This window comes from Medicago truncatula, chromosome 3 (genome assembly GCF_003473485.1).
Source record: "Medicago truncatula cultivar Jemalong A17 chromosome 3, MtrunA17r5.0-ANR, whole genome shotgun sequence".
Taxonomy (NCBI): Eukaryota; Viridiplantae; Streptophyta; class Magnoliopsida; order Fabales; family Fabaceae; genus Medicago; species Medicago truncatula.
In genome coordinates, this window is record NC_053044.1 from 38,987,104 (window position 1) to 39,059,192 (window position 72,089).

The following is a 72,089-nucleotide window of genomic DNA, read 5'->3' on the forward strand; positions in this document are numbered from 1 at the left end:
CCTTTAAATAAAAAGAGAATTCTATAGCAATAATATATATATTTTTCCATTTAAGAGTGATGGCATTTAGGGTAAACTTGTTATGTGAAAACATGTTAAGTTGAGTTAGATTTTGCAAGGTCAATATAATATGGTCGATCTTGTAAAAAGAAAAAGTCTAATGTTTGATTTGGAGTCTGTCATAGAATTATTGTGAATCCATTCAACAAATATTATTATTGTTTTAAGTATGAAAAGAAGGATTTGTTTGTTCATAAATTAGTCTTTGCAATTTAAATAATAAAACAAGAATATAACGATTAGATCACCAGAATTAACGTTAGTTAACTAATTGTCAAAAATATTTTCTTGATCAATTATATACTCCTCCTAATTTAATTATGTATTCATCTATCCCTCATCGTACATTGGCATATCGGTCTAATTACATAAAATATTCATTGTATCAATCGACTTATGATGTTGAGCTAAGTAGATGAATTATTCAACGATATATGATCAAATAGGTTATATGAATGCAAACCTAACAATATGTTTAGACATTGATATCTACACATGATTCAATACATATCATATATATAAAAAGACGATGTTGTGCACTTTCTAAATCAAATAATCATTTTGCAAATTACATTGGAAAAAGCAATAAGTGCATAATTAAATTAAAGACATAATGAATAATAGAATTTATCTATAATCAACCACATCTAAGTATTTACAATAAAAATAAGAAAAAAGATTTGACGTCGGAGCAGATTCCTCGTTCTTCTTTGTTGTAACTCTTTCATATTGATCACTCTATATTCCTCTCTTGTTTTTATGAACTCAACAATTGCAAAAGGATCAAGTGCTTAGTATTGTGGTATTCGCGATATGTAATGTGGTGCTCTATTCTTCTCAATTTAATTCACCACCGCCATTCCACTCGCACTAGCCTCTTTATCTCTTCACATAGATTGTAGGCTTTTAGTTGTATGGATAAGTAAATCATGATTTTAGGAGCTGCACATCACGTGAGGGATGATACTATAATACTCGTCCCGATATCTGCATCTGTAAAACAAACATGTTTGTATCCGAGTTCATACTTTGTAGGCAGCAATTTTACTCTGTCTCCATACCCTGTGTGCATTTAAGTGACATACCTGTGCCTATTCCATGTACTTTAGTACCAAAGTGACAACAAAAAAATATAACAATTAACAAATAATTTAGAGATGATTCAATAGTTTGTATTTAGAACAATATATATTCATAGTTGACTAACGATAAAAACACGACAACAATAAAAATAGATGCAAAGAAGAAGAGATGTCGATCGGTAACTTATGAAAAGGAAGTAGCAATTATGATTGTTCAGGTTTAAATAATAGTAAAGAAGTTTATATTTAATCAACTTTAATGGTATATAAATTTAAAATCATATAAGATTGGCCGTACCGACACTCATACCCATTCAAATATATGGGTAATTATCCGAGCCCAAACTCGAACTCATAAATGCATGTGTTTATCCTGCCCATCATCGTGAATATTTTTGGAGATGTCCAACGAGTTTGGATCTAATTATCATCCCTACATGGTATTTTATATATATATATATATATATATATATATATATATATATATATATTAAATCTTGTCGCTCATCTTATATGAGCCTCCTTTTTAGCCGTATGTGAAAGAAAATATTTGCTAGGCGAATTCAGTTCGTTAGCAAGTCAAGGTTTCTTCAAATGACAGAAAATGGCAGCTGATCCAACAGGTAACTAAAATCGCCTTAATTCTTTAGGTGAATTATGGATTGCCTAGTGAATCTGCTCTTGAATTCCCCTCAATTTTTCTGGAATAATTCGCTTTGAGCTCGCTCATGGCGCCTAGTGAATGCGCTCTGACTTAGATCCTTACATTTTATCATTTTTGATAGGCTAAAATATGGGTTTAGTCCCTACAAATATGATTCGTTTTGGTTTTAATCCCTGTAAAAAAATTTATAGAAAAAAGTCCCTGCAAAATTACCTCTATCCATGCCGGTCTAGAAACCAAGTTTAATAGCTACCATGGAAATTAACATGATTTTGACCAAGGATGAACTTCTTTGTTTGGCTTTTCTAGCATCACATATCTTTCACTTGGATGAAGGGATTCGTCGCATGATCACTTAATCGTTTGTTTGTCGAATTTCGCTAACAAAATAATTATTTTTAGGCATAACAGTACTTAAAGAGGGTTTACAATTTTATACGTGCAAAAATTATACGAGATTGTTTGTTATTTTGTCCTTATTGGTTGAATAATATTTTTTGAGTTGTTTTTTTTTACTCCTTATATTAGTCTGTTTCCGGTTGTGTGGAATTTTTCTCTTGATTATTTCCTAATAGGCATTATATAAGAATAAGATATATAAAAAAAAAACTCCAATTAATTGTTAGGATTTTTAAGGGTGACTTATTATAAAAAGTACCAGTTTTTTTTTTTTTTTTTGACAAAAATAAAATGATATTCATTCATTCAAATCGAGGGATTACATCATTCAACACCGCTAAAAACGTAAAGGATGAATCTGCGAAAAAACTTACAACATCCAAATTAATAGCATATAACGACATAATGCACAAAAATATATGATGAAATTAAAGTGATCGGAATATCCATTGTCTCCGGATTTGCAATGTTAACGCCCAAATCTTTGATTGAACAATCGATCTTTCAATATGAATCAAATGAACACCGCACAAAGACGGGAAATCAAACAACGCCGCACAAGACGACGAACAACAAATCACCACACTTAGATAATGAAATTACAAAGAAAAAAAAAACCTAGATCTATGTGAAAATCACTTATTTAGATTGAAATAAAGAGAAAAAGATGAAGAGGGGGTGATTTCAGGTAAAAAATTGACCAAAAACCACCCCTCAATGAAGAATTTGTAAAAGAAAATTTAGAGGGAGAAAATTAAGACCGACTTATTGGAGAGAGAGTTCAAAAGTACCAACTTTTTGAAGTGAGGTTTTTTTTTCTTTTTTTAAAAATCCTTTCGAAGTGAGTTGTATATTAGAGCTTGCAAAACATATAGGGTCTGTTTGGGAAACCCAAAAAAAAGCTTTTAGCTTTTAGCTTATAGCTTATAAGCTCGTTTGACAAAAAAATCTCTGTTTGGTAACACTTTTTCACCATGAGCTTATAGCTTATTTCACGAGCTTATAAGCTATTTTTCAGAAGCTATTCCAAGTAGCGTTTGAGCTTATAGCTTATAGCTTCTCACTTTTTCTTCCAATTTTACCCCATTTAAATTGTATTTTTATCCATTATAATTTTTATAATAAGCTACGTAATAAAAGACTACTATCCCTTTATTCCAATTTTTGTATATATAGCAGCTGACCTTTTTTTTTTATTTTTTTTAAAAGTATATACCTTCGTTTTTTTTTTTACGAAACAAAATACTATTATTCTATTAGTGTTACTTTTTTTTTTTTTTGAGGTAAGTGTTATTTTCTTTATTCTCTGTTATTAGTATTATTCTATTAGTGCTACTTTTTTTTTTTTTTTTTTGAGGTAAATGTTATTTTCTTTATAAAGTGGAAACACTTAAATGATAATAAATATAAGATAAAATTTTAGTGAATAAAATTTAATTTAATTTATAATACATAGGATATATTAAATTAATAAATTTAAAGTATTTTTTGAAAGAAAAATTAGTTTACAAAATTACAAATACTTAAATTAATGATATAATTTTTATTATGAATTAAGAATACCCTTTATGTCATTTTACATTTATCAGCTAGTTGAACCGCTATTTTTACCAAACACTTCAATTAGCTTATCAGCTAAAAGCTATCAGCTAGCTTATCAGCTATAAGCTATCAGCTAGCTTATCAGCTATAAGCTATCAGCTAGCTTATCAGCTATCCGCTATTTTTACCAAACAGAGTCATAGTATATATATTCTCGAGTCTAATTTATTTGTTTATCAACCTTCGAGTACAAAAAAGTTTCAACACAGCACTAAACTATTTAAAATTTAGCAATAAAATTAAAAATATTAGATTTCTAAAAAAAGCCAAAAACAATTTTTTTTTTTATGAAACGTGTTATGGAATGGGATTGGGAAGTTTTTTTTTTTTTTTTGAAAGGGATTGGGAAGTTGTCAAAGCGTGTGTTTGACGGATGGTTAGACTACAAAGCGTGTTTCTTTTTTAAAGGAAAAAGCGTGTTTTTATTATTGTTTTTTCTTTTCCAAGATTGTTGTTTTTTTGTTTAAACACTATTTAATTAGGCAAATTCTATGGTACACCCACTATATTTGAGTGCACCGGTACACTCACTCTTTAAATTCATAGTTAAATGAATTGTTTTTTAAAGAAAAATATTTTTTTTTATTATTTATTATAATAACTAAATCTTATTCATCAAAAGTGTCAACAAGAAATAATTTTTTATTTTTTAAATTTTTATCACTCATAATTGAGAACATTCATTATTTTTTACGATAATATGTAAAAAAAGTTACTATGATTCTTATAAACAATTAAATTATGTTTTTTCTTATGAAATGGTGTTCTATAAAATATAAATATTGACAAATAGCTATTTACTACATAAAAAATGATCGTTTATTTATAGAATTAAGAAGCAGGAGTACCGGTACACCTCATTTTGTGAGTGTACCATAGAAGTTCCCATTTAATTATTGTTCTTTTATTATTGAAGGAATTTAATTATTGTTCATTCATTTTCTGATGTACTATTTTTTAGTTGGGTATTGTTAAGGAAACTAAAAATAGTAAATTTGGATTGTAAATAATAATTTTTTAACTTTTAAAACATTAAATTCACCATTTTTTTAACATTTTTTTTTGTGGTGGTCGGAATTCGAACCCTGGATCTTACATATATTATGCATTGTTCTTTTTTTTTTTGACAAAACAAATGATATTCATTCATTCAAATTGATAAAATACATCGATAATGCAAATTTGCTAAAAACTGAATCTGTGAACAGGCTCACAACATCCATGTTAATATCATAAAATGACAAAGTATAATTGCTTACACATATGACTATATTTAAATCACCAGAACAACCATGTCTCCGGATCTGCAACGTGGATGGAGTCAAAGTCATTGATTGAATTTGCATTGGATCGAAGCTAATCTGACAACCTGAACCGATCAAATACCTGAGAGAAAATAGAAAAACATATAACGTCGCACAAAGACGATGAACAAACTAACGTCACATGAAGACGACAAAATCACAAAATAAAAAACGAAATAGATGTGAAAATCATTTATTTCAGTAAAAGGGAAAGAGAAAAACGAGTTAGAGGGGTGATTTTGGGTCAAAAATTAACCCTAAATCACCCTCTTTGGTGGATGAAGGAGAAGAAACTAGGATTTCGGTGACGGCTCACAAGAGAGAGAAAGGGAAAAGAGAAAATACTTGTGGTAAGAATATTATGCATTGTCTTTACCAACTGAGTTAAGCTTAACATATTCTAACATCATATTTCTATTTTCGTTCTCTTGACCAATGTCCCAAGAACACTCTTTATCATTTCCCTTTTCAAATTATACGAGGACGGCTCATAAAACGATTGATTTGTCAAATTATTTAAAAGAATCAGAGTTTGATTTCTGAATTTAATAATTTTTTGACGATCTTTACTTACCTTTCAGCCGAACTCTAGATCTTTAGGGTATTATTCATTCAAACTCAAACTCATGGGCGGATGCTATGTGTGGCTAAAGTAAAGTCACACGTCCACTCCCCAAAGGTTAATTTTATATAAATAAAGCACATAATTATATCAAAACACTTATCTCTCGTGTACGAAACAAATAAGTGCAACCCATTTGTTATGATTTATAAGCTTTTGAAGTTGATTTTGCTCTCGTGGGTAGCAATTGCAAGTGTTGAATATGTATTTTCAGCTATAAAAGTTGTGAATAATCAGCTATGTTCTTTTAAAAATTAGCAATGCTGTTATTTTAACTCATTTTTAACAAATGGATACGAGACAAATTTAATTGTAATTGTCAGCTTGTTGGTATTAAAGTTGTTGATTCTTGGCTCTCTGAGGCAGCTTTGGTTTTGAGATGTCGGGTTGGCAGTCTCCCTTTTGTGTACTTGGGGCTGCCCGTTGGTGGTGATGCGCGTCGGTTGGAGTTTTGGAAACCGTTGGTCCTTCATATTCACTCTAGATTGTCGGGGGTGAAAATCTAAGCATTTATCTTTCAGAGGTCGCTTGGTTCTGTTAAAGTCTGTCCTGTCATCTCTGCTTGTTTACGCCCTTTCTTTCTTCAAGGCTCATTCAGGTATCATTTCCTTTATTGAATCTATTTTAAATTGTTTTTTTTTTGGGAGAGAGTGATCAGGACCACATGAAAATATCTTGGGTTGACTGGAATTCTGTTTGTGGGAGGAAGGAGGTTGGCGGTCTGGGGGTAAGGAGAATTAGGGAGTTTAATAGTGCTTTGTTTGGGAAGTGGTGTTGGCGGTTGTTGATGGAGAAGGAGAGTTTGTGGTTTAGGGTGTTGGCGGCTAGGTATGTGGTGGAGGGTGGTCGGGTGAAGGATGGAGGTCGGAATATGTCTGTTTGGTGGCGTGATGTTGCTACCTTGCGGAGGGGGGAGTGGTTTAATGCACATGTCAGTCATTCAGTGGGGGATGGTAGTCATACTTATTTTTGGTCAGATGTTTGGGTAGGAGGGACGACTTTAAGGGATAGGTTTGGTAGATTGTTTGATCTGGCGGTGTCTAAACGGGTGTCTGTGTCTGATATGTATAAGTTAGGGTGGGGGGAGGACGGTGCGGCTTGGGTGTGGAGACGGAGATTGTTTGCGTGGGAGGAGGAGCAGGTGGGGGAACTTACTTTTCTTCTTCAGTCTGTGACTTTGCAGGTTCACAAGGAGGACCGATGGCTTTGGAATTTGGAAAAATCTAATGTTTTTTCTATTCGTAGCGCTTATAATTTTTCGACAACTCAGACTATAGTTGTCAATCCGGTTGATGCAAAGTTATTATGGCATAAGGATATTCCGCTGAAAGTGGTGATTTTTGCTTGGCGTCTTTTCGAAATAAGCTGCAAACAAAGGATGTTTAGTCGCGGTATTTTAAATAATGACTCTCGCATGTGCGCTAGTCGGTGTGGATTTTTGGAAACCCATAATAATTTATTTTTACATTGTTCTACTTTTGGAGCTGTTTGGTATTATATCTATGGTTTGCTTGGTATTTCGTCGACAACTCCATATGCTGTAGCGGATCACTTTATTCAATTCAGCTATGGTAGTGACGACTCTAAGGTGCGGCAAGCGATTATGCATTTAATTTGGTTTGCTACTGTTTGGGAAATATGGAAAGAAAGAAATAACAGGATTTTCAATGGCAACGAGTGCTTTATAACGCAGGTAGTTGACAAAATTAAGCTACTTTCCTATCGGTGGTTGAAGGCGAAAACTGTTGACTGTCTTTTCAATTATCATGGTTGGTGGCTTAATCCGCTTGTAATGTTGGGCATTGGGTAGATTGTTTTTTCTTTCTTGTTTTTGTTTTCTATTTGGTTATGTTTTGTAAATATTGTTTGACTTTTCTGTTCTTCCTCAGCACACCTTGTGCGGGGTAGAACCTTTTGATTCGGTAATATATTATATTTTAGTCTTTTCAATTTTTTTTTTAATTGTATTGCATTTATGTCTTATTTTTAATATAATTTGCATTATTTTTTCTTTTAAATTTTAGCCACACATACACCAAATATCTAGATCCATCCCTCCTCAAACCTCACACTTTTGCTTTCTAACTGCTTTGAGCGTCGGAGTGCTTGTATGTACCTTCAACTTACAGTCAACTCAGCTAAAGCTCACTTATCTTAAACAAATGCACCCTAAGATGATGAATTTTGTCTAGTTTAAAGACTACTTAATATATTTCTATAATTAATGGATTGAATGGAAGAAAAGAGCGATAGTTCATAGATTATATTCTTGGTTTTTTCGGCGGAAATTCAATGTCAAAAGTATGTAAAAGAATTTAGTTTATATTTTTTTTACTACCACCTTTTACGTTTGCCAATGAAGAAGAAACCAATGTAAAAATATTTACTTTAATTTATTTACAATATTTTTCTTTTGAGGTCGCGTTTCTTTTTATGTCTTATATAAACGTGCAAAATTTGAATGTAAATGAATTCAAACACTATTAGTTGGCATATATTAAAATAATAGTTAGAGCACGAGGTATACCGATAGATTAAAGTAAGAAAAAAAATCTATGTACACATTATACTCCGGTCTCAAATGTAAGCAATTTTTACTTTTTAGATTCATTAAATAAATGATGTATGAACTACATAGATAATTTATTTAATGAACTTAAAAAGTGAAAAATTTCTTACATTTGAGACCGGAGGGAGTACACTTAAAAACAAAGAGGAAAAATGAAAACAAAAAATGATGCGATGGATGTAATAGAAAAAAGACAGAAGAAAATGTTGAATATGTATAGAGATCTCTATATATCATTGGTGTTAAAATAATGACCACGGGGTATGTGACAGCCTAGGCAATGTTAACGGTACAATAATGTAGATACATCTCCACTTAGTTCTTATATATATACATACAATCCTTCTTTCATTTCATTTATAGATACAAACAGTCCCAAAAGACTAAATCTCTGAGCAAAAGCTAGCTTAGCAACAATGAGTTTGTTGAAAGCAGTTTTTGTTTGGTGTATATGTTTAGGATTATTTGAGTTATCATTAGCAAAAGGGAAATCACACTACAAGTTTGATGTGGAATACATATACAAAAAGCCAGATTGTAAAGAGCATGTTGTGATGGGAATCAATGGCCAATTTCCAGGCCCAACTATTAGAGCTGAAGTTGGTGACACTCTTGTTATTGACCTCACCAACAAGCTCCATACAGAGGGAACTGTTATTCACTGGCATGGAATCAGACAGGTAAATTCTTAGTTTCTTAGGTCTAGTTATAATTAAAAATTACATTCATTTTTTGTTGTTAATTACTGTAAAAATGTTTGCAGTTTGGAACTCCTTGGGCTGATGGAACTGCTGCAATATCTCAATGTGCTATAAATCCAGGAGAAACTTTTCAATACAAATTCAAAGTTGACAGGGTAATTAATTAATTAATTAAATATTAGTTCTCTGTTCTATGACCTCTTTTTCTGTTTCCACTGCTACATGTTGATTAATTTGATCACATATTTGACCCCAAGTGGCATATATGTCCATGCCAGCAATGGTTTTTCTTTTGTTTTTTTCATGACATATTTTATTTTATTATAATATAATATAATTAGAGCTAGGTACATATGTATAATATTAATGGGTTGGTGTTGAATATGGTGCAGCCTGGTACATATTTCTATCATGGACACTATGGTATGCAAAGAGCAGCAGGGTTGTATGGTTCTCTAATAGTGGATTTACCAAAGAGCCAAAGAGAGCCATTTCATTACGATGGTGAGTTCAATCTGCTCCTTAGTGATCTGTGGCACACAAGTTCACATGAACAAGAGGTTGGCCTCTCTTCTGCCCCAATGAGATGGATTGGTGAACCACAGGTATATACATTCAACTTTTTATATATACAAAAAGATACATCATGTTCATTCAATTTACTTTTTTATTTATTTATTTGAATGTTAATCAACACAACAACAATTTTTACGTTAAACACCTTGAATTTTTTCACAGTAAAAATGTTACTTGTAAAAAAATAAATTATTTGACATCTAGAAGATTTTAAAGCATAATAACTTTTGGTTTATGAATATGATTACGCTAAAATTTTCAAAACTAATTAACATAAGACTTCTCCTCGCTATACTTTTCATCATCACCAATGATACTCTTTATTTGTGACATCCACCATATGAGCATTAGTGCTTTCCTTTTTCATATGAATATGATGTTATTTGATCTGTAAACCAGACAATAAAAAATACTTGAAAGAAAGAAAACAACTCACACTCATGTGGCATAGAAATAAAAATCGAAAATTGGGAAAGAATAAAGAGTCATATTCCCATTCACCTAATACCTAATAATTCCTAATAGTGGCATAGAAAATCTTGCAGCTAGGTGGCCCATTTCATCAAATTATCGTTGGATTTTTTCTATAAGGGTGAACTCTCACAGTTGCCACCCCCACTTGTCAATTTTTTTTTCAACAACACATCTTTCAAGACAGTAGAAATATGAAGTGGTACAAATTATTTCCTTTAAATTAATCAAGACAAAAAATTTCAAAAATTAAATAAAGGAAAGCATCGTATTACAGTATAAATATTTAAAATTATAATTTAATCATGGACAGTACCAAGAAAGATAATAGAATAGTATTTTTTTTGGTAAATGTACAATTGGCCACGCGGTGTTAGCTTTATTTTGACGCAAAAAGGGAAAGACAATCAGAAGAAACGAACAAAAGCAACAGTGTATTTTTCTTAGAATAATTGCATGCGTAACCTTTTATGAATGATAATATAGTATTTGTTTATTTGTTTTTTTGTTAATAACCCATCACACAATCGACAACTTTTTTAGAGCTTGCTCATCAATGGACGAGGACAGTTCAATTGTTCCCTAGCATCTAAATATGGGAGCACCAACCTACCCCAATGCAATTTGAAAGGTGGTGAAGAATGTGCACCCCAGATTCTTCACGTGGAGCCAAAAAAGACCTATAGAATAAGGATTGCTAGTACAACGTCCTTGGCTTCTCTCAACTTGGCCATTTCAGTAAGTTTTCTAGCTATGACCCACTACATATACTTTTCTTATTAACATTTATATTATTGTGTGTGTCTATTTTGCATGTCATTATTTAGGGTTATATCATCATTGCTTCCACATCTAAATATATGCGCATCTTAATTATCAACATTTGGGCAGCTGTCTCATAATTAAGATTAAGATAGTGGTATTTCATTTCATTTCATTGTTCCCACTTCCCACCAATAAAAAAGGAATCAATTTTGTACAAAAAAAGAAGAATCAATTGTCGACATAATAAGGAAGAGTTACTTTTAAGAGGAAATTCCGGAGATTAATAGTCTAATTCATGGAAAACGAATGAAATAATTTAGATACGGTAGGTGTGCATGTGTTTAAAGCAGCGTAAGAAAGACTTCACTAACAGGTCAAAGAAGTTGGAAAAATATCTTTGAAAATATGTTTTTGATATGGAAATCTATGACTTCGTCGTGTGTCCAGCTCAAGTAGCCGTTTAATGTGCAGAATCGGAGGAATTATAAAAAATTAAGGTCTTGCATGTCTTAAAACACATGTTAAATTAAACTTCAATACTTTCTTTGTAAGGGAAAAACTTTAAATGTGGTAGTTTGACTAGTTAGATTATTCACATAACTTATTTTAATCATACTATTTTATTAATTTATAAAGACAAATATTAGCATGCAAGATCTTCAATTTGTATCAATTAATATTTTTATAATATTAACTTTTTATAATTTCTTATAATAAATACTAATTAAATATATTAATTGTTAAACTTATACATCGATATGTGTGAGTTGATCAACAACAACTCTGAATAAAGAATGGAGAGAGTATCATATAAGTGAACATGCTAAAAAATTTCTAAAAAAAAAGCATCTGTCTAAAAATTATAACTAAATTTACCAAAGAAAAACTCAAGTTTTTTTCTTTTTGAACAAGAGCAAAACGAAAGTTATTTAATTAGCACTTTTTTTTACTGGAATTAAGTAATACTTGTTTACCTTTTTTTCTCTCCTTAGTATATTGTACTTTGTATAGTTTAATGGTGGTGGGTTGACAATCCAAAACAACTTTGCACATACAAACAATCAAAACACTCATAATTGTCACATTAGTTGTTTTGGTTAAAAATCATTAATTGATGTGACAATTCTAATTGTTTTGATTGATTGTGTGTACAAAGTTATTTTAAACCATCAATCTACCACCATTAAACTCTATAACAGTGATGGATATTTAAAAAAAAAACTTATACATATACATTCAAATACATGAAGAGGTACCACCAAAAAATAATACTACAAAGCTGAAAAAACACTGGTCAATTAACCTTTAGTTTGTTTTCACATAGATCTTATGTGATAATGATGAATGGAAATTTGAATCATAGTGAGTTGTCAAACGTGCGACAAAAAATAGTAGATCCAAACCACTTTAAAAAGACGAAGGACCACGTTATGGAGTACTAGTACTAAAATAAGGAAAAGAAAACAAAGTTAACTGAGATACATAGTGATTGGTCGGAGTGGGCATGTGAAACACTGGTTTCGTGATAACTAGGTGCCAAATTTATGTCTATAGAGGGAATCACATCTCCCCATTTTATCATACATGCATGCACTTTCATTCAAATCAACAACTTTATTACATAAGTGTGTACAAAATTCAAATTTGAATTAAATATTGTCCTATTGGTTGGACTCAAATGATTCATCAACTTCCCCTAAGGTTATATATTATTGTGCAATTAGTTTCATCATGAATTGCACCATAGATTAATTCATTATTTCATGAAATAACATTGCCCCATAATTTCTGTTTGTTTCAGAATCACAAACTTATTGTAGTGGAAGCAGATGGAAACTATGTGCACCCATTCGCAGTCGATGACATCGACATCTACTCAGGTGAAACCTACTCAGTCCTCCTTACAACAGACCAAGACCCTAAAAAAAACTACTGGCTTTCAATCGGAGTTAGAGGTAGAAAACCAAGCACACCACAAGCCCTAACAATCCTTAACTACAAACCACTCTCTGCCTCAGTTTTCCCAACATCACCACCACCAGTCACACCATTATGGAACGATACCGATCACAGCAAAGCATTCACAAAACAAATCATTTCCAAAATGGGAAATCCACAGCCACCAAAATCCTCACACCGCACTATTCACCTCCTCAATACACAAAACAAAATCGGTAGTTTCACTAAATGGGCTATTAACAATGTTTCATTAACATTGCCAACAACACCTTACTTAGGATCAATTAAATTTAACCTAAAAAATACATTTGATAAAAATCCACCACCAGAGAGATTTCCAATGGATTATGACATATTTAAAAATCCAGTGAATCCAAACACAACTACCGGCAATGGTGTTTACACGTTCCAGTTGAATGAGGTTGTTGATGTGATACTACAAAATGCAAACCAGTTAAATGGGAATGGTAGTGAAATTCATCCATGGCATTTGCATGGACATGATTTTTGGGTTTTGGGATATGGTGAAGGGAGATTTAGACCAGGAGTTGATGAGAGAAGTTTCAATTTGACACGTGCACCTTTGAGGAACACTGCAGTTATATTTCCATATGGTTGGACTGCACTAAGGTTTAAGGCAGATAATCCTGGTGTTTGGGCATTTCATTGTCACATTGAACCACATTTGCATATGGGAATGGGTGTTATTTTTGCTGAGGCTGTTCATAAAGTTAGGAACATACCTAAAGAAGCTCTTAAATGTGGTGCTACAGCCTAGATGTTCCTAATGACATTCAAAATTGAGTCTAGTTAATTATTTATGCCAACCATTAATTTCATATGAGTGTTTTTTCTTCTCTTTCTAAGATTTCATCACTTCATGGAATGTTTTGTTGTGTTAATGTTATGCTATGCATGTTTCTCATGTATAATTAGGTCATTTATCCAACTCCCTGCTGCGTGAATAATATGTAGGGGGTTTTATTTTTGTGGCAAATTTGTGTAACATATTAATTTATAAGAAATATCTATAGTGATGAACGATTAATCAACGAATAAAGGTGATAAATTTGCATGATATGTTAATGGCTCTCTTTCATTGCATTTGTTGTCTAATAATTAAACTGTTCCCATTTCAGTAAAAAGAGAGAAGAACTATGTAAATGTTTGGTTATGCAATTTGATTTTGAATGATTAGATCCAGTAAAGTTTCCTTTTGATAAATAGATCAAGTAAAGTTATTTGTGACAAATATGGAGTTGAATGTAAAGTTTCCTTTATCTAGTTACTTTGAAGATAAAATAAAGGGGGATCTTCAGAATTCCGTGTAAATCTCTCTCACTTCACAAATAAACACGACAGACTAAAACTCTAATAAACACTTTGGCAATTGCGGCTTCATTAGTCTTCTTAGCTTTAGAGTCTTCCTTTATATAGCCTTAGAATAGCATGAGCTTGATGAGCAACTTGGGCTAACCGTCTTTATCACAATATTCCAAAAGTAAATATATTGTTTCCTTAAATGTTACAACATCACACTTAAGAAATACGCAAGGCACAACCGCATTCTGCAACTTCTAGAAAACACATACGCTTATTGGTCAACACACTGCGTGAATCATATTTTCAGAGAATCTTCAGTGATCTCACGCTTAAAACCAAATCTTTCAAGAATGTGAAACAATGTACACTACGATGTCGTACCAACATGTCAAGACATCTTGTCCAACATCTTGCTAAAACACTTGTTTTAACAAAATGCAGCCAATCACAATCTAAACACCTATCAGAAACTAAGTTATCTAAAGTCCCTTGAGAGCATTTTACTACTCCAACTAAAAATACGCTTCCAAACTTGATCATTAACGTAGTTAAAAATCAATTTTTAATTTTTGGCTATCATAGTTGAGAGATACTTTTTTCTTTCATTCTTTTTTTCCCTGATCTGTCCCATAAAGAATTATTTTGAGGAAGATTTATAGTCTCACATTCATGACAGATTGATGAAGAAATTGCCTCCTTTCCGAAGTACTCGTCAGAATCCATGGAAGTACCCCTTTGCCGGTGAGATGGAAGGAGGTAGCACCCACACATACGCTCTGACGCCCAAGTAAGGTGGAAAACATGAGGTTGAGAGATTTTACGAATAGAATGAACTTACTTAGAATTGTAGTAGAATCCCCTATATATAGACATGAGGGAGAATGCTGGGTTTTGAGTTTTATTAGACCTTACCATGTAGTTGGGCATCTGCTAAGTGGATAAGACCTTTAGCCGGTCCGAAACAGTTTCAATGCACTCTGTAACCTTTAGAATATCAGAGATTGTATCCTTCGAGCTATGAGGGATATTTCTACTAAAGAAAATCTTAGATTTTTGCATGTTATTCATTTGTCCAAAAGTATTACCATATGTATATAAGATTCCATTCAGGCTTAAAGCAGTGGCCAATTTATGTTTCCCTTAAGTTCAATCAGGCTTAAACTATACACCCTCCGATCATTGTTATAAGTAAAAATCTATATTTTAAGTTTATACAATTAATGTTGTTTATGGTTTTTTTATAATAGACCACATACATAATTCAATGAATGAATCTAAAATGTTGATTTTTACTTATAATAATGACCGGATGATGTACGAAATAAGATTTAGAACGACCTCAAAATACATGTTTTTATGTAGTTACTCTTAGCTTAAATTCAGGGTTAAATAAGTTTTTGGTCCTTATATATATCTAAAATTTTATTTTTAGTTCCTCTACAAATTTTCAACATGTTTTGGTCCCTTAAATAATTTTTTACGACTTTCGATTCCTACTTTTCAGTACGCTCATGTATATCCTTCAAAATTTTGAATTTATTTTAGCAAATATGTTTAGTACATTATATAAATCTATCTTGCAAAAGTTTGATTTTATTTTTTTAACAATTGATGAATTAAATATGAATTTTTTAAGTATTTGGCGCTTAAAAATTTATATTTAGTTAAGAAATTCAAAGTGCGGAAGAGAAAGTTATAATTTTCTAAACATATGTAAAAACTCTTGAGTTGAATTAAAAAAAAAAAAAGACCAAAACTCATGATAAAAAACATATTTGATGACCAAAACTAACTGAATTTTTTATAAGGACTAAAAATGAATTTTGATATATTTGTAAACATCAAAAAACTTAACTAACCCTTCAAACTATCGTTAAAATGAAATATTTATTTTCCTAGTTAAACTTAAAATCAAACATGTACCCAAAAAATAATTAAAATCGATCAAGACATATACTACTCACACTCCAAAAAACCCAAGTTACACCCCATAATGACTAATATATCCTTTAACTAAATTTACACTAACATCTTATATATGTAAACTGAGTTTACATTAACTACGTAAATTGAGTTTACACTAACTTCTTATATACATATGCAAACTGAGTTTACACTAATCTCTTATATATATACGTAAACTGAACTTACATTAACTACGTAAACTGAGTTTACAATAACCTCTTATATACATACGTAAACTCATTTCACGTAAACTGAGTTTACACTAATCTCTTATATACATGTAAACTCATTTGACGTAAACCTCTTATATACATACGTAAACTGAGTTTACACTAACCTCTCACTATGTAAAATCAAATTAACAGAGGCATATCTCATACCAAAACAAACAATAAACAAATAGAAACTCTTGGAAAATGAAATTCACTAACCTTTATGAATAGAATACATATCAATGAAAAATATGTTGATTCAATCTTTGATCTTGGTAGCACATCTATGATGATTTTTGGATGAAAGGGGGTGAAGGTTCAGAATGATAATGAAAGAAGGGTTTTTAAAAATCTACATGAAGAGGGCAATTTTGATATTATTGTAAAATTTTAAATAAATTTAGATGTAACTAGAATTATATGAGATGAGACTAGAAAGAGTCCAATTAAAAATATCAAAAAGTAGCATCAATGATTAACTAATTTACAAAGATAAATTATTTAATCTGTCAAAAAAAAAAGATAAATTATTTAATATCAAATTGAAGTAAAATATTTCAATACAAAATATAATAAATTACTTTATTACAATAATAGATTAAAATAATTTAATACAAGAATAGAATAAAATATCAAGCAGACATATTTTTTTTTAAGGAATATCAAGTAGACATATAAAAATCTTAATATAATAATTACTCCCTTCGGTCCTATTTATAAGAGAAATTTAGGTCAACAAAAGTGAATGTATTTGGACTGAATTTTTAACTAGATACATCACCTTTTATTGATCCAGAATTCTTTTATAAATAGGATCGGAGGGAGTAGTATTTTACAAGGAAATTATTTTTTTTCTGAAAGAAGAAAAGGAAAATATCTATATTGGCAACGTCACCCGTACATAGCAGGTTTTGCACTAGCTAAAATTAGATTTACATAATGACCTTTACAAAGGTCATTTGCATTTGTATATCGTTTAAGATGTATGCAACCAGCATACCTAGCTAATACTCTTTTTTTTATTGGATGAACGTTGGTTTATTTGGAAATGTAAAAATGGTGAAGCTTTCTCCAACATTAGTTACCCTCTTTAATCCATTCTTAGCTAAATCTATTCTCTATATAATTCCACCAAGAATGCTTTTGCTGGTCATGCTCTAATTAACCCTATTCCTTAGGTTGGAAGTTAATATTGATGGTAGCTCAATTGGTAACTTTGGTAAATTAGGCTCTCAAGGCCTAATCATTAATATTTGTGGTCATACCACTAATATTAATGTTGAGTTTCATACTATTTTCTATGGATTACTGATCACTTGGAACTATTGTTTAAAGACATCATTTGTAAATCAAATTCTCCATCGATGTTGACCATTATCAAAGACGGAGTCGTACGTACTCATCCTTATGCTCCTCTTATTGATATCCTATATTCTTTCATTTTGAGAAATAGAAATGTTGTGTTGAATCAAGGGCAGTTTCACCGCCCGGCGACCCCGGACGGTCGTCCGGGCTCGATCGATAATTTTCGCATACTAGATCCAACCCAAAAGTCCATTAACACACAAAAAGAAAAATTTGGACAATATGAAAATTCTCACTCGCAAATAGGTCTAGGAATTTTATTTTGCACACTATTGACGGGTTCATCTCTCTTATTTTAACGGATTAATTGTTCAAATTGACCTTGTAATATAGATTATGTCTGAAAAATGATCCTGGAAAATACAAAACATATATTCTAGCATTGTAACTTGAATTTCTTCTTATTTTTGACCACCTTATAATATACGTGTAGTTTAAAAATGTGACCTACATGTTGAATTTTTTCACTAATTTTTTCATACATGTTTATCACGTTAAAATATAGCTTTATACATGTTATGAAACTTTACATATCCTTTTTATGTATTTTTATAAATATCTCTGCAAATAATGAGTTCAAAATTCGATTTATAAGTCGAGATTTCTGTTGTTTTGTTTTTTGAGCTTTTGACACTTTAAAAATTCATAATTAATTTGTGGTTTGTGGAAAATTTATAATTTTTTGTGTAAAGCCATATTTTAACGTTCTTAACTCGCCTCTAAAAAAACATGAAAAAATTCAATCTCTCGTTGCTTTTTTGGACTTCGCGTATATTACAGAGTTATAAATAATAAAAAACTCGAATTACATAGCCAGAATACATGTTATTTAATTACAGGGTAAATTTTCAGACTTCACGTATATTACATGGTCAATTTCAATTAATAACCCTATTTTAAATTGTATTTTTGTTGATAAAATGATAAACCTTTTTTATTTCAACTTATGATTGTTTATATATTATGTCATAAGTGAATTTGTGATAAATTTTTGTTCGGACTCCATAAATTTTCCGGCTTCGGCACTGTGTTGAATAATGAATCATGCTCTGTACTATGGAAACTCGTGTGCATACTCTTTCATTTTAGGAGATGTCGCTGATGGTACATCATAGGTGACGACAAAATGGGATGTTAATTATTTTTTTTTAGGGAAAAATGGGATGTTAATGTATCACATTGATATAATGATGGTTCTAATTTTCTTAAAAAACTATAAAATTACAGAGACACAAATGTCTAACTTATATGAAATTTTGTGTGTTTGAGAATTAATGTAATAGGAGCATATTTAATGGTTGAATTGGTAGAAGGTTTATAGTCAAGATGAGTTCTTAAATAGAATAGTTCTATCTTGAGTCGATTGCTTTATTTTTTTTTTTTTGGATAAAAAATAAAATTCTTTATTTATATCAATATTGTTGACTCTAGATTAATCATGCGAGTATAATTCATTTGATAAAGACGTTATATTATCTATGAACCATAGTTTAAATCTAAAATCGTCTATTCTAAAAACTATACTATTTGAAAGAAAAAAAAAAGAAGAGAGTGTGCTTCCAATGAAAATGTCCAACCCTTTTCCTTTTTTGTTTGGGGAAAGAAAAAGCCGAACTTGCTGGAAACGCGTCCTAATAATTTAATCATAAAAAAATAAGATCTTATCTTGAGAGTAGGCCAACCACGTGCATTTAAAAAAAAAAGAGTGAAACATGATTTAATTTGTATGATATGTATTAATTTATTAAGGGTATCCATTTTTTCTTTTTTAGGGTATACATACATATATCAAGTTATCACGTATTGCCACTTTGTTATATAATTTTTTTTACACTCCCTCCATTGCTTAGTATAAGACCCTTTGATAAAATTTTACATATATTAAAAAAAGCTGGAATTGTAGTTAATGCATATCAAAGCAGGCATGGAGGATTTCTCCACCTCAAGTTCAAGTTCATGTTCGATAAGGTTTCTAAATACCCCGAATACGGGTTTATAACATCTAGTTTTCTATTTTTACGGCTCTATATATGATGGCTACGTGCAGTCAGTTTAGTTATATTGCATCATCTCTTCAGTCAGATACCAATCGATAACACATTGAAGGAGTATTGGTATACCCCTAAAACTAATTATAGTTAATTTAAATAAAAAGATGTGGGATTTTGAGGTTACTCAGGTTTCCCCTTAGTCGATTGAAAGTTAGACGGCTTACACGAGTAACTGCGTGACACGATTATTGTGTCAAATTAAAATCTCATGTATAAGAAGACATCAATTTCTTCCAATTACGCAATCAAGACATTAGTCATTGTCTGATATCGATCTCATGCTTCAAAAATTAGAAATGCACAAGCCTCGGCTCGATTTTGTAACCTATTTATGCCCAAACGCAATGTGCGTGTTTGATCAAGTGAAAAATGAAAACAATTAAAAGAGGAAACGACTTCGGATAACCTCACGAGTTACATGTCCCATCCCTGTTTAGTTAGAGGACAACACTACACTCTTTTTTTTGTACCCTTTATATTCTAACCCTCACAGAGTCATACTTTCTATTTCTCTAAGTTGAAAGAAAAACGTTCACGAGTATTGAATATCAGAGAAAGGGGAATTGAGATGTAATTCTCATTTTATTGTTGTGTAAAAATCTGATTTACATAGAGAGCTGCTATTGATTTATATACAAAGTTATAAAACTATTGAAGTACTATAACTGATGTAAAACTAATAACTAGGGAAGAACTAACAGACTTCTCTACTATAATAATGAGATAAATTAGCATCTTTATTAGATAATATCCCCCCACAAGCAGGACCATGTATGTCACAATGGCCAAGCTTGGAGATTAAGGAGCCAAAAGCGGGCTACATCAGCGGTTTGGTCAGCACATCAGCAAGTTGAGCAGAAGAAGGAATAGGAAGGAGATGAATAAGCCCACTTTGGATTTTCTCACGGACCACGTGACAATCAATCTCAATGTGTTTGGTTCTCTCATGAAAGGTGGGGTTGTGAGCGAGATAAATAGCAGATTTAGTGTCACAGTAAACGGAGTCAGGTTGTGAAAAAGTAACATGTAGATCATGAAACAAATATTGCAGCCACCGCAATTCATAAGAAAGGCTAGCAAGAGCGTGATATTCGGCTTCAGAACTTGACCGGGAAATCGTAGATTGCTTCTTGGACTTCCAAGAGATGAGATACAGTATCCAGAAACAGAGCGACGGGTAGCAGGGCAAGATGCCCAATCCGAGTCAGCAAACCCAGACAACTTCAAAGGAGAATTGGCAGAGAAGAAAAGTCCCTTTGCTGGGCAACTCTTCAAATTTTTCAAGACACGAGTAGCAGCCTAGAAATGAATTTCTTGGGGGCGAGAAACAAATTGACTAAGTTGCTGGACAACAAATGCAATATCTAGGCGAGTTGTAGTGAGATACAAAAGGCGACCAATTAAGTGTCTGAAAGCAGATTCATCATGATACAAGGAAGAATCTGAATCATGTAGTTTCAAGGGAGAGTCATAGGGAGTAGAATAAGGCTTCACAACAAGATGGCCGATGTCAGAGAGAAAATCCAAAGTATACTTGCGTTGATTGAGCAAGATACCACTCGGAGATCGAGCTATCTCAAGACCAAGAAAGAAGTGAAGTTTGCCAAGATCTTTAATACTGAACTGTTGATCCAAGAAAGATTTTACATGTTGTATTTCAGTGAGATCATCACCTGCGAGGACGATATCATCCACATAAACTAGAAGTGTTGTTATTTTTGTACCAGAAGTCTTTGTAAATAAAGAGTAGTCAGCAGAGTAATGTTGGTAACCAATGGAAACAAGAGTGGCTGAAAGTTTGGCATACCACCGTCGGCTTGCTTGTTTAAGGCCATAAAGAGATTTGTGAAGCTTACATACTTTGGTTGTCTCTAGGGAAGAGTTGGCAACCATAAGGCCAGGCGGGAGTTTCATGTATACCTTTTCATGAAGGTCTCCGTGAAGAAAAGCATTATTGACGTCAAGTTGCTCAAGAAACCAACCTTTGATAGAAGCCAAGCTGAGAAGAGCTCTAATAGTGGTCAATTTTGCCACAGGAGAGAAAGTATCGAAATAGTCCACACCTTCCATTTGAGTGTAACCCTTGGCGACAAGACGAGCTTTATGACGCTCAATGGTCCCATCAACATTGAATTTTACCTTATAAACCCACTTGCACCCAATTGGAATTTTGCCCAGTGGGAGGTCCACAATTGACCAAGTTTCAATGGCAGCAAGAGCTGTTAATTCAGATTTCATAGCTTCTATCCAACATTCAGATTTACAAGCTTGGGTGTATGTTTATGGCTCAGTGGTGGAAGATATAGTAAGACAATAGTTTTTATAAGGGATATCACATTTATCATAAGATAAAAAGGAAGAAATGGAGTAAGCAGAATTACCTGATTGGTGCAGAGAAAAGGTTAGAAGACTGCAGTGATAATCTTCAAGATAAGTTGGTTTACTTTTAGGTCTTGTAGAACGTATCTGTAGCATCGGTGATAGGAGGAGGAGGTGCAGGAGGAGGAGTAGAAGTTAGAGGGGTAGGCTCAGATGAAGCAGAAGCAGTAGAAGATGGTGTAGGCAAATTATTAACCTGATTTGGTTGATGAACAATGGAATCATACTCGGCAATAGGGGTGAGATCATTGGAATCAAAGGAAGTTTGGTGACTAGATGAAGTAGAAGAAGATGTGAGAGGGGAAGAAAAAGGAAACTGACTTTCATAGAAAATAACATTTCTTGACAAGAAAAAGGCACTGGAATGGATATCATAGAGAAGATATCCTTTGGTTCCTTTTCTATATCCAAGAAAGACAGATTTTCTAGCACGAGGATAGAATTTAGTACGGTTTTGTTGGATAGTGGAAGCAAAAGCTAAGCAACCAAAGACCCGTAGGTGAAGAGTAGCTGGCTGTTTATGGAGTAATTCATATGGGCTTTTATTGTGCAAGATAGGAGAAGGAATGCGATTTATAATATGCACTGCATGCTGCACAGAAAAAGGCCAAAAAGAAATAGGAATTTTTGATTGAAAGGAAAGGGCTCGGGCAACATTAAGGATGTGTTGATGTTTCCGCTCAACAATGCCATTTTGTTGAGGGGTTTCAACACAAGATCAATGATGAATAATACCTTTAGCTTGATAAAAGTCAGACATCAAGAATTCAGACCCATTATCACTTCTTAAACACTTGAGTTTACAGTTGAATTGAGTTTCAATGAAAGAAATAAAATTGGTGAGATGTTGTCTAGCCTCACTTTTGGTTTTAATGAGAATGATTCATGTAAAATGACTAAAATCATCAACTAGTGTAAGGAAATATTTATGGCCAGAAATGGATGGAGTGGCATATGGCCCCCAAATATCAGCATGTAATAGATCAAAAATATTAGAAGTGCGAGTGAGACTATGGGGAAAAGATAACTTTCTTTGTTTTGCATAATGACATATATCACAAGGAGATCGAGATTCTTTAAAATTCACAAAGGGAAATTGTGATGAAATACATTTATGTATTGAATCCGATATATGTCCTAGTCTAGTGTGCCAAATGGAAGAGGTTTGTGCGGTGTCACCGAGTGCTTGAGAGACAGAGTTACAAGAAAGACCAGAACTAGAACCATAATCTTGAAGTTGAATTGATATAGGTTTCAACACAAACAGTGCTCCAAATTTCTTAGCTGCACCAATCAGTGTCCAGGTTGAAATATGCAAAATGAAACAACCATTAATGGTGAAGAAGACATCATAAATTGTGGTGTCTAAAAGCTGGGTGACAGAGATAAAATTAACATGGAAATTAGGGATGTAATAGACATCATGTAGAATAAGGGATTGAGAAAGTTGCACGGTGCCTGAAATTGTGGCAATGGTTTTATGGCCATTAGGTAAGACATAAACACATGAGAAATTGTGTGATAAGAGACAAAATTATGTAAGGAATGTGTGATATGGTCAATGGCACCAGAATCTACAACCCAGTGGTCAGAGATCTTACCAAAAGTGGGAGAAGAGGATGAACTTAAAGCTGCAGGATTAGATATAACAGAGTTGACAAAAGGTTGATTGGGACTAGGATTCGAGGGTCTTGATGAAGCTTGTAATGTTGAATGCTGTAGAAGCTGTAAAATATGATTATACCGCTCTTGAATGGTGTTGATAGTAGCTGGAGTGCGATTGGTGTGGCTTTCTCTTTGTGGGCCATTAGAAGCAGTAGCAGCAACATTTATTGACTTAGAGTTTTTCTGTTGATAACCAGGTGGATAGACATGTAAGGCAAACCATGTGTCAATAGTATGATTGCGTCTACCACAATTAGTGCAGGTTCGATTATTAGAACCACGACCTCCATAATGACTTCCACGACCTCTGCCGCGACCACCATGGTGAGCAGAAGCGAAACTCGAATAATTATTGCCAGAATTAGAAGTAGTTTGCTGAACCTGCATAATAGAAGACTGGTGATCGACAGAATTATCAGTAACTGTAGAAATTAACATCTGTCGTTCTTGTTGAAGAACCAAGGAGAAGCATCGATCAATATCAGGTAAAGGATTGAGAAGCATGATTTGAGACCGAACACTTGCATATTGTTCATTCAAGCCTTTCAAGAATTGGATGACTTTGTCTTGTTCTTTGTGTCTCTTCAAATCAGATGCAGCACCACAGGTGGAGGGAATAGCACTTGAACAATCTTTGAGTGGTCGAAATTCTCCAATTCTTCCCAAAGTGTTGTCAAATGAGAGAAATAAGAAGATATGTCTAAGCTACCTTGCTGATAGCGAGCAATTTATTCGAGAAGGTCAGCGATTCTAAAGATATCGTCGTGTGTGAACCGCCGCTCCAAACACTTCCAGACCACCGCGACACGATCGCACCACATGATTGACTTGGAGATGGTTTCTGAAATAGAGCGTTGGATCCAGGAAAGTACCATATTGTTGCAACGGATCCACGGATCATAAAGAGGATCAGACACGGCTGGAAGATTAAGAGTACCATCAACAAATTTCAACTTGTTCTTGGAGATTAATGCTACCTCCATTGAGCGAGACCATGACTGATAGTTTTTGTGATCAAGAAGAGGGGTAACAAGTATAATAGATGGATTCTCGTTAGGATGAAGGTAATAGGGATTGGTAGGGTTTGTGGCAAAATCAGCGAAAGGTTGAGTCTCCATTGATGAACATCGAAGAAACACAATCGCCAGAAGAAAAGCGGAAGTGAGCTAATCTGATACCATATTGAATATCAGAGAAAGAGGGAATTGAGATGTAATTCTCATTTTATTGTTGTGTAAAAATCTGATTTACATAGAGAGCTATTATTGATTTATATACAAAGTTATAAAACTATTGAAGTACTGTAACTGATGTAAAACTAATAACTAGGGAAGAACTAACCGACCTCTCTACTATAAATGAGATAAATTAGCATCTTTATTAGGTAATAACGAGTTTACACGCCTAGGGTTCACTTCACTACACTTATTGATTCCAAATGTTCTTGTTACTGCTATTAGTCACAAATGCACAATGTTGCATTCTAGAGGGTACAAAAAATAACCTGTACATTGTATACCTTTGCAAAAAATAATACAATTTTTTTTTCTTTTGACTGTATAATTTAAATAATACTGATCTTAAACCTAAAATGTTTGATCTTGATAGGATGATTATTGTGACCACGTCGATTTACTTGGTGCAGGAAACCCAACCCCCTCTTTTTGCACTAGTACCGTCTCAAAATCGATACAAATTAAGGAATCTTTGGTCAATATATAAATCCTATTATGTTACCTTAATTACTATTGTGTATTCAAATTCAAGTAGGAAAATAATACATATTGTTTTGTTCTAAGGAGGATATTCATAATAATTAAGATACAATTATTAGGTGGCATATATATGAAAAATAACAATTATAGCACGAGCTATATTGATAGATTAAAATAACGACCACGGGGTATGTGTAGCCTAGGTAATGCTACTATAATCAAGAAACATCTCAACTCAGTGCTTATAAATTCATACAATCTTTAATTTCATTTGTAGATACAAATAGTCCTAAAGACCAAGTCTCTGAGCAAAAGCTAGCTTAGCAACAATACAATGAGTTTGTTAAAAGTAGTTTTTGTTTGGTGCATATGGTTAGGGTTATTTGAGTTATCATTAGCAAAAGTGAGACACTACAAGTTTGATGTGGAATACATATATAAAACGCCAGATTGCTTAGAGCATGTTGTGATGGGAATCAATGGCCAATTTCCAGGCCCAACTATTAAAGCTGAAGTTGGTGACACCCTTGACATTGCACTCACCAACAAGCTTCATACAGAGGGAACTGTTATTCACTGGCATGGAATCAGACAGGTAAATTTTCTTTCTCTTATTCTAGAGGTTTTAATCATCACAAGCTAAGTATAATTAACAATAATGATGCCTTTTATTCGCAAAATATTAAGTATTGCTCATAATAGTAACGGACGGTATTAAACTGTACATGATTTTTTTTTTTTTTTTTGTGCTCGTCACTGCATTTGATTGTTGATGGACAAGACAAATAATTTTGTAATGCATCTAATTTAATATTTCTATGCATTTGATAAAATATTATAACTTTTAATACAATACTTGAATGTATATCTTGTTTTATCTTGCTTTAATATATATATTTTGTAATGCTGTCTGTTTTATCCAATCTATGACCAATTTCTAATAAAGTAAAAGTAATTTTTTTGTCAATTCATCGAGTTTTAAAATAAAATTAAAAACGCACCTTATACATATTTTGTTGTTGTTTTGGGAAGATTCAATTTTTGTTGTTGTTTATTAATTAAAATAATAATGTTTTGTAGATTGGAACTCCTTGGGCTGATGGAACTGCAGCAATCTCTCAGTGTGCTATAAATCCAGGAGAAACTTTTCATTACAGATTCATTGTTGACAGGGTAATTAATTAATTAAATATTTGATTAGTTTAATCACATATTTAAGATCAAGTGGCATATATCTCCCAGGCCAGCAATGGTTTTTCTTTTGTTGTTTTGTTTTTAAGTATCTTTTATTTTATAATAATATAATAACTAGGGATGGGTGTTTAATCATATATGGTGCAGCCTGGTACATATTTCTATCATGGACACTATGGTATGCAAAGAGCAGCAGGGTTGTATGGTTCTCTAATAGTGGATTTACCAAAGAACCAAAGAGAGCCATTTCATTATGATGGTGAGTTCAATCTGCTCCTTAGTGATCTGTGGCACACAAGTTCACATGAACAAGAGGTTGGCCTCTCTTCTGCCCCAATGAGATGGATTGGTGAACCACAGGTATATTTTCAACTTTTTCTTTTATACAAAAATATCATGTTCATTCAATTTACATTTTCTTTATTTATGTTATCATATCATAGCTATATATTTATCAATATAATAATAGAATAAAAATTTAATTCATATACATTGTTAATGTAAAAAAGTTTACATTATCAATCAATCACAACTGTTAAATCATTAAAAATGTTTGACATTTGTGTTTTACTCTATCATAACTACTTTTAACATTGGTTATTATGATGTTTAAATTTAAATCGATCCTAATTAAAACTAAAAAAAATCAAAGATTATTGCATGTCTTTAGAATACCTTATAGCCAAATAGCAAATCCAATCTCTGTTTGGGGGTTTTTGAGGGGAGGACTTGTAAAAAAAGGAAGCAAGAATTAGAAAGAATGTAGAGCTTGGGGAGGGGAGGGGAGGGTTTTGAGGGGTTTAGTTTTTCATAATTCAAAATCCTCCTAATTTGGAGGAACTAAAAAATTTGTATTGGAGGAGTTTGGGGGGTTTGTGTAAATTATTAAATCCAATCTATCTTGTTATATTACTTTAAAAAAAAAATTAATCGTAAGTATTAATTTATCATTTTATACAAAAACACTCAAAATTTTGAAAAATTTCTCTTATTTTTTTTCTTTCTCTAATCTCATCCCTACAAAGTTCTCCTCTAACTCTCAAACATAACCTTATGTTTTTATTGATCATGCATGTATTATTTATTATCCTAAACTTTTTATAACTAATTAACATATGGGAAATGTTAACAGGAGCACTCTTTAAGCATTTAAAGTGGTAAAATTTTATAAAAGTTTATGCATTTATTTTATTGGAAATTAAAATTTTTACTTTTTTAAAGAATAATTTCTATGATTCTATTACTTCTCCCTATAAAATAATGTTTTTGGTACTTTTTTAGGGGGTTCAAGATTATGTCACATGGATAGCTATGACCTATTTAAAATACTATATATTGAGTATATGGTCTCAATAGACAGGGAATAAAAATGAATGAAAAAGTTATTTTAATTTTTTTAATTAGTTTTGTCATTTTCTCTTTTAGATCTTAGAACCCTAGTTTCCTTAGTGAAATATTTTAGATGGTATCAATTGGTGCTTCATCCTAATCACAAAACCCTCCTATGACTGATTTTCCTTCCACATATCCATATTACTCGATGCTCACAATGCAACCACCAGTATTATAGCTCCATTCCCCAACCCACACACACCTTATTCAACTTAATCTCCTCCATGTGCATACTCCACCTTTCACCCATATTATTCAACCTTTAACACCAATTTTCAGCTCCATCATCCTCAAACCCATACCCTTCATATTTACCTTCCTCCAACCAATACATTTATGGATACCCAAACACCATTTAAGCTCTACCATCACCCAACCTATATACCTTTCCAATTCAACTTCTTCCAACCCATACAATCATGGCTACAGTCTACACACCACTTGCACCCACTCCATATTCATTGTTAATAAGTTATTTTGGTCCATATGCATGGTTTTCAATAACAGTCTCATCCGGATTATTCAAGCCACTCTCATATTAGCAATTTTTCAGTTTTCTAATAGTGTTTCTGGCTTTGAGGCTATTGTTTTTTTTTTTTTTTTTAAAAAAGACTTCGAGGCTATTGCTTACTGTTATAATACTCATAAGATTAAATATATTAATCATAACTCATAAGTATGCAATTAACATTGTACCAAAAAAAAAGTATACAATTAACATTATCTACAAAAAAAAATAGTCTCAAATTTTTATAAGATTTCTATATATTTTTCTCTATAGTCATATCCTCTAAAAATCTCTATTTCCTTCCCCACTAAACTTTCAAATAGAGTCTTAAAGTGAGTTCTCACCACCGCTGGCCACTTGTAAGTTGTAATATTTTCTTTTTCAACAACACATATTTCAAAGAAGAAATTTAAATTTGAATTTTATATTATTATAATAATGTATATTTTTATTGATAATATTTTATATTTTTATATTATTAATCTGAACTGGTGCTGCTGGATTTATCTTCCTTTTTTATCCTTTAACTTCTAATAAAGGAAAACATATTTTTCAAAAATAAATAAAATAAGGGAAGCATCGTATTACAGTATGTATTTTAAATTTCTACAGAAAAACAAAACAGTAAGTATTTTAAATAAGAGTAATGCAATAAGGGTAATTTAATCATGGATGGTACCTAAACAAATATGGAATAGTATTTTATTATTATTATTATTATTATTATTTTCGTAAATGCATAGCACCGCACCATAAGCAACATTATCTTTTTCTTATTAGTAATTGCATGCCATATGAATGACATTTTTTTTTACTAACACACCATACATTATGATGACATTTTTAGAGCTTGCTTATCAATGGAAGAGGACAGTTCAATTGTTCCCTAGCAGCTAATTTCGTGAACACTACCCTGCCTCAATGCAATTTCAAAGGTGGTGAAGAATGCGCACCCAAGATTCTCCAAGTAGCGCCAAAAAAGACCTATAGAATAAGGATTGCTAGTACAACGTCCTTAGCTTCTCTCAACTTGGCCATTTCAGTAAGTTTTTATATTATTCCATTCGTAACGCAAGGAAAACGTGACTAATAATAGATCAAAGAAGTTGGGAAAATATCTTTGACAAAAATAGACAACAATCCCTCGGTTGTAGATAAAAATGGTTGGCCAGCTCAACTAGCCGTTTAAGACTATTTTGTAATGGGGGAGGTTTGGTTCTACGAACAACTTGCATGAATATAACCTTTTTTTTTTATCAAAGCAATAAAATATAAAAGACAGAGAGGCCTGAACCAATACAATAGAGATACATAGAGTAAAACTTATGAAAAGAGAAACCAGAGCTATTCCAAGAAAGGAAATGGCCTAATGAAACAGGTGTCAAAAACAACCATTGTACATAAAACTAGTCAAATTATGACCATGTTTGGCCCAACAATAGCTAAAAGATTGCACTCTCTATGAAAATTTGAACAAAAGTATTAACATTCCCAGATATTCTATTGCAATTGCACCAATTATTTTGAATCTGCCAAGACGTCTTTGTTGGTACCCTTTTGGGCACGGGTCCTCATTCCGGCCGAGTTAAAGCTAGAAGGCATCACTTTGTTCACCTGCTTCTTCTTCTTACTCTTTGTCTTAATTAGTGCTCTCAGATAGACTTGGATAGTCTTCCATCTCAAGCCTCTTGTCATGGCTGACAGTGTCCTCCATCACCTCTTCTACTTCTTCTACCTCATCCCCCAAAATTTAGAAAGAATCTGCACACTCTTTAAGGCTGCAACAGAATGGAAGGAGGATTTGGAAGCAAGAAGCAAGGGTTGGCTTGAAGGAATGATAAAAAATTAAAACAGAAATAATATTAAATGATTTGTATAAATTATTTTTCTTTTATATTTTTTCATTTGTGTTAAATCAAGGTGAATTTCATATTTTAGAATTAAACCCCACATAAAGTTATAGATTTACATTGATTTTATATGATAAATGAGTGAATGTTCGAGATAGTTTTTTGGGTTCCTCCTCTAGTAATCTTGTGAATAAGTCTTGAGAAATGCTAACAACATACATTCTATAGGACCCACATGATTTGGTGGGATCCATGTGAATTTTAACAAATAAAAATGAGTGTGTTAGAAAATGTCTTAAAATGGGTGTTGCTAGCATTCCTGATAAGTCTTTTTGAAGCAGATATCCACTCTATTATGTTCATTATTATCGTTCATTCATCAATTAACAGTGCTCCATAATTTTTATGTGCCATGTAGAATCACACACTTGTTGTGGTGGAAGCAGATGGAAACTACGTGCACCCATTCACGGTTGATAGCATAGACATCTACTCAGGTGAAACCTACTCAGTACTCTTACATACAGACCAAGACCCAAGCCAAAACTACTGGCTCTCAGTCGGCATTATAAGCAGAAAATCAGACACACCACAAGCCCTAACAATCCTTAACTATAATACAAATCCTGCTTCAACTTTCCCTATATTACCACCACCAATCACTCCCTTATGGGACGATATCGAGCGCAGCAAAGAATTCACAAAACAAATCATTTCCAGAATGGGAACACCACAGCCACCAAAAACCGCAGACCGCTTGATTTACCTCCTCAACACACAAAGCAAAATAGGTAATTTCATTAAATGGGCTATTAACAATGTTTCATTAACATTGCCAACAACACCGTACTTAGGAGCAATCAAATATAAACTAAACAATACATTTGATAGAAATCCACCACCAGAGAGATTCCCATTGGATTTCGATATATTTAAAACTCCGGTTAATCCAAGTACAATAACCGGTAACGGTGTTTACACGTTTCAGTTGAATGAGGTTGTTGATGTGATACTACAAAATGCAAACATGTTGAAAGAGAATACTAGTGAAGTTCATCCATGGCATTTACATGGACATGATTTTTGGGTTTTGGGATATGGTGAAGGGAAATTTGAACCAGGTGTTCATCAGAAAAGTTTGAATTTAACACGTGCGCCTTTGAGGAACACTGCAGTTATATTTCCGTATGGTTGGACTGCATTAAGGTTTAAGGCAGATAACCCTGGTGTTTGGGCATTTCATTGTCACATTGAACCACATTTGCATATGGGAATGGGTGTTATTTTTGCTGAAGGTGTTCATAAAATTAGGAAAGTACCTACAGAAGCTCTTACTTGTGGTGCTACAGCCAAGATGTTCCTAAACGATACCCTACACTAAGACTAGTTACTCATGTCAAACCCTAATTTCCTAAGAGTGTTTTTCTTTCTTTCTTTCTCCTCTTTCTAAGTTATCATCAGATTATGGGTGGTTTTGCTGTATCAATGTTATGTTATGCTATGTATTGTTTCTATTGTATTATTAGGCCATTCGTCTTCATGAATAATATGTAGGGGCATTTATTTTTGTCGAAAATGTGTGTAACTTCAATCTTCATATTAAGTTATGAGAATGTTGATTTATTTTTGATTCAAATTACCAGATGAATTATTCAAAATTATATTTAGAAGTAACAAAATCATGCATATAAGGAAAAGACATTATTTAGAGTGAACGAAAGAAAAATGTAGAAATTCAATATTAGATTTAACTTTTGTTGAGGGTAAATGAATAAATATGGGGTGCCTAGAAGCAATTTTGAAAGCTTAAAAAGCAATTTTCAAAGACAGCATACCATGCATTATCCTTTTCCGCCCATCTAAATTGCTTGGTGACTAAAACTTAAATGAAACAATAACATTGTTTGCTGTGTGATTAACATTAATGTTTTGTTTGGATTAATAAAAAATAAATAAAGGAGTGAAAGTAAAATAAAAGAAACTAAAGGATTCAAAGTGAGTGGAATGTAACTAGAAAATGAGATTTTTTTTTTTATAGAAACAAAATCAACTCATTCCATTAATAATAACAGTTTCAATACAATATGATATATATGGTCATGAATTTAGAAACTAACATAAGATAATGACATTCTAGCTAACAATGAGCAACATCATTTGTTTGTCGCTTAATGAAACTTATTTTAAAATTTTAGTAAATTCTCAATGAAACTTTGCAAATCTCGAGAATAGTGTTTAACATGAAATTAGTGTTGAGTCTCCTAGCGATGTCGTGAACCACTTGCTTGTAATCAAGTTCAATAGACGCGTTAGACAAATCCAAACTACCAAACCAATTTATCGCTTCCTTTAATCCTCTTGCTTCTGCCCGTTAGGTTGCGGAAATCGTTGGAATCAAGTTGAACAGGAACATGTAAGACAGTTTTGACAAAGTTGAATTGAGGCTGTTGGACTTCACACGACACCACAATGGGTGGCTGATCTTCACTATGACCATGTTAATATATTACTAATATATGTATATATATATAATACAAATATTTTGTGTTATTTTTTAGAACATAAAAATTTCAAAAATAAAAAAATGGTCTAAACAATGGATATTGGATTCTGATTTCCAAAAAAAGCACATGGTTATGATGTTTTTAAATTGACTACATGCATGTTAACTAAATTGAGTGAAGACATTCTTTACTTACATTTCTTGAAATATCAAATCTATAAATTGCATCGCATGACAAAAGCTCTCGTTTGTCAACGGACGACCGATTTCTAACCAAATAGTACACCAGTCTATAATTTATCAGTAATAAAACAATAAAAAAAAACTATTTATAGATATAAGAATAAGGTACCATTTGAACATGCTTTTTTTCGGTCTAAAAGCTACTTTAAAACAAAGTTAAAATAAAGCCCTTTAAAAAAAAGTTAAAGCTGTTTGGTTTCTTTATTTTTTTTAATTCTAAAGTTATTTTTAAGTTAAAAGTTGTTTGGTAGTAGTATCCCGGGTTCGAACCCGGGACCTTGCATATATTTATGCATTGTCTATATCAACCTAGCTAAGCTAGAGAATAGTTTAATTTTTCTTTTTCAATTATATTGTATAACAAATTTTGTTACAAGAATATCATATTTTTAGTGTCATTTAAAAAGATAAGAATTTATATTATATGATATAATATTTGTTACATTGTTGGTGTCATTGAGAAAGATATGTTTAGTTTTTTTAATAAGAAAAAGATATGCATAGTTTGTTACAATATAAATTTGTAAAATATATATAAGTATAATTTTTTTAGACATCTATACTTGTACTTTTAATTAAAATCAAAATTTTATAAAATAATAATTATACGCATTACGCAACACCAAAAAAATTATACACATTAGCGTAACAAAAAAACAGACATACGGACATAAAATATTACTTTAAACGCTAATGTGTGTGTGTATTTGTGAGGTTGAAGAAAGGGAATAAAAATATTTGGTGTCAATCAATGACAGCATGAATAAAAATATTTGTGAGATTGTGATAATTAAACGATATTAAAATTAAATATATAAGTGGTAAAAAAAATTCCTTCAAAAATAGATATTAAAATTAAATTGATCCTCCTTTAAAAAAAATTATATGGACTGGTTTAAAAAAATTAAATGGAAGAAAAAAATAAATTGAAATATAATATTAAAAAATAAAAGAAAAGGTTGTCTGCGTGAGTTGAAGAGAGGTGCTTGTGAAATAAATTACGGAGAAGTAGTTTTTTGAAGTAGCATTCAACAACTTTTGGTTAAAGCTTATTCCATTCAATTTTATGCATTATAAAAAAAGTACTTTTTTTAAGGTACTTTATTGATATTGTGTTTGGTCTAACTTCTCCTTAAAAATATAGAGAAGCTGAAAAAAAGCCGGGCCAAACGGTACCTAAGAATATATATTTATTCTTTCAAAAAAGGGGGGAAGTCTTTCAAATATCTCTTTTTGGTAAAAGTCTTTCAAATATTTATTGACCGGTAATTAAATTATTTTGACATAAATCAAAATAATTTAATTTATTTATATTAAAAAAAGACTTAAAATATTATAAAATATATCCAACAAACATTTCCGTTCTACACGTTCTACTATTTTATATTTCTGTTCACATGCCATATATCATTTTATAAAATTTATATGGTTTATAAGCATTGACATTTCTTCAAAAATAAAAAGCATTGACATTTCTTTCGTTAAAAAGAAAAGAAGAAATAACATTGATATTTCTGTTCATATGCTTTGCTGGCTAGTTTTATTATTTTCGTTCACACGGTTGATTGTACTTTTTATATGGCTGATGGTATTTCCTTTTTATTTTTTGACAAGATTGATGATGTTATTTCTTTATCATGGCTTAACAACGTTGATAATAAAAAAAATTGTAGTTACTTTTTTATAACGCAATTGTTAAAGACATTGCACTGCATATGTAAGATCAAATACAAACTTCAAATGTCTTATTTATTTACTTTCTAAACATTAGACTACATGATCTATATGGATAGTTTAAAATTCTTACCATGCTAATTAAACGAGTTCTTTCCTTAAAAAGAATAACTGAACGAGTCTTGCACAAACCATGGCTGAGATGACAACAGTTTTATCATATATTTTCTTTTATGCAATTGTTTTTTAAAACAAAATAACATCGTTTTTTCTATTGGTGGTCGGGGTTTAAACCCAAACCCCGACCTTGCATATATTAAGGGTGTCCAAAACTAAACCAACTCAATAGAAAAACCACAAATCAAACCAATTTAAACCGAAACCGCAAAAAATTGCACTTGGTTCGGATGAATTCAGGTGACTTTTGCACTGAACCGCACGGTTCAGTTCGATTTGCAGTTTGCATCTCAGCAACCGAACCAAACCAAACCGCAAGAATAATGAATATTACTTAAACATGTACTAGCCCAATTGCATAGCTCAAGAATAATCGTTTTTTATTCGATTTTTCCATTGTTGCACCATCATGTTCGATTCTAATTCCTTTCCATCTCTTTCAATTCATTTCCGTTTATGAATGTGTTTCCTTTACTTCCCAATAATTTGTTTCATGCTTATCTTTTTTCTTAATTTTACCTATTTTGATATAAGTTTTACCAAATATTTTATCATATAAACATCAAAATAAAATGTCTTATGTTTATTTTGTAATAAGTTGGCAATATTAGAGTTAATGAAATATTTTTTATCTCGCGATAAACCGCACAAACCAAATCAATCCAATCCGCATTGGTTTGGATGAATTTTTAAAAATCAACCAAACCGCATGCTTTTTTATCTCGCAATTTGGATGACTTTTATGCTCAAAACCGAACCAAACTGCACTGCTAATACCCCTAGCATATATTTTGTATTATCCATACCAACTAGAAGTAGAAAGTGTTTTCCTTTCAAAAAAATGTTGAAATTTCAATAAGATAATCAATTTCATAGACACAAACCATATATATTTTTTCCTAAGTGATTGATCAAGAACTTTTAACATTACAAAGAGAGCAAGTATGAGCAAGAACGTCAATCTTATATATGCATATATTCGATTTGTCATTAAAAAAAGCATCATCTCAAACTTCTGTCTCACCATCTATCTCTGTAATTTTAAATCTACGTCATTCTTAACCAAATTTTTTTTAACGAAAAAATTTATTAATAATTCAGTACCTGCATAAGATGAACAGGAACATGTAACACAGAAACTACAAAGCCGAAGATCGTCGTATATATGCGGAACATTAAAAAAAAAATGCATATACCATGCATCTTAAACACCAATGAGAAAACAAACCCTCAAACACCAAAACCAAGTTAAAACGCCACAAATCAAAAGTTGAGTCAAAACCTCACACCTCCATCGTAAATGACTACAAAAATAAAATTCAAACAACTATCGTCCGCTACTCACTTGAGTTCCTTGCATTTAGGAAAAAAATAGATTTTGAAAAGTTACTTAAAATAGATTTTCATTTTGAGGCTAAAAATAATTTTTTTAGCAAAATGGATTTTTTAAAAATCTAAAACAAACACAACAAAAGTTAAAAAAGTGATTTTTTTAGTTAAGAAAATAGATTATTTAAAAAAAAAAAACAAATGGGCCCTATATTCATCAGTTCGACAAAACTTTGAGTGTCTAGATTGATCTATCGAAAAGATTTGCAACCCAAATCTCTTCGATCCAACTTCGTCTTCTGTTTTCCGCAACGAAACGTCCTATGAATATGCTTCAGTGATTGGGTTGTTCTTGAATCCTGACGTGTAACCCACAATCTAAATTATGCTTGCTCAAACAACATTTTTTTTTTTTTTTTTTGGAAAACAACAAGTTTTGTCTATAATGTTATAAGACTAAAATATGGTTTTGGTCTCTGCAAATATGTCTTGTTTTGGTTTTAGACCTTGTAATTTTGTTTTTGTTTTTGATCCTTGCAAATATGTCTCGTTTTGATTTTGGTCTCTAACCCCACTTTTGTGATGATTTGCACACGTGGCACATGATGACTGAACTCATTTATAAGCCTGCAAAATCTTTTGATTTTTAAAAAGGTCCCTGGGACTATTTTCAAAAGTAAAATATTTTGCAGAGACCGTAAAATATTTTGCAGGATCAAAAACAACAGCAAAAATTTACAATGACTAAAATCAAAACGAGACATATGTGTAGGGAGCAAAATCATATTTTAGCCATGTTATAATTAATTCGATTTTAATGGGTGGCTTTTGTGTCTATTTCAAATCTGAAAAAGTTCAATTTGTGCTTAAATGTGAGTAATTTACCATTATCACTGAAAATTTTGTTCCACCAAACTGTACGAATATGGAAAAGGCACCAATTTGTTTTACTGAAAAGTTTTAATAGGTGGATTTTTCTGGTTTTGACCAAACTTTTGATAATTGTCAAACAATTAATTTGTGTTTAATTTTGATTTAAGGGTTAAATATGTTTTTAGTTTCTATAAATATAAACACTTTTTATTTTAATTTTTTTAAAAATTTCCTTCAACTTTTCGTATCTCACGTTTGCACTCTTTATCTCACCCTCAAACCTACTATCTATTCTCATATGAACTTATCTTTCTAAAGCTTATATTTTCCAATAATTATCTATCATATATTTTTCCTTTGAGTTAAATCTTCAAACCTCTCCAACATTTTTTCAAGAAATCATGGTATCCCTCAACCTCTACCTAACAACTTAGCATTTGAAACGATCTAAGACCCAAGTTGAGGTTATGCTCCTTCAATAAAATTGAGAAATAATCTGGTAGTTGATATCTTATAGTGGTACCATGGTACTAAACAATCAATCTCAACCGTATATATTAATTATTAATATATCAAAGGTCAGACTTTAACTAGTCCAAGTTGAACCTCAACTTTCACCGATCAATAATCCATATAAAAGAGTAAATATTCAATTTTCTCTGACAATTTTCTTTGTTGAGGCACATTTCAGTTCTTGACAAAAAAAATAGTACCCAAATTAGTCTCTTTGATATTTTGACACAAACAAATTAATCCCTATGTTGTTTTTGACACAAATTAATCCCTGTTTAAAATAGTTTTTGTTTTCAGTTTTTGAAATATACAAGTCTTCTTCTCACAATAGTTATCATTTTATATGTTTTAGTTTTAGTTCCCAAAATTAAAAAATTCAAAGCAGTTTCAAAAACTGTAATTTTAAAAAATAGTTTAGATAAAAGTTTTTAATTTTTAAGTTTTTAAAAACTAAAAAAATGTTTTTGAGAAGTGTTTCAAACAGGCTCTAATAATTTTTTTTTCTTTTTTTTTTTTGAAAGAAGGAAGGACTAATATTTGTTACACACTCTTTGGTAGATTAAAATAATGAGTCCGATGTATGTGACAGCCTACGAGATACAGCACTACTTATTCTTATAAATAAATATTCACATTAATCCGTCGTTCATTTCATTTGTAGTAGATAAAAATAATCCTAATTAAGACTCGGTCTATCTCTGAGCAAAAGCTAGCAAGCTTAGCAAGAATGAGGTTGTTGAGAGCCATTTTTGTTTGGTGTAACTTGTTTGGAGTGTTTGAGTTATCATTTGGAGCAAAAGAAAGAAACTACGAGTTCGATGTTGAATACATATACAAAAAACCAGATTGCTTAGAGCATGTTGTGATGGGAATCAATGGTCAGTTTCCTGGCCCAACTATTAGAGCTGAAGTTGGTGACACCCTTGTCATTAATGTCACCAACAAGCTTTCTACTGAAGGAACTGTTATTCACTGGCATGGAATCAGACAGGTAAATTTTCTTTCTCTTGTTCTAGTGGTTCTAGTTATGGAACATACTACCAGTCTAATTTGTAGTTAACATTGCATTTTTTAATACGTTGTGGTTAATATAATAATATCTATACAATAATGTTTGCAGCGTGGAACTCCTTGGGCTGATGGAACTGCTGCAATATCTCAGTGTGCTATAAATCCAGGAGAAACTTTTCAATACAAATTCGAAGTTGACAAGGTGATTAATGAATTTCCTCCTCTTCCTGTTTCCATATTCATGTTTCTCTTTTGTGCATTGCATTAGTGGTATTTCTTCATGTTTCTCTTTTGTTGTTTTGTTTCCGTGTGTATTTTTTTTTCCTTTCAAATAGTTTCATGGCATAACTCACATACACCGAGTGCCCGTAAGTAAGAAATTGCGGATTCGAACTCACACCTCAACATATTGAATGTTCTACCCAACTATGTGTTTATTTTATATATAGTTTAATATTGCTTTAACGGGTGGGTGTTTCATTATATGGTACAGAGTGGTACATATTTCTATCATGGACACTATGGTATGCAAAGAGCAGCAGGGTTGTATGGTTCTCTAATAGTGGATTTACCAAAGAGCCAAAGAGAGCCATTTCATTACGATGGTGAGTTCAATCTGCTCCTTAGTGATCTGTGGCACACAAGTTCACATGAACAAGAGGTTGGCCTCTCTTCTGCCCCAATGAGATGGATTGGTGAACCACAGGTATATACATTCAACTTTTTATATATACAAAAAGATACATCATGTTCATTCAATTTACTTTTATTTTATTGATAATTCTTTTCTTCAAAACTTATATAGCAAACATGTATTTTTGTCAGCTACAAAGTTATTAAATTTTACTTAAAAAACAAGTTATTAAATTTTATTTTTGGATATAATACGGGTAGATAACAAATAACTTCCTTATTTTTCTTGTTTTATTTCCAAAGAAAATGGTGGAAAAAAGGTTCCATAGAAGTGGGAATAAATCCGTGTATATGTAATTACCCTCTGCCCTCCCACGCTTACGATAATTTCTAGGAATATCTTAAACGTTAAGGCGATGTCTTATATAGACACGGTCCACGTATTTAAAATGTCTCTTACTATTTTTAGTAATTTTAAGAAATATTATATTTCCCCTTAAAAAAAAATTATATTCATTCTCAATTTTTATTATTTTAAAATTTATCTTTTATTAAAATTGGTAAATGTCCACTCTTAAACCATTTTAATATTAATAATTTTTTGTCCCCGTGAACTTAGCTCAGTTGATAAGCGTAATGCATAATACATGCAAAGTCCGGAATTCGAACCTTAGACACCATCAAAACATATTAATAATTCTTTTCATCATCGTCAATGGTACTCTTTATTTGTTACATATGCACCATATTCACAAGTTCCTTTTTTCCTAGAGTAATGATACATAGACATCCTTATGTGGCAATACACCATTTGACACCCACATAAAAATGTGACACGTGGTCATGTGGACCTTACACAAGCACACTTCCTCTTTCATCTTCTCTTCTCTCTTCCTAGTGCATGGGGTGTAGAAGGGTGTATGAGAATAAATGGTGTCTATGTAACATTTTCCTTTTTCCTATAATGCATTTGATTTGTAAACCCAATAAAATAATTGAAATAAACAAATCACACACATGTGACATTACAAGTAAGAAAAGAAAATTGGGAAATAATAGACTCTCACATTCCAATTCACCGAAAGAAAAAATATTAACACCCAAAAAAGACTCATATTCCACGTACCAGAAAATATGGTTATAAGACTACATTGAAATGATCGAAATTAATAAACAAGCACCATGCGATAAAAACAAATAACATAATCTTATTTTAAATATTTATATATAAAAAAAAATCATGTTATTTGTTTTTATCACATGATGTTTGCTTATTAATTATGATCGTTCTGGTATAAAATGAGTCTTTTTTTTCTATTATGTAGAATGATTCTTTTTTCGGTGTTAGCTGCCCCATCCCTCACCTTTCGCGACACCCTCTCTGAAAACCAACCATACATCCCCCTCTTCACCTACATCGTCCCTAATCCTCACCACCTCCCTCCACCAATAAGAATCACTCCGGCCCCCAACCTCCAATCTCCTTGCCTCCTCACCACACTTAGAAGCCAACAATCTATACCAAAAACCTCCACTATCAACTAAAATCCTCCAACACCACTTTTCTAACAGAGATAAATTAAACTCCCTTAACGGCCTAACTCTCAATCCTCCATACTCCTTTCGAAAGCAAACAGTGTTCCAACCAATTCAAGGTATTTTCCTGAGATCCTCACTCCCCCTCCCCCCCCCCCCCCCCCCCAGGACGGATTTTAGCAGTGTCAAGCGGCCCCCAAAATAAATAAAAACGACTTTTACACTGACTGTCTAGACTTTTATGGTATGCAACGCATGGTCCCAAAATGCTAACCTACGAGGATCACCCCCAATAGAGAGATCCAAATACAAAATTGGCACCTGTCCCACTTTACAATTCAAAATTGATGATGCCTCAACCAACCAGGACTCAGAAATATTGACCCCAACCAGCATACTTTTAAAGTTTACCTTCAGCCCAGACATCCCCCCAAACAGTAACAACACCACCCGCATAGCACGAATATCGGCCTAACTCTTGACACCTAACAACAAAGTGTCGTCAGCAAATTGAAGGTGTGAAACAACCATAGTATTATTTGATCCCACTGCATACCCCTCAAAAATATTAGCGGACACCATCTTAAGACATCATAATATTCAAACCCTCAGCGGCCAAAAGAAAAAGAAAAGGAGAGAGCGGATCACCTTCTAGACATTTACCAAGTTTTTTTTTTGTGTGGAAGACTTTTACCAATTTTAGTACAGTGAATTGGTGAGCCCTTCTAGACGTAGAATCCCTTATTTTTTGGACTCAACTAGACATAGAATTATAGTACTCCTTATCCTAAGTATATTATAAAAGGTGGGACATACTACCATTGAAGAATTGTACATAATCTATGCAACCTTCAACAAGAATCAGTCACATGAATGAATTTACAAGTGATACCCACAAACTAATTTTTATTCCGCTGGCAAGTTAGTATATATATGTTGCTTATTGGTGGTTGAATAAATTCTCTGCAATTCATCAATTGTAATATAGAGAAAACCATTATAAAAAATATTTCACTGGATCATTCATGTATACCAAAAGTTTTTTAAACACATAGTTAATTTTATTTTTGAGAACTTTTTTAACCTATCACATGTTATGCTCTCAAAAAACCTATCACACTCACACTATGGTAATTAACTTTTTCAGACACTGCTCATCAATGGACGAGGACAATTCAATTGTTCCCTAGCAGCTAAATTTGTGAACACCACCCTACCCCAATGTAATTTTAAAGGAGATGAAGAATGTGCACCAGAGATTCTTCAAGTGAAGCCAAAAAAGACCTACAGAATAAGGATTGCGAGTACAACATCATTAGCTTCTCTCAACTTGGCCATTTCAGTAAGTTTTTGATCTATTTCTAGCAATGCCAATGACCCATCTTTGTCCCAAAAAAAACGAATGGACTAATTTAGGTAACAGTGTGAAGTTAGAGTTATTAAAATAAAAAAAAAGTGTGAATCCGCGTAAGAAAGATTTGACTAAGAGCATCTACAATGGAGACTCTCCCATAGTATCTAATAGGTATTCAACCTCTCCAATGTGGATGGGTAGCATTTAGGGTAGTGTCACCAATGTCACCCAACTCTATGTCATCCAAGTGTTATCTCTCCAATGTAGATCATCTATCAAAATGTCTAAATAAGTCCCACCAATAACTATTTATTAATGAAAAACAACAAAAACAACTCAAATAATGATTATTTTATTTAAAAGTGGTGTGGGGTCCACTTAAGATTAGGGGTTTTAAGTAAGACTTTGGGTCTTAAAAGACCCCCAATTCTTTTTCCACAATGGGGGTACTTAATAGGTACCGGATCTTAAATGGTAAAGATCCTACTAATGTGGATGCTCTAATAGGCTAGATAAATTCCCTAAAAAAACAGGTCAATGATGTTGGAAAAATATATTTGAATTTTTTTTTCATAAAATTTCCTTTGATTGTGTAAAAAAAATGTTTAGTAGATGAGAATATTTATTACCAACAATAGATCAATAAAAATCACTTGGTTTGTCCGGTTATAAGACCATATTCACCGGAAGGATCTTAACCATTTAAGACCCGGTATCTATTAGGTACCTCCAATGTAGAGAATCTTTTTCAGGGTCTTATAAGACCCGATGTCTTACTTAAGACCCCCCAATTTTAAGTGGGACCCGCACTTTTTTAATATTAAAAAGTTGAAATATAATGATATAAAGTTTTTTTTAGAGAATAACGATATAAAGTTATTGATAGTTGATTAATGGGTCCCATTTAAGAACTTTGTGTGAGATCTTGGTTGGAGTGATCGAGTGTTTATTAGGTACTACTATTAAAAAATTATAAATAAATGATGTGTACACGTGAGACTCATTTAAGAACCCGTTTAAGAGCATCCACAATGGTAGTTCCTTAATAGGGACTCCTTAAGTGGACCCCACGTTACACATCACTTATTTATAATATTTTAATAAAAGTACTTAGACCATGTCCAATGAGCCTATTGAAAGCATGATTCAATATGTTGAACCATTGGAGTGAGGTTGTTGAAAATGATGTGGAGGAAAGAGATGATGAAGATGTTAAACATGTTGAAATTTGTCCCGGTCAGGCCACGTGGCGCGTTACAGTTGGGCAAAGCTGGCGCGTGAGATGCACTCGCCGATAGGGCGCGTGTGAGTGTTGGGAACGCGGAGAGAGAAAGTGTTTTGGATAAAGCTGGGACACTTGGCATGTTACGATTGGCTGCTTCGATTCTTATCATCTCAATATTTTGGACTCAATTATTTCATTGCAAATAATTGTTTTTTTTTTTTTTACCAAAATTCATGATTTTTTTTCTCTATAAATAGAGACTTGGATAATTTGATTTTGACACAGAAAAAATAAACCAAGTTTTTCACTCTCTTAATCTTATTATTAGCTTTTCTTTTGAAGTTTTAATCTTTATTTAGTGAAATGAATCTCAATAATAATCAATTCAACATCCAAAATTCTTATGATTACTCATTTAGCTATCCAAATTTCTGCCACATTTGCTAATAATTTTAAAATGGAAAAATTAACATTACAAATTTTACATTCTTTCATTTAAAAAAAATAATAATTTGCATGAATTACATTTTATTTAAAATGATGACAAATAGATAAAATAATATATAAAACAACTATTTATTATTTCTTTTAAATGTGAGACCCGTTAGTTGCCTAGGAGAGAGAAAATCCTTATATAGTTACATGTTACTTAATATTGACTCATTTTTTCTTCCTCCAATGGAGGATACTTAACAGAGAGTGATCCTTGTTAAATAAGGACCTCCCATTGAAGATGCTTTAAAAATCTAATTCATTTCGCTAAAATTAAACTTTGTTGGTCTAAATCTCCTTGTCATAATGTACTTGTACTTCACTCGATCTATATTATTTTATCATGATTACCCGTGTTTTGATCTTATGTAGTAACTCAGATCCAAATCAAAGATTACAAACTTCAATTTATGATCTCAATTCAAATCAACAATTGTGTTACATAATAAATGTAAACAATTTAAAAGATATAAGGATGACTTAGTATAGGGATATAGAGACGAGGAATTAAGGTTCCTGTGAATATGGCTCAGTTGGTAGGGATATGCATTTTTATATGTAGGGGTTGGGGTTCGAACCCAGACCCTTTGCTCTTTTTCCTTCTCTCCCTCTACTTTATTTGACAGGGGCGGATAATACCACTCTATCAATAACAAGAATACAGTAGCAATTCAGTTTCAAATGGTTTGAGCTTGGAAGCAACCTACTATCTATCGATAGGCTAAAACAGACTGCTATTGGCTGCTTTGCCTATCTATTCTATTATGGCCGGCTTGGAGACATCAGAGGAAGACCGTCATTTCTATCCGGGTACGATCATAGCTTCATTCATTCGTTGAACCTTGGGGATAACCATTAGCATTGAGGTCAATCACCACACCACCATCTATTCTAATTGAAAAGGATAATTCTAACCACTAGATTACCTTACAAAAAAAAAAAAAAAATTTATCGGTTTTTTGATCCAATTAATTTATCAATTATCCGTTATAAACTAATTTATCGGTTTTTTGTTTTTTGAACAGCAAAAAGCTTTGTTAATAATCACCAATCCTCTTAAGACAAGAGAAATAGACAAACTTAATTAATAATCAGTCAAAAACTAGTTTATCGGTTATCCACTTTTTTTTTTCAAAGACAGCTTTAGTAGTCTTGTGAAAAAAATTTCATGTAGAAGATCCACTCTCATCATTATTTAAGTAGTTTCATCATGAATTTCACCATAGATCAGATCATTCTTTCATCAACTAACATTGCCCCCATATTTTGTCTATGTCGTAGAATCACAAACTACTTGTAGTAGAAGCTGATGGAAACTACGTGCACCCATTTGCAGTTGATGACATAGACATATACTCAGGTGAAACCTACTCAGTACTCATTAAAACAAACCAAAACCCCACAAAAAACTACTGGATTGCAATCGGTGTTAGAGGTAGAAAACCTAACACACCACAAGCCCTAACAATCCTTAACTACAAAACAATCTCTGCATCAATCGGTGTTAGAGGTAGAAAACCAAACACGCCACAAGGTTTAACAAACAAAACAAACTCTGTCTTTTCTTTTATCCCAAACTCACCACCACCAATCACTCCATTATGGAATGATACCAAACATAGCAAAGCATTCACAAAACAAATCATTTCCAAAATGGGAACTCCACAGCCACCAAAATTCTCACACCGCAGGATTCTACTCCTCAACACACAAAACCGAATCGGCAGTTTCACAAAATGGGCTATTAACAATGTTTCATTAACATTACCAACAACACCTTACTTAGGAGCAATCAAATATAAACTAAACAATACATTTGATAAAAATCCACCACCAGAGACATTTCCAAAGGATTACGACATATTTAAAAATCCAGTTAATCCAAATACAACTACCGGTAACGGTGTTTACATGTTTAATAAAGATGAGATTGTTGATGTGATACTACAGAATGCAAACCAGTTACATGGGAATGGTAGTGAAATTCATCCATGGCATTTGCATGGACATGATTTTTGGGTTTTGGGATATGGAGAAGGGAAATTCAAACCACTTGATGCGAAAAGTTTCAATTTGACACGCGCACCTTTGAGGAACACCGTGGTTGTATTTCCGTATGGTTGGACTGCATTAAGGTTTAAGGCAGATAACCCTGGTGTTTGGGCATTTCATTGTCACATTGAACCACATTTGCATATGGGAATGGGTGTTATTTTTGCTGAAGGTGTTCATAAAATTAGGAAAGTACCTACAGAAGCTCTTACTTGTGGTGCTACAGCCAAGATGCTCCTAAATGATACCCTTCATTGAGACTAGTTACTCATGTCAAACCTTAATTTCCTAAGAGTGATTTTCTTTCTTTCTACTCTAAGTTATCATCAATTTATGGGTGGTTTTGTTGAGTTATTGTTATCCATTGTTTCTCTAGTATTATTAGGCCATTTATCCAACTCCCCTTGTGAATAATATATAGGGGTGTTTATTTTTGTTGCAAATTTGTGTAACATATTCATTTATGAGAAAGATGTGGTGTAAAGGATTAATCAAGAAAGAGTAAAATTGGTAACTGTTTTATAGTTTGTTAGTTACAGAGTTAAAAGCTTGTCTAACAAGTTATTTGTACAAATGATTTCTGATAGTATAAAAGGTTGTAACTTGTAATATTCATTTTTATTCACTTTATGAGAATAATAGATTTACAATCCGTATTGCATCTATCTCCTCTCTCAATTTCTCTAAGGAGACTTCATTAAATTAAATAACATTATTCTTAAAGTGTCTGCAGTCAAGAGTTTTACTGTGTGTAATGAAATTGTTGTAGGACGTAAATACTATTGTGTGGGTAGACAAATGACCACATCTCATAATCATGGATAAAAAGTTATCAAATTTTTAAATAGGTATAAATATTCGAAAATATTTATTACTGGTTGGGCTGCTATGCAAATGCTACATAGTTTTTTATGTGTGATTCATAGGCTCTTCTTATAGTGATAGTGTTGTATACCCGTCTCGAACATGTTATGTCAAATCACTTGACATTTCTGTCACGTGGTAGTAGTGATGTACTGCTAGATGTTTCTCACTATTTATAATATTAAACAGTGTAACTTAATATTATTGTCAACATTACGTGAACCTACAAGGTCACACACTTATGACAAACATATGAAAGATTAAATAAATAATTGAGACATATATGTAATTTAATAAGTTAGACTTATTTGTAATTAAATAAATATATAGGATTTATTTTGGGAGGTGGGGGTGGGGTGAGGATGTTAGAAAATTGTCTTAGGTAAATATGTTAGACTTACTTGTCATAGGGAGAATGGAGGTTCAGGGGTTAGGAGGCTAAAGGAGTTTAATCTTTCTCTTCTTGAAAAATGGATGTGGAAGAAATTGGAGGAAAGGGGAAGCTTGTGATATACTCTGTTGTGTGCGGAGTATGATGTGGAGGGGGCGGTTATGTGTTGGTGGTGGAGGGGGTTCAGTGTGGTGGCAAAACATGAACTATATTAGGAGGGGAGCGGTTTGTTAGATGATTCGTGGTTGTTGGATAATATTTCTACATGGATGGGGGGATAGGGTTTCTTCGTTGTTCTAATAGGGTCCTTGGTTGGATGGTGTTTCTTTATGTTAGATATGCTAGATTGTTTGATCTTGCTATTAATAAATGTGTCGTTGTTGCGGAGATGTTCTCTTTGGGTTAGGAGGTTAATGGTGAGGCGTAGAAGTGGAAAAAGAGACTGTTTGCGTGGGAGGAGAGGTTGGTGAGGGAGTGTTGAAGCAGCTTTCACTTCTGGTTTTGCAGGTTGGTGTGTCGGCCATGTGGATTTGGAAGTTGTATTCTTCTCACAGGTACACTGTCAAAAGTGCTTATAATCGCTTGACCAGTTCGGATGTGGCAATTGATGACCGTTGCAATCATGTTTTATGGCTTAAGCAAATTCCGCTTAAGGTAAATATTTTTTTTTGACGTTTGTTCCTGAATAGATTAGCAACTACAAAGATCGGTTTAGGAGAAATATCTTGGATTATAATTATTCTTTTTGTTCGGTGGCTTGCAGATTGGTTGATGATCAAGATCATTTGTTCTTTTCTTGTACTTTTTATGGGCAACTTTGACTTTAAATATCTGAATGGTTAGACATCTCAACGACTCTTCAGTGTTCCATATTTGAGCATTTTCTTCAATTTGGAGGTCTTAGAGATTATTCCAACATGTCTCGTCTGACTTTTAATATTATCTGAATTTCAACTCTTTTAACAACTTGGAAGGACCGAAATATGAGACATTTTCACAATAAATCGGAACAACTTCTACCTTTATTAAAAAATGTTAAACTCCAAGCATTTTGGTGGTATAAATTTTATTATGTTGTTTTTTATTTTAAGTATTCAATTTGGAGGTTAATTTCTTTAATATGTTTTTAGGTTGCTTGTGGATTTTCTCATTGTAATTTTTAGATACTTTAACTTTCTTTGATGCACTTTGTGCTAGAGAAATTTGTGTTGGTTTGTTAATATAATTTGTTTAGCTTCTAAATAAAAATTGGAATGCTCATAAACAAATTTATTCAATGTATCTTCTATAACAAAATTGTAATTGTTTTTCTAAATAATCAAGCGAACACATATCCATTATGTGTCCTCGTGGGTTCTACGAATTTTATACAGTAGTAATTAAAATAAAGGTCAAATATCTTTTAGTTTGAAAGAATTTTTAAGTTAATCCATTAACTTTTTAAAAATTTTAAATAAGTCTTTTTAGTTGATAAACTATTTCACTATCACTTCTGTTATCAATCTTCGTTTAACTGATGTTGATGTGGCCGCTAAATTGTTGATTTTGATCAATATGTTGCGTTATAAAGGCTCCATGATGCCAAAAGCTGCATTTAATGTCACAAATGATCATTTATAGGGTTAGAAAGGCGGTTCTTATTGTCAATAGTTGCCTTTCTTGCCTTATTAATGGTCATTTGTGACCATTAAATGCAATATTTTGACTACTTGGAGCTTTGAAACTCATCGTTTTGATACAAGTCAGCAACTTAACAGCCATATTAGCACAAGTTAAAGGATTTACTTGATTTTTCAAACTAAAAGGACCAAAAGTGGTATTTGGCATAAAATAAAATAATTACTTTAATTTACATTTACATATATAAAAGTATTCGAAAAAAAATACATAAAAGTTTTCTAGAAAATCATTATTTTGAATATTTTTTAATTACATACTTATTATAAGGAGGTGGATTTATACCAAAAATAAAAATTGCATACGATATTTCTCACAATAGAATTATTATTATTATTGTTTACTTTATTTTACCTTTTAATTTTTTTTGTCAAAAACAAAATTAAAAAAGAGATAAAATTATCAAAAAATAAGAATGATTCTATAAAAATAATCATAAAAAAATAAACTAATCATGTAAAAAAAAATGTGATGCCTTTATTTTTAATGAGTTTTAAGTATAAAATTGATTTCAAAATCAAGTCAAATCCTATAAATTTAAAATTAACTTTGAATTTATATCTAATCTTATCTTCTTCTTTTTTGCGGTGATATCTAATCTTATCTAATTTTACTCAATTCCAAACATAACCCAACTAAAATATTATCTAGATTTTTTTTAGAGAAAATATTATCTAGATGTGTAAGTATTGATTTTAAGTCATTTCTGAATTGTATTAAATTATATGTTGATGATATCGTCGTGTTATGAAAACTTTGTATCAGCATTTTGAAAAATTTAAAAGAAATCATGTTGATATACGTAGCAGATTGGACCTGAAAAACGGTGTATCAATTTTTTAGAACATTATATTTAAGGTTAATTAAGTTTTTAGTCCCGATAAATATTCACAGTTTTGTTTTTAGTCTCTATAAAATAAAATCACACTTTTTAGTCCCTGTGACATTTTTCTTAAACATTTTAGGGACCAAAACAGTTGATGAAAATTTTTGACAGGGACTAAACGTGCTGATGTAACATTTTATAGGGACTATAAATGCTGATGAAAAATTTTATAAGGACTAAAAAGTGTGATTTTATTTTGTAAAGACTAAAAACAAAACTGTGAATATTTATAGGACTAAAAACTTAATAACCTTATAAATATAAGGGTCAATTAAGTTTTTAGTCCCTATAAATATTCACAGTTTTGTTTTTAGTCCCTACAAAAGAAAATCATACTTTTTAGTCCTTGTGACATTTTTCTTAAGCATTTTAGGGACCAAAATTGTTGATGAAAATTTTTGACAGGGACTAAAAGTGCTGATGGAAAAATTTATAGGGACTAAAAATGCTACTGAAAAATTTTATAGGGACTAAAAAATGTAATTTTATTTTATATGGACTAAAAGCAAAACTGTGAATATTTATAGGGACTAAAAACTTATACTACCTTAAATGTAAGAAATAGAGAATTTTAAATTCAAACTTATACTCCCTTCACATCAATGTCTTTCTAACTAGCAACTAAATGAGTAAATATGCAATTATTCCTCGAAATTGTAAGTTTCGTCCATTATCCTTTGAAATTAACAAAACTTCAATTATCCTATGAAATTGTACAACATAAATCAATTTACCCCCTCCGTCAAATTCTTCTATTAATCAACATAATGTTTTGCAAACACCCCCAGAAGTTTTGCATCTAAGTGCAAAATACCCCCCGAATTTGAAAATTTATATTTTTTTTCCCTAGGGTTAAATATATTTATGGTCCCTGTAAATATACCAACTTTTCATTTTAGTCCCTCTAAAAAATTTCTTCAACTTTTAATTCCCAAAAAAAAATTTATCTTCACTTTTGGTCCCTCTTTTACATAAGAAAAAAAAAATATTAAGTTCAGAGGGTATTTGTAAAACGCCGTGTTGACTAACATAAGAATTTGACGGAAGGGGTAAATTGATTAACGTGCAATTTCAGGGGATAACTGAAATTTTGTTAATTTAGGGTAATTGACGAAACTTACAATTTCGGAGGTAATTGCATATTTACTCGGAACTAAGTTGTACAAATCATATAGAAACTTCTATAAGATAGAATATAAATAAATTATTTGTCAAAATATAAAGATAAATTAAGGATAAAACACTTTTATGAACACAAATGGGATATGGATTTTTAAAATCTGTATCTACCCGATAATTGAAATCCAAAGGTAAATTTTTGCCAATAACGGTGTATTTGAATGAACCCAACTTCCACCATCAATAAGGAAAAAAATATTAAAAAAGCGAAAGCTTAACCACATTTTAAAGATACTAGACTAGAAGCGAAATAATCCATTAACAGGAAAAATCAGTATTTGACATATTAAGCTGAACTGATTAATTGGTAAAAGTGCTTTTCCATGGAACTGAATTAAAACTTGGGTCCTTTTTCTATTAAAATAAAAATGCTTTTCCAGTCCTTTTTTCTACTACAACTTATCTAAAAAACTATCTGCTACTACTGGCGTTTTTGAACTGTAGTACGTGTGTATGTTTGTGTGTGTCTTATCATAAATTAATTGGTCTTTTGTAAAAAGAACAAATAAATAAATTGGTCAATTTGGTTTTATCCAATTTCAACTAGAGAGGACGTGTCCCCACACAAAGAAGATAGAGAGAAGGTGAAAAAAAAAAAACAAAGGATAAACCCAATCTATGCCATGTAGATTAAATTAATACATCGTCAAAAAATAAAATTAATTTTAGATTTTTTTTTACAAAAGTTTTAATTTAAGATTTGAATTTACTTTGAAATAATAAATGTATAAATTAATATAATATTAAAAAATGTGGTTACTTTTTTTTTTTGGTCGGGGTTTGAATCCGGAGCTTGCATATATTATACATTGTTCATACCAACTGAGCTAAACTTACTAGGAAAAAAATGTGGTTACTAATATAATATTAAATTAGTCAATGTTGAATTTCAAAAAAAAAAAAATGAAAGGAAAATTATTATTAGTAACAATGATATGACGATTTACATGGGTACGTCAGAGTCAATTCTACTGTAAGAACAAACAAACATTTCGGAGAAATTTTAATCATGATTGATTGAGGGTCTCGATCAATCTTTAATCGCTAAAAGGACACATTTATAACAAAACCGAAAAGCATTGAAGTTTCCGAGAAAAAAACACTATAACATTTATTTACATGATTTCGTTTTTTCAATTTTAAACAAAATTATATCAATTAAAATTAATTTTCTCTTACGGAAATCTTAACGGTATTTGACCCTTCTAGAATGAACAAATATAAGATAGCAAAATTAATTTATCGTAAAAAAATAAAGTTAATTTAAGATTTGAATTGACTTTAAAATATTAAATGTATAAATTAATTTAATATTAAAAATCCGATTAAAAAAAAATTAATATTAAAAAAATGTGGTTACTAATATAATATTAAATTAGTCAACGTCAATGTTGAATTTCAATTTTTTTTAAATTGAAAGATGAAAAATTATTATTAGTAACAATGATATCAATGACCATTTACATGGTACGTCGGATTCAATTCTAACATAAGAACATGCAAACATTTTGGAGAAATTTTAATCATGACCGATTGAAGTTACCGAACCATCTCTAATCGATGAAAGGACACATCTATAACGAAACTGAAAAGTATTGAAGTTTTCGAGAAAAAAACACTACAACAGTTATTTACATGATTTCGTTATTCGCTTTTCCAAGTTTAAACAAAATTAAATTAATTAAAATTAATTTTTCACTTATGGAAATCCTAACGGTATTTGACCCTTCTAGAACGAACAAACAAAAGATAGCAAAAAATTAAAACCGAATACTCACGCGCTTTTCGTCAAAAAAAGCGATTTTACGCGCTTTTCATTAAGTAAGTATTTATGGATAATATCAACTGATAAATTATTTATCAACTGATTCTATAAATTAATGGCTCAATTTAGACAAATTAGATTTTTATTTATTTTTATCATAAAAAAGAATAATCCCTAAAAAAAATAAAAAAAAAAAGATAAATTAATAATATTATATTGTCCTAAAAAGATTATATAAAGGGGGTCTATTCTTTAAGACCAACACACAAAATCACAAATTACAAAGTGGAGTATAGTAGTAGTAGTAAAATATCTCTCTCTCACTCCACTACTTGCTTTTTCTCTCCTCAAAATTGGGTTTACCCCACCAATAATAACCCACCACCCTCTTCACATTCACCTAGGACAGCCCCCACTTTCATAATGCATTAAAATCGGGATAATGTTTAAACTCTAAACTAAACTCCCTTTTTCATTTTCTCTCTCCTCTGTTCTGTTCTGTTTCTTCTTCATCCTTCATTTTCTTCTTCTTCATTTGACTTTCAAAACCCAGTTCCGAATCATTAGGTAAAATTCTATCTTTTTTAGTTTTTTGCTTACCCTTTTGCCTGCTTATCTTCATTAGCTTGTGTTTTTCTTGTTTTCGTTAGTGTTGTTTTCATTTTCATTATGCTATTATTCTGTTAAAGTCTCTGTTTTTATTTGTTTATGCTGTTTTTTTTTTTATTCATAGCTTGCTAAAATTGTTGTAGTTATTGGATTTGTAATTTTCCTCATCAATTTAACTCATGTTTTTGTTTTTACTTAATGTATTTTTTTTTCCTTGAAAGATGAATATTTTTCTGATCACCGATATCATGGTATATTTCCTTATGTTTACTTGTACTTTGATTTTTTTGATTCAAGGGTGAAATTTGATTTGTGATATTGGTAATTGCCCTGATCTATTTGTCTTTGGATGAAAGCGGGAAATTTTAATACTTTATCAATTGATATTTTTTATTGGCAATTGGCGAATTTGAGTTTTTTAATGATATTCTATTAAGGTTTATAGCTTTGTTGGATGTGAAAGAAGAAAAAAAAAATCTAATTTGGAAGTTTTGAGTTTTTGGTGGATATATATTGAAGATACTAGTTTATATTTTCTGATCTGGAAATTCTTTATTATGTGGAAAATATTTGATTTTTGTACTGTGCTTAATTTTTCTCTGTTTTATTGGTGTTGGCAGGTTTATAATTGTCATCAAATTTGCAGAATTTGTTGACTTGAACTGGTGAACAGTGATAGTTGGTGTCATCATAAGTTTGTAGGTTGAATCCATATTATTATTTTTGGATTTTTTTGGCTATCTTCAGGGTTATTTTACCTTGGAAAATGATGATGATGTTTGATCATGAGATGGCTATGTCTGGTGATCTTGATGCGTTTTCTGCTCAGCAGCCCCAAGTTGAAGGGGATATTACCGCCCGGCTAACTGAACCTGAGGCGATGGTTGACGAAGATTACAGTGACGATGACATTGATGTTGCTGAGCTTGAGAGGAGGATGTGGAGGGATAAGGTGCTCCTCAAGCGATTAAAGGAGCAAGTCAAACCGAAGGAAGGATCCGATGCGGCTAAGCAGAGGCAATCCCAGGAACAGGCAAGGAGGAAAAAGATGTCAAGGGCTCAAGATGGAATCTTGAAGTACATGCTGAAAATGATGGAGGTTTGCAAGGCTCAAGGGTTTGTTTACGGGATAATTCCCGAGAAAGGGAAGCCTGTGACTGGGGCATCGGATAATCTCCGCGAATGGTGGAAGGATAAGGTTAGGTTTGACCGCAACGGTCCTGCTGCCATATCCAAGTACCAAGCTGACAATGCAATTCCGGGGAAGAATGATGGAGGCAATCCTATTGGTCCAACCCCTCATACCTTGCAAGAGCTGCAGGACACAACCTTGGGTTCTCTCTTATCTGCACTCATGCAACACTGTGATCCCCCTCAGAGGCGGTTTCCATTGGAGAAGGGTGTTCCTCCTCCATGGTGGCCTACTGGGAAGGAAGAGTGGTGGCCCCAAATTGGTTTACCGAAAGATCAATGTCCTCCGCCTTATAAGAAACCTCATGATCTGAAGAAGGCCTGGAAGGTTGGAGTTCTGACTGCTGTCATCAAGCACATGTCACCCGACATTGCCAAAATTCGCAAGCTTGTAAGGCAATCCAAATGCCTTCAAGACAAAATGACGGCTAAGGAAAGTGCAACCTGGCTTGCAATCGTCAATCAAGAGGAGGCCTTAGCGCGGGAGCTTTATCCTGATTATATCCCCCCATTTGTCCCAGCTGGACCTTTCGGCATCAATGAAGGCAATGAGTATGATGTCGATGGGGGAGAAGAGGAGCCGAATTTTGATGTGGAGGAACGGAAACCTGAGAATCTTCTCCATCAATCCAACATCGGGTTGATGGAGAGGATGAGAGGTGTAAGACTGCCATTTCAGCAGACTTTCGCAATGAAGGAAGAGGCTGTGACCAACTTGGATTTCGTGAGGAAGCGGAAGATCTCTGGCGAGTTTAACATGATGGATCCGAAAATTTTCACTTGCCAACACTCTACATGTCCTTATAGCCAAGCTCACATCGGTTTTCCAGACAGGGCTTCTAGGGACACTCATCAATTGAGTTGTCCATATAGAGGCTCTTCTTCATCAGATTTTGGTGGTCCAAGTTTTCATGCTAATGAGGTAAAACCAGTCATATATCCTCCTCAATCATTCGTTCAACCGAAACCTATGATGGCTCAGTCTGTTAATATGGTTCCACCTTCCATTGACATAACTGGACTTGGAGTTTCTGAAGATGGTGAGAAAAGTATTGGTGGCCTCATGACTGTCTATGATTCTGGCAACCACTTAGCTGCAACGGAAAATCACATCTTACCGCAAGCTAGCAGCATTCAGCAGCTGCAGCAGCAGAATTACTTCAGGGGTCAAGGAATGGTGATGGAAGGAAACATGTTTGAAGCAACCAACATGTCCAATAACAATCATCATCACATGTTTGCAAGAGATGAAGGTCAATTTGACCAAAGGTTCAAAGCTTTGAATTCTCCCTTTGAGAACAATCACAATCACAATCAGAATCACAACAATAATTTCCATTTAATGTTTGGGTCCCCACCACATTGTGATTTGACATCCTATGAGTTCAAGGGAGATATGCATGGAGTAGGCATCATGGATCATCTTCAGAAACAGCCAGATATTTCATCAGTATGGTACCAGTGAATTTAACAACTGGAATCTTCATACTCTTTTATTTATCTTGAACTCTTTTTATTTTCTTTCAAAGTTTGGCCACCCATATCATATCATGTGAAGTTTCCCTTTGGGCCAAAAAGGTGTATTCAATTTTCTTCACATGTAATCCTGTAGTAGTCCTAGAAAAACTAGATTTTATTTTTATGCTTGTCCTTAGGTATGATATGGGGTTATAATAATAATAAAAGCTTGTTTTGTTTAGTCTATGTTTTTGTTCTTAATTCAGTGAAGTCTTGTTGTTACTATGTTATGTAAGACTTGTGATATAAATAAGAATACTAAAATTTGGTTACACCATCATATGTATGGCCCTGTTGTGGGTAAAATTGTTGGATAGATGAAATAATTTGTCCTTTTATTGAATCTTTTTTCTCATGCATATCCTATTCCCATGTGAAATGGGACCCTTGTTTGGCAGATTCTAAGTTGAATGGCTTTTGGATTGCGTGATGAGTTTGTATGCTTGTGTGGTGGGGTCTCTTTTTTGAAGGACATGATTGTTTACATCTTTTTTGAGTCATTTGTCAATCAAAAATGGTTTTTTCATTGTTCATCACTTCATCACCATTGAATGTGGCTGTTCATAGGACAATTGAAAGGGTCATATCTCGTGAGTGACTTAAAATTGATGAATAATATGTGTACACATAGTGTTTATCTTTTTAGGTGCCTAGTTTAACCTTTCAACTTTTGTACTTTATGCTCTTGAGTTTGCATAACTCATGCTTTTCTTTGATGCTTGAGGTACTTGTCTAAAAAGTTAGTAGATTATTTGGCTCAAGTATTATAAAAATGTGCCGTGAAATAAAATCAGCACGTGTTAAAAAATTTGGTCATTTTTCTTCAAAAAAAGTTGACGGTAATAGTGTCTTTGATTTGACTTTGAGGAGAACTATTAAAAAAATTTGAGTTGAGTATAATAAATCAAAATGATCATCTAAGAAATAGTCCAACGAATTTTGGATAAGTTCTAATCCTATCTTCAAATTTGATCGAGCATACATGGATTTGATTCACTACATATTTTGAGAAATACTTACCATCTGAAAATAGGAAAAAACATTGTCCTTCTTTAACAAAATGCTTTGAAAAAGGGCATGTATACTTTTTTTTTTAGGTGAGGTTGAGCCTATTTCCTCCTATAAATACTTTTTTTTTTTTTGAAAGATCCTATAAATACATTTGCAGACCATATATTCTCTCTCAATAAATAAGAATAAGAACTAGAGATTTTAAAATTTAATTCAAGTTTCCTTTCAGAAAAAATAATTCATGTTCTAATTTTGACCGAGAAAAAAGTGAAAAAGAAAAGTATGGCAGAGCAAGAAAAAAATTGTGTACTGCACCATATAATTTTATTTTTTTTGAAAGATAAGTTTTTTTTTTTTTTTTTTACGAAAAAAGATGGGTTGTTAATTAATAAGATAAGAGTAGTGTTATTTAAAATATCATATGAGACGACTTTTGTGACAACTTATTTTCTCTCTTTTCATTGGTCAAAAACAATGGAAAGAGAAAAAGGAAGAGGGAGAATAAGAGGATAATGTGAGTATGAGAGAGAAAGTTGTCAAAAAGTGATTATACAAATATCATTTCTTATAAGATAATTGTGTAATTAGTCTATATAATAGACTATATACATCAATTATTTAATAAATTTTTTTTTTTTTTTTCATATAATAGACACCTGATATAATAATTCCAACAAAAAAAAACTTAGGTGATGTAAATTTAATCTGACAGGTGACAGCAAAACATTGTTGTGCGATCTAGCAGGCTAGCACTTTGAGATACTGGTAGTAGTAAGTACTGTACTTCAGTTAGGCTGTTTGTTCATTGTGTCTGTACGAGAGGTTGAATGGTTGAGTTTGTGTGCGTTTTTTATTCATGCTTTGTCGATTGTGTCCATTTTTGTGATTTTTTTGACTCACCACTATCAAACCTTATCACACCCTTTTTGGTGAATAATAGTAATTCAATATCTAATTTTTTTACTTTGCTGTCGTTGGTAACGATGAGAAGCTAACTTATAGTTTGTTAAATTAATTTATAAGTTTGCTGGATCAAAACATGATGTGTTTGATAACAAACTTTTCTCATGAGATTATAGCTTTTTATATTTTCTTCCAATTTTAACCTCATTAATTTTATTTAATTTATTTTTTAATAAAAAAACTACCCACATTTACATGTAACTACCCACTTTTATTTAATATATATATATATATAACCACCCACTTCTTATATTTTGCCTCAATCAGCATGTTGCACGTTAGTACACTTGTGCCAGAGCTCATGTTCTAGTTTTTCTATATTTTCTTTGTTCCTTTTCTTATTACCTTCCTCTTAATTCATATAATATAACTATAATTCTAAATAAAATATACAAATTTAATTGAATTCAAAAAACAAATTTATCATTTTGGAGATGAAAGTAATTTGAATATTTAAAAAGAAATAAATAAAGTAAAAGAAAATTATGTATATAATTTATAAAAAAAAAAAAATAACATGTCCTTTTATGTCATTTTATATGTATCAGTACTTCAACAACTAATTTTACCAAACACATTATTTTTAATAAATGAGCTTTCAGTTATAATCTATCAGCTATAAACTAGTCTTTCAACTATCAACTAATTTATCAGCTATCAGCTAGCTTATAGCTTATTTTTACCAAAGAGAACCTTGTATGGATCAAACGTTTAACTAATATGACATGGTCTAAATAGAAGTTTTAAATTTGGTTCATACAATAATATCTTTAAGTTTGAGTCTCGTGGATTAATAAATTTGGTGGTGAGAAAAAATCTCACTAAAGTGGTCAGTCAATATTTTTTTTTTTGAGAGATGGTCAGCCAATATTTATTATCGATGTCAACTATCGGTAGAATCTGTAAATATTTCACAACAATAATATAGTTAAAAAAAAAGGTTAAATATCACGTTTGGTCCTTTTAAATTGACAGAATTCACAAGTTAGATCTTTTAAGTTTCAAAAGTTTCAATTAAATCATTTTAGTTTGACAGAATTATCAAGTTAGTCCATTAAATTTTGAAAGTTTCAAATAAATCATTTTAGTTGATAAACTATTTCACCGTTATCCCTGCTATCAGTTAATAATTAACTAATGTTGATATAGCCGTTAAGTTGCTGACTTAGATCAAAACGCTTCCTCTTTTAAAAACTCCAGGGTGTTAAAACGTTACGTTTAATAGTCACAAATGATTATTCTAGCACTATAAATGATAATTTGTGATCATTAAACGTAGCGTTTTGACACCCTTGAGCTTTTAAAATGAAGCATTTTGATCCAAGTCAACAACTTAACGGCTACATCAGCATCGGTTAAACGGAGACTGACGTCAACGATAACGGTGAAATAGTTTATTAACTAAAATGACCTATTTGAAACTTAAAGGATTAACTTGGGAATTTTGCCAAACTAAAAGGACCAAAAGTGCTATTTAACTTTAAAAAAAAGCGTATAAGTTTTTCCTACTATTGAAAATATACCAGTTGAACAAAAAGAAATTACAAAAACACAGAAAATAAATAAGAGCATTACAATAGGAAAAAATAGTGATTACCCAAAGCCTAAACACTTAAGAGGATCATGCAACCAATTATGATAGTTGAATGGCAAAGATGTCTTTTTCGTTTTCAGCCATCTAAATGAGCGAAGCTTGACATGATCCATCAATTGAGATATTGAGCAAGCTCTGTCATTAAAAATCATGTTATTAATTTCTTTCCAAATAACCACAAGCATGCAAGCCAAATGATCATCAGAATTGACCGTCGAGGTTTAGAAGCACCTGCGAGGTATTCAAACTGTAATAACTAATCTTCAACGGTGTTTGGAGAGATCAAATCGAAACCAAGCCAATATGTTACCGAATACCAAAGTGACCCCAAAAAAATTGCAATTTAAAAACAAATGAGTTGTTATTTCCAAGTTTCCACATCCCGTAACACAAAGTTGGGGAGTCTGCGTTGATAACACCTATGTGACATAAATTATCCTTTGTCGACACCTTCAAAGGAAAATTTGCATGCCAAAATGAATTCGAGTTAGCAACTTCAAGACGAGGGACGTCGCTCGTGAGAATCCGATACATGTCACACACCGTATATTCCTTTTTTTTTCTTTGAAACATATAATATGCGTATCTAATAACAATTTATAATTTTTTATGATTTCATTTCTAAATATTTTATTTTATAATATTTTATTGCATATTATACTATATCATTTTTTTTTACAAGAGTATACTGTTTAATTTTTAAATGTCATTAGTTTAGGCATATTTGACTTATATTATTTTCTTTATTGACCTAATGAGTGGTCTGGTTATTAAAATATTATGGCCTAGTTTGTTGACCAAGATAAGAAAGACATGATATAATAAACTATCGAGTCTTATTTTTTTTTATATTAACATCACATTTAAATTCAGCTTTGATTCTTTCGCGACAGTCTCTTTGTTTCAATCGACAAAAAACGATCATTGTAAACTTAACTCAGTTGATTGGGATAATGCATAAAATATGTAAGGTCTGGGGTTCAAACCCCATCCACTACAAAAAAAAATCGACAAAAAACGATAGAATTATAGTAAAAAAATAATTAAATGAAAGGTAAAATTGCAAGAAATAAATGTATACAACAAATGTTTCTCTCTTTTCTTTCTCTGTGATTATAAAACATCAATGTAGTAAAAATTATATGCGGTATATTTGATAGAATATGCAACGAAACCTAATGTCAATTTGATAGAGGGCATTCAGGGTCACCCTTTTTGTAGGGGCAAACTTGTTTGTGGCATTAAATCCTCCATCTATATGCATCAAGCAACAGTTTTCTGACAAAGAACATGGAAGGTTTCTTGAATGCTGTTTATAAGCATCTCTAAGTGCAAGCACCTGGACACTCTTTGCAACATATTTTATCAATTCAACAAGAAACTAGCCCCATCGGTTAGTTCACGCACATGTATAAACAAGATATGTTAAACAAATAGAAACATGAATTCCATCAAAAAAAAAAAAATAGAAACATGAATTGTTTTAGTGATTAAATACTCCCTCCGTTTCAAAATAAATGTCGTTTTAGCCATTTGCACACAGATTAATGAATTAAATAAAGTAATCAAATGTCATAGCAATTTTACCAAATTATCATATCCTAATCAACTATTGGTTTATTTTTCATTAAAGAAAAAATAATACTTTGGAAGTAGTGTAACATAGTAATAATTGAAAGGTACAATTGAAAAGAAAAAATTATTATTGCATTGGAAACTGAAAGTGATATATATTTTAAAACAATTTTTTTTTCCTAAATCGACACTCATTTTAAAACGGAGGGAGTACTAGTTAGAGTCTAAATATGAAATAAACAAGGTTAAATATGTTTTTGGTCCCTATAAATTTATCAACTTTTTGTTGTGGTCCCTCTAAAATTTTCCTTCAACATTTAATCCTTATAAAATTTTCAATCACTACTTTTAGATGGACTAAAACGAAAAGATGATATTTTTCTTATAACTTCAAATAATTAAGCGGGTCCCTACAAAAAATATAAAAAGATGTTTAGGCTGTTGACTTATAGTAGTTTGACGTCTCTTCAAATTAGTTAATGAGAGTATATTGGCACACCGTACCAGTATCAAGGAAAGGAAACTAAATTATCAAGGAAAGGAAAGGAGTCTATTTTCTTTTCGTTGTTTTATATAAATTTAAAGGTGTTGCTAACCGGGTTCTCAGATGCAATGATTAAGAAAATTATGAAATAAAAATTTTATTTTAAAAGTATAAGTTTTGATTTTTGATTAAATATCAATTAACCATTTTTTATTTTACAAAAGTTATATGTTTTAGTTGTTTAAGTAACATCTCGAAATACCGTTTAACATTCCCCTTAAGTTAATACTATTAAAGTCATCAATATAGCTGGCCATGTGGCTTTGTTTTGCCGCGTTACAACTGCCTATAAAACCAGAAATAGAATTTTGAAGTTAATCTATATACCGTTAATTAGTGATTATTTATTTGATCGATAAATTCTATCTTGTACACAAATCCAAATTAAGTTTATTTCAGCACAAACTTATAAATGAAAAAAAATTAAAAGAAAATATATTTAAATGATGTAACTAAATAATTTTTCTTTTAATTTTTTACATTTGTGTGTGCGTGTAAATAAATTTGATTTGGGTTTGTGCCCACGTAAGAATTGCTCTATTGGGTCTTGTTACCAAATGCTTAAATGCGTTGTTTAAAAAACCTACAAAAAATAATTTTATCTTGAAAATACAAGTCAAACATATAAAAATCATGACAATTTTTAACGTAAAAGTTATTAATTTTAGATGCTTAAAGAATGCTCTAAAGATACTTGTTAGATTTTTCTTTATTTTATTTTTTTATAAAAGAGGACCTAACGGGCAAAAGAAAAAACAAAAGGCTTATAATGATGTTCTTTTTCTTCTACTAAATCTGACGAGGAATAAAAAAATATATATCACAAGTGAGGTTCAATAAGTTATTATGTGCTGATTTTGCGGTTCAAAAATAAATATGTCGTCGTATCTCCTTGATGTCTATCCTTACTCTTGATTTAGTAAAAAAAAATATCACAAGTGATTTTACCGTGCGTACATGATTTTCATAAAAATCATAAAAATTCTTTAAAAAATAAAATGATTTTCAGAAAAATGACAACTTGACAAAGATGGTGTAAATATCTTGAAAAAAAAAAAAAAATTGTAAACACATTTATGTTGGTTGGCGTCAACAACGTGACAGTAAATTGATTGAGATGATATTTTTTTTTGTTAACATTGATTATCTCAAGAGAAATAAACTTGACAATATACAATATATTAAAAATCGTGGTTAAGACTTTATAAGTTGTGATCCAATATGCCCCCTCAAGATGAAGGTGTATCCATCGATGACATTCATTTTGCTTGTCAGTTCTGGAAATTGTGGTATTGGTAATGGTTTTGTGAGAAGATTGGCAATTTGGTCCTTTAAAGTGTGTTTGGTGTATGAGAGAAATTGTGAAAAAAAAAATAAGTGAGAGAGTTCGAGAAGAGAGAAATAAGTGAGTAATAAGATGAACGGTTGTTTGGTATAAGAAGAAAAATATAAAAGAGATAAATATATTACTTTTTTGGATTGACAAATAAGCCCCTAATTTAAAAATATATTTACTTTACTTAAAATTTATTTTTTCCATTAAAATTTGTTTTTTTTTGTCATGTTAATTAACAACTTGTCATTGCTAACGACACCATGAGTCCTTTTTCATGAAGAAAAAAACAAGACAATCATTTTTCTTTTTTAAAAAAATATTTAAATTGTGTTTATTTGGTACAATTAATCATAAAATAATTTGTTTTTCAGACGTAAAAAAAAAATGCTATTCGTATTAATTAATTAACAACGGTAAAGTATATGAATTTCATTAAAAAAAAAAACTGTGAAGTATATGAATTAATTTTCTACTAGTCTTTATTTATTAATTTTGTTACTTCTGCAGCAATTTAACCTAATTTTTTTTCCTCTCATTTGCTTTATTAGGTTTGCAATTATTTAACCTAACAAATTTCATCCAAAAAAATGCATCGCACCAATTTCATTCCTATCCTCTTGCCTCTTTTTTTTTTTGAAGAAAATATTTTCTACACTTATTTGATGTCGCACGTTTGTTATAGAAACTATGAGAATATCAATGATCACATTTGATGCATTCTATTTTATACTTTTTTTTTTTTTTTTACAATATTTTGTACATTTTTTTTTAACCAATTTTATGCCTTTATTTCATTCCTATCATGTTGCCTTTTTTTTTTTTTTACAATATTTTTTACACTTATTTAATAAGTTTAAAACAGAATACTCTAATTTCCATGCAAACTCGGCTACCCTAATTTTCATGTAAACTTGGTTATATATCCCGAATTATTGATATGATTACCGAATTTTCTTTTATAATATTTTCAGATTTCATATATTTTATGAAGTGTTTTATTTTGAATACTATAAATTATCACGCGTTATTTTTTCACCGTTACCTATTATATATTGCATTTTATTATTCATATGTAATTTAAAAAATAGCGTAACAACACAAACGAAAAAATAAAAACTAAAGCTAGGGTAAATATGTAATTTTAATGATTAGTCAGTGTTCTCTTCCCATTTCTTCTCAGTCCAGTAGAGAAATCAAAAAGTGGAAATTTGGTCTCTCTTGTTTCTCTCTTCTTCACCAAACACAAGAAAACCCCAATCTCTTCTCTAATTATCTCTTCTTAATTTATCTCTTTTGTATTTCTCTTCAAACAAAGACAGTGTTATTGACACATAACCGAAGACATGAAGTCGGTTTTGTGATATGAGTATTGCCTCCATTTATATACACACACTTTCACATTTAAAACTGGACATCTAGAACGTGGATAGAAATGATGGGTGACCTGATAGCGGAAACTTGAAGGAAACTCTAGTACCATCTTTAAAATTGTTATTGAGTCTAACCCAACCCTACAAAACCGATTTCAAGTCTTCAGTTTTGGTCCAATACAGTATTTGTTCTAATAAAAAAAATACCTATACCTACAAGTGTCTCATAAATGTTATACAAGGAGGTGTTGCAACATTTGAATTTCAACTATATGCTGGCGAAGAAAGAAGGTCCCGAAACATTTTTTGAGCAATTATGTTGTTGAACATTTTATCTGAATCGCTAGGAGAATTAGCCCAACCGCAAGGAAACTTTACAATCCAGGATTGTACTGTTTTACATATCAGACAAATAGCTAGGTGATTTGCTTGGGTTCTAACCCATATTTAAGCAGCTTTTCACTCCTTTGTTTGGTAATCTTGTGAGATCAAAAGAGAGAATTTTGAAGGTAAGAGTTACGTGTTTTTGGATGACATTATAGGGTTGAAAAACACATTTTAAACACTTTAGGTAGTGATTACCTTTTAGTTAGTTAAGAGAGAAAAGTATAGAAATTAGGATTACTCACAAAGAGCAATTGGGAGATATTTCTTAGTGACTTTTGCATTTCTCTTGCACAAGAGATGAGAGTGTAGAAAAATAATAGAAATTAGAAATTATTGTTGAAAGCTATTTTTTTTAATATCTTTGTAAAAACTTATTCACAGTGGATGAAAGATTTGTTCTCTAGATATACATCAATTTCTAATCAAATTGAGTAAACAAATCTTGATGTGTTGGTTCCACTAGTTCTTTTATTCTCATTTTTTTTTTTTTGGATTTTCTTTGCATATAGTTGTTTGTTGTTGCTTATACTCTTATGATTATTGTCGTTGATACTTACTCCATACATTTAAGTTTATTAGCGTGATTTTTTTTTGTGCTAGAGAAAAAAACAAAAAGTTGGGTTACAAATTCAGAACAACTTTAATCTGGTTACTCCTTATAGTAAATTCGTATTGCTCTCTATCCCATGACGTAGGTCTTCAAGGCTGAACCACATAAATAGTTGGTGTTTTAATTACTAGATTACTCTTTTAATTGATTCTTGTTTTTGTTCTAAGTTTTCTGTTTTAAAAATATCTAAAACCCCTCTCCGAAATTATTTTAGTTTTCATTAGAAAGTTATAAGAATATGGAGAAAGGTAAATGCTTCATGGAATGTGGCGACGATCACCCTTCCGGCATTCCCCTTCTTCAATATTCCTTTCTTCCAAAGTCCCCATTTCCTACCCCTGTGGAGGGTATGCGATCCTAACTCCCAAAGCCTTACAAAATTCCTTAGGCCAGTTGTCACAATACCTTAGGTTTATTTACAAATAAAATATTGAGTGCTATGGAATAAAACCGGTAGATGGAATGAACATGACACTTTCCAATAATTGTAGGACTAAGCTAAACTTAATTATGATAATGATCTTTTGTTGTTTTGTGTGCTATTGATGCAAAATATTATATACAAAATAGCTTTGTAACTTGGGAGCTAGTGTCAAGCTTAAAAAGTAAAGAAACATGCAAATGTGATATTTATTTCTATCCTAACATAATAACATGATACTTTAGTTACTTGTCCCCGGAGATAAGGCAGGGACAGTAATTGCATAAGCAAGCAAAAGAGTTTTCAAGAAGACTAATTGAGTAATTATTTGGTCTACAACTTTGATCATTATATACGTATATACCCAATTTTAAAGGAACAAAATATAACTTTTTTTAATCCATTCCATTCCATTCATTCATTGAATATGGTTTATGAACAATTAGAGAGTGAAGAGTTAGATTGCAATCTTCAGGTTCAGTGTATCAAACTGAGATTAAGCCACCAAGGTTCGTTTACAGTTAAACATTTTGTACTTTGTAGTTGCAATTATATTAATTAATAGAATGGAACTAAAAGTTGAATTATATAGGAGTATTAGATTAATGAAATGAAATGAAGTTGTAAGAAGTACTACCAACCGACACACTCCGTCTTGTTAAGGTTCCCTGGTACCCAGCAATATTTTTGGATGAAATACAACTCCAATGTTGTCAAAATCACATTTTAAAATGTAAAATCATCAGATTTTATTTTTTAGGTGTAAATTTCATGTTAGAGTCAATATTGAGTGAAATTGAAATTCAACTGGATTTTGAGAGTTTAACTTGTGGTAAAATTAATGAATTGGGTAAAATTGAGATAAAATCGAGTTAACTTATTTTGATTTTCTATAATTTTATTGAGATAAAATCACCTTTTTTTTTTAGTTTTAACAGGACTCTCAACAAGGGAACCGTCAATATATTCTTAAGAACCTAAAAGATCTTCAGAAGGGTTTTTAGACCCTCTCAGATGCCTTAAAGCCCTCCAGAAGGGTTGACTCGATTGCGTCACTCGGTCCTTATAATAAAAATCTCGTATTACATTGGATAATTTTATTCTCTAAAAAATTTATTACAATAAGAAAAAGTCAAAAAATTAACATAATTTCACAAATTTATTTTTTAAATTTAATCTATTGACTATGATACAATTACCAATAAAATATAAAAATTAATTTTAAGAACAAAACTAATTTTTATAAAAAGAAATTACGCTATTTGAATTTTTGACAAAATAAATATTAAGCTATTTAAAATTGCAATATATCATTAAGCTAAAATTATGAAAAATATCATTGAAACATTACAAATAAGAAGCAAAACAATAACACAATTATGAAATATATCATTAAAATTAATTATGAATTTCAATGTTTCACAAAAAAGAAATGTGAATTTTAGTGACCTTTTACAATTGAATTTAATATAATAATTAATAAGCAAATCTGTAACACAATTCAATGCATGGTGGGGTGGTTAGTGCATTGCATATTTATAGCAGAGGTTGCCAGTTTGATTCCTTCTCTAGGCAAAGTGGATTTTTTTTTTTAAAATAGACCACGCCCTTTTTTCTTGTCCAAAAAAAAAAAACCGAAAAAATGTTGACCCGACCAGTTTTCAACAGACCACTGAGTCACCGGTTTAATCCGGTTCTGGCCGAGTTTGATCGGTTCGCAGCGGTTCAATAGCATAACCGATCCAATTAGTGGACCGAACCGACTAAACCTCTGGTTCACGGTTCGATCGGCCAGTCCGATACGAGTTTTAAAACTATGGGTATTTCGGTATTTTATTGATGTATGTGCATTACTGATACACGCTGGAAGATATAGCAACAATATAGAATAGAAACTTTCAGATTTGAAGTTCTGCGGTAGTTAACTAGTCGAAGTTCCGCGACAGTTAACTGCCGAAGGGGTATTTTGGTATTTTATTGATGTGTTTCAGCTTAAACACGTGTGTAAACATCAATTTTCAACTTTGCCCTAATTATGAACCTATGGATTTTTTTTTACTAGTATGGAAAAAAAAAAACTTGTAATCTTTTCTTCTAGATGGATATATTAAACGAATAAAAAAATGTTTTTCCCATAAGGACCCGCACAAATATATTTTTTATGCGATGGAAAATAAAATAAAAGAAACAAAAAAAAAGGAAAATTAAGGGAAACTAAGCTCATAAATAAGCAACACTTACAACACCGGCCATCGCGAGACAAGTTTAGGGGACAACTATTCCAAATCTTCAAGGCATCGTTGGAGGAAATTCCAATCTTAACAAACCTATTGACACATTCATTGTCCGCTCTAAGAATATGTTCAAAATAGATGATCCAATCCTCTAGGAGGAAATGAGGAATTTGTCGGATAAGTGGTGTGTAAGGATGGAGTTGAGAAGTGAAATCACATTTCATTCATCTGATTGCGTGGTGATATTTCTGAATCCTTCAACTTGATCAATCGTTAGGTAATTTAAAATTACATTTCAATCATCATTTTCAGGGACGGAACCGAAAATAATATTGAGGGTGGTGATTTTTTAAAAAGGCTATATATACCACTTTTGAATTTTTACATATAAAATCTAGGTTTAAATGTGTCATTGGTCCCTACACTTTCATCAGATTTTGGCATTGGTCCCTGCATTTTTTTTTGTTTGGCATTGGTCCCTGCACTTTGTAAAAATATTGGTATTGGTCCCTCTGTTAACTTTTTGTTAAAAAAAAAAAACACAAAACCAACGGAGTGCCACGTGGCCCAATCATTTCACGCCACGTGGCACCAATATCAATAAATATTGGTATTGGTCCCTGCACTTTGTAAAAATATTGGTATTGGTCCCTCTGTTAACTTTTTGTTAAAAAAAAAAACACAAAACCAACGGAGTGCCACGTGGCCCAATCATTTCACGCCACGTGGCACCAATATCAATATTTTTACAAAGTGCAGGGACCAATTTCAAACAAAAAAAAGTGTATGGACCAATGCCAAAATCTGATGAAAGTGCAAGGACTAAAGACATATTTAAACCTAAAATCTATATCATTATATAAAGGCTAAAATATGGTTTTGTTCCCTGCAAATATACCTCGTTTTGGTTTTAGTCCCTGTAATTTTTTGTTATTGTTTTTGGTCCCTGCAAATATGCCTCATTTTGGTTTTAGTCTCTGGCTCCACTTTTGTGATGATTTGCACACGTGGCACATGATGACTGAACCCATTTATTAGAGAAATAGTCCCTGCAAAATCTTTTGATTTTGAAAAAGGTCCCTGCAAAATATTTTATTTTTGAAAATAGTCCCTCAGGGACCAAAAACAAAAAGGTCCCTGAGGGACTGTTATCGCGATTTTCGGGTGTCAAGTCATTAATTAGGCTTGAACCTTTCAATCTTTGATATTCTCTATTTTTTTTGGGGAGGGCAAAATTGAGAAAAAAACCCTTAGATTCTAAGTTCGGGGGTCGTTTTCGCTACGGGAAGGTGTTAGGCACCCGGAACGATTATGATATTCCATAAGAACCGTTCTCCTAAGTTTATTTTTACGCTTTATTTTTATTGCCTACTTATTAAAAAAGAAGTTTTATTTGAGTGAAGAATGGGGGAGAGAAGATGATTGAGATTTTATTTTACTTGGCTTGGAGGAGTTTTAACTCATTGCCTACGTACCCTTTTAAGGGATCAAAACCAAACGTAGTTCATTCTCGAAAATTGTTTTTGTTTTTGTTGGTTGATTTTAAGTTTGAAAAAGGAATTTTGAAGAATGGAGATGAGAGGCCTCAAGGGCATGAGATTTGGAAAATGTGAGGTGGAATTAGCTATTTTGCAAAATAAAGTCTAAGTATGATTAAAATTCATTAAGATTTTTACTTAAGAAAATAAAAGGAAAATGAGGAGTGTTGACTCCTATTTTGGAAAAAAGGTTTTCAAGTGAGGTTATTCACATTTTTTTGGGAAAATGATTTTTGTCTAAGCGTTGTAAAACCTAAGCATACATCTAAACATACATTCCCTAATCATACATCTAGAATATCCATGTGGGGTGTGTGCATGTGTCGGTGCTTGTGTCGGTGTACATCACTTATAGTGTCCATAGTCCTTTACATCGAGTCCTAAATACATGCTATGGTCTTGCAAGAATTTAAAAGATGAATTTAAACTAGCCTAAAATATTACATAACCATTGGAAATACAAAAAAGAAAAATTGCAAGAAATAAAACCTATTCTAATAGAAATGAGAATGATGTGGTGAGATGCTATGAGATGGGGGAAACATGAGTCAACAATGTTAGTAAAACAAGATGAAAAATATAATATGAGTGATAGGAAAAAGTAATCAATTGAATATGAAATGAAATGGTAAAGAAATGATGAGAATAACCAAGACATATTTGAGAAGAAAAGTTGTTTGAAATGCAAGAAACACACAAATCATACCAAAACAGTAGCACAATCATAAAATCAACATCACATTTATCATAAAATTGCATATTAATTGTTCATAACATGTGCAAAAATTTATGAAGAAAAATATGGCAAGAAATTCACAAAATTAGGCCAAAAAGAACAAATTAACCAAGAAAATAACGCCTATGTTTTTATCATTTTTTTTTACATGCAAAAACATCACAACAGTACCAAGAATGAATTAAAAAACAATAGGAATTTTTCTAGAATTTTTGAGAGAAAAAATTGAGCAAGCAGGGGTTCAATCAGCAAGAAAACAAGGTGTAAATAGCAAAAAAAAAAAAAAAAAGCAAAAACGTAAGAAACTGCAAAGAAAAAGGCCCAAGCCCAAAACCTAAAAGCCTGGAAGCACAGGGAGCGTTGGATTGATCCAGGGAGGGAAACCCTAGATCCAACGCTCAGGATTGAAGGGATTGGACCGGTCTGGAACCGGTCCGGTTCAGTTGTCTATATAAGCATGCTCACACCGATTTTTTCATTTTTCTTTGTTCTTTCTCTCTCTTCTCTCAACCTAGTGAGAGAAGCTCTCACCTCTCTCCTCTTCTCTCTCGCCGGATTCTGGAAAAAAGGTGGAAGATCTTCATCTTCTCCGGTGAGGCTTGTTCCTCCGGCGTGGTGGCCGGCCGCCCAAGGGTGGCGGCGCCGCCGCCGGAGTTGAACGAACTTCTCCGTTTTCAATTTTTTTTTTATATTTTCAGATATCCTTTTTTGTCCTGAACACGAATATGGCACTAGATTTTGCATGCAAGGTTTGAATCAACGTAGATCTGAATTTTGTGTTTGCGGTTTTGAATTTTTTTTAGATTTTGTAGTTTTTTTTTTAATGTAACCGTTCAAACTCTTATGGATCTGCACTGTTTCGTCCTTGTTGATACTTTTTAAGGCAGAAAGATTCGGTTTCGGTGTTACCTGAGATTTTGATTGGAGATTTCAACGGAGATCTTCGGAAAACTTCGTCTTGTTGCTTTATCGCTTTGAAACCGAAAATAAATCGGTGTTTTCCGCCGGTTTGCTTTCTTTATCTTCTTCGCCGGTTTGAATCTCTAATTCTTTCCCTCTTCTTCTTTACCTTGATCTCTGTGATCGGCGCTTGGAGTTCTTCACCTCCGGTGAGGAATTCGTGCCTTGAATTGCAGAAGGATCAATTCAATGATGAAGATTCACCAATGAGTCTCTGAGAATTGATCAAAATCTTGATGAATTTGGTTCTGGAAAAAATTAGGGTTTATGTGATTGTTCTTGTGATTTTTCTGTTTTGATCTGTAACTGCCAAGAGAGAGAGAATTTTCTTTGTTTGTGATGTAGCGCGTGAATGAATAATCCCCTCTGACTTGTGCATTGAATGCGCCTTTTATAGGCTGCCACTTGTATCTGAGACCCAATGGGACACTGCCACCTGGAATTGGACTTGGGTGGCTCGGCCTTGTGCAAATTTGTGATTTAAGGACCTTTCTGCAAAAAAGTGAAATTGAGGACTAAACTGCAATATGAAAAAAAAGGATTAAAAAGTAATTTTAAGAATTTTTGGACTAAAATGCAATTCTGGAAACTATTTGAGGGACCGGAATGTAATAAAAATAAAATTGAATTAAAAATTGGTAAATTGAACAAAACGTAAAGCGAAACAAAAAAGTAAAATCAACAAAAGGACTAAAACGAACCAATTACTGACATGAGGTATT

The 72,089-nt window shown here is 31.8% G+C and overlaps 4 protein-coding genes across 6 annotated transcripts; all 4 read left to right on the top strand.

Annotated features, from left to right (window-relative positions):
* Positions 1-8,562: 8,562 nt before the first annotated feature.
* On the top strand, positions 8,563-13,854 carry LOC25489585 (L-ascorbate oxidase). Its single transcript, XM_024779215.2, has 5 exons — positions 8,563-8,982; positions 9,066-9,158; positions 9,396-9,608; positions 10,594-10,788; positions 12,617-13,854. Exons 1-5 carry the CDS (start codon positions 8,719-8,721, stop codon positions 13,550-13,552), a joined length of 1,701 nt encoding a protein of 566 aa, XP_024634983.2. The 5' UTR covers positions 8,563-8,718; the 3' UTR covers positions 13,553-13,854.
* Positions 13,855-25,763: 11,909 nt separating this feature from the next.
* LOC25489586 (L-ascorbate oxidase) lies at positions 25,764-31,949 on the top strand. The gene is made up of 5 exons (XM_039831498.1): positions 25,764-26,044; positions 26,530-26,622; positions 26,791-27,003; positions 29,391-29,585; positions 30,812-31,949. Exons 1-5 carry the CDS (start codon positions 25,784-25,786, stop codon positions 31,772-31,774), a joined length of 1,725 nt encoding a protein of 574 aa, XP_039687432.1. The 5' UTR covers positions 25,764-25,783; the 3' UTR covers positions 31,775-31,949.
* A 6,425-nt stretch (positions 31,950-38,374) lies between these two features.
* On the top strand, positions 38,375-48,331 carry LOC25489587 (L-ascorbate oxidase). 3 transcript variants are annotated; one of them, XM_039831500.1, is made up of 6 exons: positions 38,375-38,696; positions 38,826-38,918; positions 39,210-39,422; positions 42,033-42,227; positions 47,771-47,917; positions 48,027-48,331. In XM_039831500.1, exons 1-6 carry the CDS (start codon positions 38,433-38,435, stop codon positions 48,033-48,035), a joined length of 921 nt encoding a protein of 306 aa, XP_039687434.1. In that variant the 5' UTR covers positions 38,375-38,432; the 3' UTR covers positions 48,036-48,331. The 3 variants fall into 3 exon arrangements, with proteins under 3 accessions (XP_039687434.1, XP_013461071.3, XP_039687433.1); XM_013605617.3 differs by lacking the exons at positions 47,771-47,917; positions 48,027-48,331 and adding an exon at positions 45,238-46,655; XM_039831499.1 differs by lacking the exons at positions 47,771-47,917; positions 48,027-48,331 and adding an exon at positions 45,907-46,655.
* A 4,716-nt stretch (positions 48,332-53,047) lies between these two features.
* Positions 53,048-56,362, top strand: LOC25489588 (protein ETHYLENE INSENSITIVE 3). The gene is made up of 2 exons (XM_013605618.3): positions 53,048-53,337; positions 54,000-56,362. The coding sequence occupies exon 2, from the start codon at positions 54,146-54,148 to the stop codon at positions 56,033-56,035; it is 1,890 nt and encodes a 629-aa protein (XP_013461072.1). The 5' UTR covers positions 53,048-53,337; positions 54,000-54,145; the 3' UTR covers positions 56,036-56,362.
* The last annotated feature ends 15,727 nt before the right edge of the window (positions 56,363-72,089 follow it).

Bases quoted from the DNA above. Each gene is read 5' to 3' on its own strand.
- LOC25489585 (XM_024779215.2), top strand. From the start codon at position 8,719: ATGAGTTTGTTGAAAGCAGTTTTTGTTTGGTGTATATGTTTAGGATTA. The intron at 8,983-9,065 runs GTAAATTCTTAG...AAATGTTTGCAG, and splicing joins ACTGGCATGGAATCAGACAG to TTTGGAACTCCTTGGGCTGA. The intron at 9,159-9,395 runs GTAATTAATTAA...AATATGGTGCAG, and splicing joins ACAAATTCAAAGTTGACAGG to CCTGGTACATATTTCTATCA.
- LOC25489588 (XM_013605618.3), top strand. From the start codon at position 54,146: ATGATGATGATGTTTGATCATGAGATGGCTATGTCTGGTGATCTTGAT.
- LOC25489587 (XM_013605617.3), top strand. From the start codon at position 38,433: ATGAGGTTGTTGAGAGCCATTTTTGTTTGGTGTAACTTGTTTGGAGTG. The intron at 38,697-38,825 runs GTAAATTTTCTT...TAATGTTTGCAG, and splicing joins ACTGGCATGGAATCAGACAG to CGTGGAACTCCTTGGGCTGA. The intron at 39,423-42,032 runs GTATATACATTC...TAACTTTTTCAG, and splicing joins GATGGATTGGTGAACCACAG to ACACTGCTCATCAATGGACG.
- LOC25489586 (XM_039831498.1), top strand. From the start codon at position 25,784: ATGAGTTTGTTAAAAGTAGTTTTTGTTTGGTGCATATGGTTAGGGTTA. The intron at 26,045-26,529 runs GTAAATTTTCTT...AATGTTTTGTAG, and splicing joins ACTGGCATGGAATCAGACAG to ATTGGAACTCCTTGGGCTGA. The intron at 29,586-30,811 runs GTAAGTTTTTAT...TGTGCCATGTAG, and splicing joins CTCTCAACTTGGCCATTTCA to AATCACACACTTGTTGTGGT.